Source organism: Pagrus major, chromosome 22 (genome assembly GCF_040436345.1).
Source record: "Pagrus major chromosome 22, Pma_NU_1.0".
Lineage (NCBI taxonomy): Eukaryota > Metazoa > Chordata > Actinopteri > Spariformes > Sparidae > Pagrus > Pagrus major.
In genome coordinates, this window is record NC_133236.1 from 17,809,844 (window position 1) to 17,870,791 (window position 60,948).

General features: G+C 43.3%; 4 protein-coding genes across 6 annotated transcripts; all 4 read right to left on the bottom strand.

Moving 5' to 3' along the window:
- Positions 1 to 24,626: 24,626 nt before the first annotated feature.
- Positions 24,627 to 38,023, bottom strand: smek1 (SMEK homolog 1, suppressor of mek1 (Dictyostelium)). 2 transcript variants are annotated; one of them, XM_073492656.1, is made up of 15 exons: positions 36,873 to 38,023; positions 36,586 to 36,641; positions 36,381 to 36,479; positions 35,626 to 36,243; positions 34,580 to 34,657; positions 34,373 to 34,489; positions 32,543 to 32,659; positions 32,325 to 32,456; positions 31,644 to 31,746; positions 31,370 to 31,528; positions 31,073 to 31,242; positions 29,197 to 29,339; positions 28,018 to 28,208; positions 26,936 to 27,147; positions 24,627 to 25,815 (listed from the first exon to the last, which is right to left on the bottom strand). In XM_073492656.1, the coding sequence occupies exons 1-15, from the start codon at positions 37,012 to 37,014 to the stop codon at positions 25,693 to 25,695; spliced, it is 2,460 nt and encodes an 819-aa protein (XP_073348757.1). In that variant the 5' UTR covers positions 37,015 to 38,023; the 3' UTR covers positions 24,627 to 25,692. The 2 variants fall into 2 exon arrangements, with proteins under 2 accessions (XP_073348757.1, XP_073348758.1); XM_073492657.1 differs by having other exon boundaries at positions 29,197 to 29,336; positions 36,873 to 37,110.
- Positions 38,024 to 38,333: 310 nt separating this feature from the next.
- erh (ERH mRNA splicing and mitosis factor) lies at positions 38,334 to 40,465 on the bottom strand. The gene is made up of 4 exons (XM_073492864.1): positions 40,341 to 40,465; positions 39,818 to 39,905; positions 39,155 to 39,275; positions 38,334 to 39,054 (listed from the first exon to the last, which is right to left on the bottom strand). The coding sequence occupies exons 1-4, from the start codon at positions 40,341 to 40,343 to the stop codon at positions 38,952 to 38,954; spliced, it is 315 nt and encodes a 104-aa protein (XP_073348965.1). The 5' UTR covers positions 40,344 to 40,465; the 3' UTR covers positions 38,334 to 38,951.
- Positions 40,466 to 41,551: 1,086 nt separating this feature from the next.
- Positions 41,552 to 46,775, bottom strand: paplnb (papilin b, proteoglycan-like sulfated glycoprotein). Its single transcript, XM_073493030.1, has 12 exons — positions 46,702 to 46,775; positions 46,249 to 46,358; positions 46,093 to 46,153; positions 45,891 to 45,993; positions 45,572 to 45,702; positions 45,049 to 45,366; positions 44,043 to 44,219; positions 43,809 to 43,959; positions 43,646 to 43,726; positions 43,063 to 43,201; positions 42,860 to 42,947; positions 41,552 to 42,210 (listed from the first exon to the last, which is right to left on the bottom strand). The coding sequence occupies exons 1-12, from the start codon at positions 46,753 to 46,755 to the stop codon at positions 41,935 to 41,937; spliced, it is 1,689 nt and encodes a 562-aa protein (XP_073349131.1). The 5' UTR covers positions 46,756 to 46,775; the 3' UTR covers positions 41,552 to 41,934.
- Positions 46,776 to 47,350: 575 nt separating this feature from the next.
- On the bottom strand, positions 47,351 to 56,940 carry LOC141018135 (uncharacterized). 2 transcript variants are annotated; one of them, XM_073493032.1, is made up of 12 exons: positions 56,770 to 56,940; positions 55,943 to 56,001; positions 55,730 to 55,826; positions 55,468 to 55,623; positions 55,009 to 55,223; positions 54,702 to 54,838; positions 54,532 to 54,625; positions 54,064 to 54,396; positions 53,778 to 53,949; positions 53,552 to 53,679; positions 53,110 to 53,419; positions 47,351 to 49,766 (listed from the first exon to the last, which is right to left on the bottom strand). In XM_073493032.1, exons 3-12 carry the CDS (start codon positions 55,821 to 55,823, stop codon positions 49,759 to 49,761), a joined length of 1,647 nt encoding a protein of 548 aa, XP_073349133.1. In that variant the 5' UTR covers positions 55,824 to 55,826; positions 55,943 to 56,001; positions 56,770 to 56,940; the 3' UTR covers positions 47,351 to 49,758. The 2 variants fall into 2 exon arrangements, with proteins under 2 accessions (XP_073349133.1, XP_073349132.1); XM_073493031.1 differs by lacking the exon at positions 47,351 to 49,766 and having other exon boundaries at positions 50,556 to 53,419.
- Positions 56,941 to 60,948: the final 4,008 nt, after the last annotated feature.

The window sequence follows — 60,948 nt, forward strand, 5'->3', positions numbered from 1 at the left end:
ATTTCACCTTCCCATCCATCCCATTCACTTTGCAGCCTCCAACCCTGACCCAAGATTTGAAAAAGTGTCCGTACAGAGGGGTGCCAGCACGCTCCAAACGGCCCGAAACATGCTCCTAAACATGCCCTGGAGGAAGGATGTTGAAAAGTTGACATTGACACTTAGTCAAATTTCACCTTCCCATCCATCCCATTCACTTTGCAGGCCTGCCTCCAACCCTGACCCAAGATTTGAAAAAGTGTCCGTACAGAGGGGTGCCAGCACGCTCCAAACGGCCCGAAACACGCTCCTAAACACCCCCTGGAGGAAGGATGTTGAAAAGTTGACATTGACACTTAGTCAAATTTCACCTTCCCATCCATCCCATTCACTTTGCAGCCTCCAACCCTGACCCAAGATTTGAAAAAGTGTCCGTACAGAGGGGTGCCAGCACGCTCCAAACGGCCCGAAACATGCTCCTAAACATGCCCTGGAGGAAGGATGTTGAAAAGTTGACATTGACACTTAGTCAAATTTCACCTTCCCATCCATCCCATTCACTTTGCAGGCCTGCCTCCAACCCTGACCCAAGATTTGAAAAAGTGTCCGTACAGAGGGGTGCCAGCACGCTCCAAACGGCCCGAAACACGCTCCTAAACACCCCCTGGAGGAAGGATGTTGAAAAGTTGACATTGACACTTAGTCAAATTTCACCTTCCCATCCATCCCATTCACTTTGCAGCCTCCAACCCTGACCCAAGATTTGAAAAAGTGTCCGTACAGAGGGGTGCCAGCACGCTCCAAACGGCCCGAAACACGCTCCTAAACATGCCCTGGAGGAAGGATGTTGAAAAGTTGACATTGACACTTAGTCAAATTTCACCTTCCCATCCATCCCATTCACTTTGCAGGCCTGCCTCCAACCCTGACCCAAGATTTGAAAAAGTGTCCGTACAGAGGGGTGCCAGCACGCTCCAAACGGCCCGAAACACGCTCCTAAACATGCCCTGGAGGAAGGATGTTGAAAAGTTGACATTGACACTTAGTCAAATTTCACCTTCCCATCCATCCCATTCACTTTGCAGGCCTGCCTCCAACCCTGACCCAAGATTTGAAAAAGTGTCCGTACAGAGGGGTGCCAGCACGCTCCAAACGGCCCGAAACATGCTCCTAAACATGCCCTGGAGGAAGGATGTTGAAAAGTTGACATTGACACTTAGTCAAATTTCACCTTCCCATCCATCCCATTCACTTTGCAGGCCTGCCTCCAACCCCGACCCAAGATTTGAAAAAGTGTCCGTACAGAGGGGTGCCAGCACGCTCCAAACGGCCCGAAACACGCTCCTAAACACCCCCTGGAGGAAGGATGTTGAAAAGTTGACATTGACACTTAGTCAAATTTCACCTGTATGTTTCACCTTCCCATCCGTCCCATTCACTTTGCAGGCCTGCCTCCAACCCTGACCCAAGATTTGAAAAAGTGTCCGTACAGAGGGGTGCCAGCACGCTCCAAACGGCCCGAAACACGCTCCTAAACATGCCCTGGAGGAAGGATGTTGAAAAGTTGACATTGACACTTAGTCAAATTTCACCTTCCCATCCATCCCATTCACTTTGCAGGCCTGCCTCCAACCCTGACCCAAGATTTGAAAAAGTGTCCGTACAGAGGGGTGCCAGCACGCTCCAAACGGCCCGAAACACGCTCCTAAACACCCCCTGGAGGAAGGATGTTGAAAAGTTGACATTGACACTTTGTCAAATTTCACCTTCCCATCCATCCCATTCACTTTGCAGCCTCCAACCCTGACCCAAGATTTGAAAAAGTGTCCGTACAGAGGGGTGCCAGCACGCTCCAAACGGCCCGAAACACGCTCCTAAACATGCCCTGGAGGAAGGATGTTGAAAAGTTGACATTGACACTTAGTCAAATTTCACCTTCCCATCCATCCCATTCACTTTGCAGGCCTGCCTCCAACCCTGACCCAAGATTTGAAAAAGTGTCCGTACAGAGGGGTGCCAGCACGCTCCAAACGGCCCGAAACACGCTCCTAAACATGCCCTGGAGGAAGGATGTTGAAAAGTTGACATTGACACTTAGTCAAATTTCACCTTCCCATCCATCCCATTCACTTTGCAGGCCTGCCTCCAACCCTGACCCAAGATTTGAAAAAGTGTCCGTACAGAGGGGTGCCAGCACGCTCCAAACGGCCCGAAACACGCTCCTAAACATGCCCTGGAGGAAGGATGTTGAAAAGTTGACATTGACACTTAGTCAAATTTCACCTTCCCATCCATCCCATTCACTTTGCAGCCTCCAACCCTGACCCAAGATTTGAAAAAGTGTCCGTACAGAGGGGTGCCAGCACGCTCCAAACGGCCCGAAACACGCTCCTAAACATGCCCTGGAGGAAGGATGTTGAAAAGTTGACATTGACACTTAGTCAAATTTCACCTTCCCATCCATCCCATTCACTTTGCAGCCTCCAACCCTGACCCAAGATTTGAAAAAGTGTCCGTACAGAGGGGTGCCAGCACGCTCCAAACGGCCCGAAACACGCTCCTAAACATGCCCTGGAGGAAGGATGTTGAAAAGTTGACATTGACACTTAGTCAAATTTCACCTTCCCATCCATCCCATTCACTTTGCAGCCTCCAACCCTGACCCAAGATTTGAAAAAGTGTCCGTACAGAGGGGTGCCAGCACGCTCCAAACGGCCCGAAACACGCTCCTAAACATGCCCTGGAGGAAGGATGTTGAAAAGTTGACATTGACACTTAGTCAAATTTCACCTTCCCATCCATCCCATTCACTTTGCAGGCCTGCCTCCAACCCTGACCCAAGATTTGAAAAAGTGTCCGTACAGAGGGGTGCCAGCACGCTCCAAACGGCCCGAAACACGCTCCTAAACACCCCCTGGAGGAAGGATGTTGAAAAGTTGACATTGACACTTAGTCAAATTTCACCTTCCCATCCATCCCATTCACTTTGCAGCCTCCAACCCTGACCCAAGATTTGAAAAAGTGTCCGTACAGAGGGGTGCCAGCACGCTCCAAACGGCCCGAAACACGCTCCTAAACATGCCCTGGAGGAAGGATGTTGAAAAGTTGACATTGACACTTAGTCAAATTTCACCTTCCCATCCATCCCATTCACTTTGCAGCCTCCAACCCTGACCCAAGATTTGAAAAAGTGTCCGTACAGAGGGGTGCCAGCACGCTCCAAACGGCCCGAAACACGCTCCTAAACATGCCCTGGAGGAAGGATGTTGAAAAGTTGACATTGACACTTAGTCAAATTTCACCTTCCCATCCATCCCATTCACTTTGCAGGCCTGCCTCCAACCCTGACCCAAGATTTGAAAAAGTGTCCGTACAGAGGGGTGCCAGCACGCTCCAAACGGCCCGAAACACGCTCCTAAACACCCCCTGGAGGAAGGATGTTGAAAAGTTTACATTGACACTTAGTCAAATTTCACCTTCCCATCCATCCCATTCACTTTGCAGCCTCCAACCCTGACCCAAGATTTGAAAAAGTGTCCGTACAGAGGGGTGCCAGCACGCTCCAAACGGCCCGAAACACGCTCCTAAACATGCCCTGGAGGAAGGATGTTGAAAAGTTGACATTGACACTTAGTCAAATTTCACCTTCCCATCCATCCCATTCACTTTGCAGGCCTGCCTCCAACCCTGACCCAAGATTTGAAAAAGTGTCCGTACAGAGGGGTGCCAGCACGCTCCAAACGGCCCGAAACACGCTCCTAAACACCCCCTGGAGGAAGGATGTTGAAAAGTTGACATTGACACTTAGTCAAATTTCACCTGTATGTTTCACCTTCCCATCCGTCCCATTCACTTTGCAGGCCTGCCTCCAACTCTGACCCAAGATTTGAAAAAGTGTCCGTACAGAGGGGTGCCAGCACGCTCCAAACGGCCCGAAACACGCTCCTAAACATGCCCTGGAGGAAGGATGTTGAAAAGTTGACATTGACACTTAGTCAAATTTCACCTTCCCATCCATCCCATTCACTTTGCAGGCCTGCCTCCAACCCCGACCCAAGATTTGAAAAAGTGTCCGTACAGAGGGGTGCCAGCACGCTCCAAACGGCCCGAAACACGCTCCTAAACACCCCCTGGAGGAAGGATGTTGAAAAGTTGACATTGACACTTAGTCAAATTTCACCTGTATGTTTCACCTTCCCATCCGTCCCATTCACTTTGCAGGCCTGCCTCCAACCCTGACCCAAGATTTGAAAAAGTGTCCGTACAGAGGGGTGCCAGCACGCTCCAAACGGCCCGAAACACGCTCCTAAACATGCCCTGGAGGAAGGATGTTGAAAAGTTGACATTGACACTTAGTCAAATTTCACCTTCCCATCCATCCCATTCACTTTGCAGCCTCCAACCCTGACCCAAGATTTGAAAAAGTGTCCGTACAGAGGGGTGCCAGCACGCTCCAAACGGCCCGAAACACGCTCCTAAACATGCCCTGGAGGAAGGATGTTGAAAAGTTGACATTGACACTTAGTCAAATTTCACCTTCCCATCCATCCCATTCACTTTGCAGGCCTGCCTCCAACCCTGACCCAAGATTTGAAAAAGTGTCCGTACAGAGGGGTGCCAGCACGCTCCAAACGGCCCGAAACACGCTCCTAAACACCCCCTGGAGGAAGGATGTTGAAAAGTTGACATTGACACTTAGTCAAATTTCACCTTCCCATCCATCCCATTCACTTTGCAGCCTCCAACCCTGACCCAAGATTTGAAAAAGTGTCCGTACAGAGGGGTGCCAGCACGCTCCAAACGGCCCGAAACACGCTCCTAAACACCCCCTGGAGGAAGGATGTTGAAAAGTTGACATTGACACTTTGTCAAATTTCACCTTCCCATCCATCCCATTCACTTTGCAGCCTCCAACCCTGACCCAAGATTTGAAAAAGTGTCCGTACAGAGGGGTGCCAGCACGCTCCAAACGGCCCGAAACACGCTCCTAAACATGCCCTGGAGGAAGGATGTTGAAAAGTTGACATTGACACTTAGTCAAATTTCACCTTCCCATCCATCCCATTCACTTTGCAGGCCTGCCTCCAACCCTGACCCAAGATTTGAAAAAGTGTCCGTACAGAGGGGTGCCAGCACGCTCCAAACGGCCCGAAACACGCTCCTAAACATGCCCTGGAGGAAGGATGTTGAAAAGTTGACATTGACACTTAGTCAAATTTCACCTTCCCATCCATCCCATTCACTTTGCAGGCCTGCCTCCAACCCTGACCCAAGATTTGAAAAAGTGTCCGTACAGAGGGGTGCCAGCACGCTCCAAACGGCCCGAAACACGCTCCTAAACACCCCCTGGAGGAAGGATGTTGAAAAGTTGACATTGACACTTAGTCAAATTTCACCTTCCCATCCATCCCATTCACTTTGCAGCCTCCAACCCTGACCCAAGATTTGAAAAAGTGTCCGTACAGAGGGGTGCCAGCACGCTCCAAACGGCCCGAAACACGCTCCTAAACATGCCCTGGAGGAAGGATGTTGAAAAGTTGACATTGACACTTAGTCAAATTTCACCTTCCCATCCATCCCATTCACTTTGCAGGCCTGCCTCCAACCCCGACCCAAGATTTGAAAAAGTGTCCGTACAGAGGGGTGCCAGCACGCTCCAAACGGCCCGAAACACGCTCCTAAACATGCCCTGGAGGAAGGATGTTGAAAAGTTGACATTGACACTTAGTCAAATTTCACCTTCCCATCCATCCCATTCACTTTGCAGCCTCCAACCCTGACCCAAGATTTGAAAAAGTGTCCGTACAGAGGGGTGCCAGCACGCTCCAAACGGCCCGAAACACGCTCCTAAACATGCCCTGGAGGAAGGATGTTGAAAAGTTGACATTGACACTTAGTCAAATTTCACCTTCCCATCCATCCCATTCACTTTGCAGGCCTGCCTCCAACCCTGACCCAAGATTTGAAAAAGTGTCCGTACAGAGGGGTGCCAGCACGCTCCAAACGGCCCGAAACACGCTCCTAAACACCCCCTGGAGGAAGGATGTTGAAAAGTTGACATTGACACTTAGTCAAATTTCACCTTCCCATCCATCCCATTCACTTTGCAGCCTCCAACCCTGACCCAAGATTTGAAAAAGTGTCCGTACAGAGGGGTGCCAGCACGCTCCAAACGGCCCGAAACACGCTCCTAAACACCCCCTGGAGGAAGGATGTTGAAAAGTTGACATTGACACTTAGTCAAATTTCACCTGTATGTTTCACCTTCCCATCCGTCCCATTCACTTTGCAGGCCTGCCTCCAACCCTGACCCAAGATTTGAAAAAGTGTCCGTACAGAGGGGTGCCAGCACGCTCCAAACGGCCCGAAACACGCTCCTAAACATGCCCTGGAGGAAGGATGTTGAAAAGTTGACATTGACACTTAGTCAAATTTCACCTTCCCATCCATCCCATTCACTTTGCAGGCCTGCCTCCAACCCTGACCCAAGATTTGAAAAAGTGTCCGTACAGAGGGGTGCCAGCACGCTCCAAACGGCCCGAAACACGCTCCTAAACACCCCCTGGAGGAAGGATGTTGAAAAGTTGACATTGACACTTAGTCAAATTTCACCTTCCCATCCATCCCATTCACTTTGCAGCCTCCAACCCTGACCCAAGATTTGAAAAAGTGTCCGTACAGAGGGGTGCCAGCACGCTCCAAACGGCCCGAAACACGCTCCTAAACATGCCCTGGAGGAAGGATGTTGAAAAGTTGACATTGACACTTAGTCAAATTTCACCTTCCCATCCATCCCATTCACTTTGCAGGCCTGCCTCCAACCCTGACCCAAGATTTGAAAAAGTGTCCGTACAGAGGGGTGCCAGCACGCTCCAAACGGCCCGAAACACGCTCCTAAACATGCCCTGGAGGAAGGATGTTGAAAAGTTGACATTGACACTTAGTCAAATTTCACCTTCCCATCCATCCCATTCACTTTGCAGGCCTGCCTCCAACCCTGACCCAAGATTTGAAAAAGTGTCCGTACAGAGGGGTGCCAGCACGCTCCAAACGGCCCGAAACACGCTCCTAAACACCCCCTGGAGGAAGGATGTTGAAAAGTTGACATTGACACTTAGTCAAATTTCACCTTCCCATCCATCCCATTCACTTTGCAGGCCTGCCTCCAACCCCGACCCAAGATTTGAAAAAGTGTCCGTACAGAGGGGTGCCAGCACGCTCCAAACGGCCCGAAACACGCTCCTAAACACCCCCTGGAGGAAGGATGTTGAAAAGTTGACATTGACACTTAGTCAAATTTCACCTGTATGTTTCACCTTCCCATCCGTCCCATTCACTTTGCAGGCCTGCCTCCAACCCTGACCCAAGATTTGAAAAAGTGTCCGTACAGAGGGGTGCCAGCACGCTCCAAACGGCCCGAAACACGCTCCTAAACATGCCCTGGAGGAAGGATGTTGAAAAGTTGACATTGACACTTAGTCAAATTTCACCTTCCCATCCATCCCATTCACTTTGCAGGCCTGCCTCCAACCCTGACCCAAGATTTGAAAAAGTGTCCGTACAGAGGGGTGCCAGCACGCTCCAAACGGCCCGAAACACGCTCCTAAACACCCCCTGGAGGAAGGATGTTGAAAAGTTGACATTGACACTTAGTCAAATTTCACCTTCCCATCCATCCCATTCACTTTGCAGCCTCCAACCCTGACCCAAGATTTGAAAAAGTGTCCGTACAGAGGGGTGCCAGCACGCTCCAAACGGCCCGAAACACGCTCCTAAACATGCCCTGGAGGAAGGATGTTGAAAAGTTGACATTGACACTTAGTCAAATTTCACCTTCCCATCCATCCCATTCACTTTGCAGGCCTGCCTCCAACCCTGACCCAAGATTTGAAAAAGTGTCCGTACAGAGGGGTGCCAGCACGCTCCAAACGGCCCGAAACACGCTCCTAAACATGCCCTGGAGGAAGGATGTTGAAAAGTTGACATTGACACTTAGTCAAATTTCACCTTCCCATCCATCCCATTCACTTTGCAGGCCTGCCTCCAACCCTGACCCAAGATTTGAAAAAGTGTCCGTACAGAGGGGTGCCAGCACGCTCCAAACGGCCCGAAACACGCTCCTAAACACCCCCTGGAGGAAGGATGTTGAAAAGTTGACATTGACACTTAGTCAAATTTCACCTTCCCATCCATCCCATTCACTTTGCAGGCCTGCCTCCAACCCCGACCCAAGATTTGAAAAAGTGTCCGTACAGAGGGGTGCCAGCACGCTCCAAACGGCCCGAAACACGCTCCTAAACATGCCCTGGAGGAAGGATGTTGAAAAGTTGACATTGACACTTAGTCAAATTTCACCTTCCCATCCATCCCATTCACTTTGCAGGCCTGCCTCCAACCCTGACCCAAGATTTGAAAAAGTGTCCGTACAGAGGGGTGCCAGCACGCTCCAAACGGCCCGAAACACGCTCCTAAACACCCCCTGGAGGAAGGATGTTGAAAAGTTGACATTGACACTTAGTCAAATTTCACCTTCCCATCCATCCCATTCACTTTGCAGGCCTGCCTCCAACCCTGACCCAAGATTTGAAAAAGTGTCCGTACAGAGGGGTGCCAGCACGCTCCAAACGGCCCGAAACACGCTCCTAAACACCCCCTGGAGGAAGGATGTTGAAAAGTTGACATTGACACTTAGTCAAATTTCACCTTCCCATCCATCCCATTCACTTTGCAGCCTCCAACCCTGACCCAAGATTTGAAAAAGTGTCCGTACAGAGGGGTGCCAGCACGCTCCAAACGGCCCGAAACACGCTCCTAAACATGCCCTGGAGGAAGGATGTTGAAAAGTTGACATTGACACTTAGTCAAATTTCACCTTCCCATCCATCCCATTCACTTTGCAGGCCTGCCTCCAACCCTGACCCAAGATTTGAAAAAGTGTCCGTACAGAGGGGTGCCAGCACGCTCCAAACGGCCCGAAACACGCTCCTAAACATGCCCTGGAGGAAGGATGTTGAAAAGTTGACATTGACACTTAGTCAAATTTCACCTTCCCATCCATCCCATTCACTTTGCAGGCCTGCCTCCAACCCTGACCCAAGATTTGAAAAAGTGTCCGTACAGAGGGGTGCCAGCACGCTCCAAACGGCCCGAAACACGCTCCTAAACACCCCCTGGAGGAAGGATGTTGAAAAGTTGACATTGACACTTAGTCAAATTTCACCTTCCCATCCATCCCATTCACTTTGCAGCCTCCAACCCTGACCCAAGATTTGAAAAAGTGTCCGTACAGAGGGGTGCCAGCACGCTCCAAACGGCCCGAAACACGCTCCTAAACATGCCCTGGAGGAAGGATGTTGAAAAGTTGACATTGACACTTAGTCAAATTTCACCTTCCCATCCATCCCATTCACTTTGCAGGCCTGCCTCCAACCCTGACCCAAGATTTGAAAAAGTGTCCGTACAGAGGGGTGCCAGCACGCTCCAAACGGCCCGAAACACGCTCCTAAACACCCCCTGGAGGAAGGATGTTGAAAAGTTGACATTGACACTTAGTCAAATTTCACCTTCCCATCCATCCCATTCACTTTGCAGCCTCCAACCCTGACCCAAGATTTGAAAAAGTGTCCGTACAGAGGGGTGCCAGCACGCTCCAAACGGCCCGAAACACGCTCCTAAACATGCCCTGGAGGAAGGATGTTGAAAAGTTGACATTGACACTTAGTCAAATTTCACCTTCCCATCCATCCCATTCACTTTGCAGGCCTGCCTCCAACCCTGACCCAAGATTTGAAAAAGTGTCCGTACAGAGGGGTGCCAGCACGCTCCAAACGGCCCGAAACACGCTCCTAAACACCCCCTGGAGGAAGGATGTTGAAAAGTTGACATTGACACTTAGTCAAATTTCACCTTCCCATCCATCCCATTCACTTTGCAGCCTCCAACCCTGACCCAAGATTTGAAAAAGTGTCCGTACAGAGGGGTGCCAGCACGCTCCAAACGGCCCGAAACACGCTCCTAAACATGCCCTGGAGGAAGGATGTTGAAAAGTTGACATTGACACTTAGTCAAATTTCACCTTCCCATCCATCCCATTCACTTTGCAGGCCTGCCTCCAACCCTGACCCAAGATTTGAAAAAGTGTCCGTACAGAGGGGTGCCAGCACGCTCCAAACGGCCCGAAACACGCTCCTAAACACCCCCTGGAGGAAGGATGTTGAAAAGTTGACATTGACACTTAGTCAAATTTCACCTTCCCATCCATCCCATTCACTTTGCAGCCTCCAACCCTGACCCAAGATTTGAAAAAGTGTCCGTACAGAGGGGTGCCAGCACGCTCCAAACGGCCCGAAACACGCTCCTAAACATGCCCTGGAGGAAGGATGTTGAAAAGTTGACATTGACACTTAGTCAAATTTCACCTTCCCATCCATCCCATTCACTTTGCAGGCCTGCCTCCAACCCTGACCCAAGATTTGAAAAAGTGTCCGTACAGAGGGGTGCCAGCACGCTCCAAACGGCCCGAAACACGCTCCTAAACATGCCCTGGAGGAAGGATGTTGAAAAGTTGACATTGACACTTAGTCAAATTTCACCTTCCCATCCATCCCATTCACTTTGCAGGCCTGCCTCCAACCCTGACCCAAGATTTGAAAAAGTGTCCGTACAGAGGGGTGCCAGCACGCTCCAAACGGCCCGAAACACGCTCCTAAACACCCCCTGGAGGAAGGATGTTGAAAAGTTGACATTGACACTTAGTCAAATTTCACCTTCCCATCCATCCCATTCACTTTGCAGGCCTGCCTCCAACCCCGACCCAAGATTTGAAAAAGTGTCCGTACAGAGGGGTGCCAGCACGCTCCAAACGGCCCGAAACACGCTCCTAAACACCCCCTGGAGGAAGGATGTTGAAAAGTTGACATTGACACTTAGTCAAATTTCACCTGTATGTTTCACCTTCCCATCCGTCCCATTCACTTTGCAGGCCTGCCTCCAACCCTGACCCAAGATTTGAAAAAGTGTCCGTACAGAGGGGTGCCAGCACGCTCCAAACGGCCCGAAACACGCTCCTAAACATGCCCTGGAGGAAGGATGTTGAAAAGTTGACATTGACACTTAGTCAAATTTCACCTTCCCATCCGTCCCATTCACTTTGCAGGCCTGCCTCCAACCCTGACCCAAGATTTGAAAAAGTGTCCGTACAGAGGGGTGCCAGCACGCTCCAAACGGCCCGAAACACGCTCCTAAACATGCCCTGGAGGAAGGATGTTGAAAAGTTGACATTGACACTTAGTCAAATTTCACCTTCCCATCCATCCCATTCACTTTGCAGGCCTGCCTCCAACCCTGACCCAAGATTTGAAAAAGTGTCCGTACAGAGGGGTGCCAGCACGCTCCAAACGGCCCGAAACACGCTCCTAAACACCCCCTGGAGGAAGGATGTTGAAAAGTTGACATTGACACTTAGTCAAATTTCACCTTCCCATCCATCCCATTCACTTTGCAGGCCTGCCTCCAACCCTGACCCAAGATTTGAAAAAGTGTCCGTACAGAGGGGTGCCAGCACGCTCCAAACGGCCCGAAACACGCTCCTAAACACCCCCTGGAGGAAGGATGTTGAAAAGTTGACATTGACACTTAGTCAAATTTCACCTTCCCATCCATCCCATTCACTTTGCAGCCTCCAACCCTGACCCAAGATTTGAAAAAGTGTCCGTACAGAGGGGTGCCAGCACGCTCCAAACGGCCCGAAACACGCTCCTAAACATGCCCTGGAGGAAGGATGTTGAAAAGTTGACATTGACACTTAGTCAAATTTCACCTTCCCATCCATCCCATTCACTTTGCAGGCCTGCCTCCAACCCTGACCCAAGATTTGAAAAAGTGTCCGTACAGAGGGGTGCCAGCACGCTCCAAACGGCCCGAAACACGCTCCTAAACACCCCCTGGAGGAAGGATGTTGAAAAGTTGACATTGACACTTAGTCAAATTTCACCTTCCCATCCATCCCATTCACTTTGCAGCCTCCAACCCTGACCCAAGATTTGAAAAAGTGTCCGTACAGAGGGGTGCCAGCACGCTCCAAACGGCCCGAAACACGCTCCTAAACATGCCCTGGAGGAAGGATGTTGAAAAGTTGACATTGACACTTAGTCAAATTTCACCTTCCCATCCATCCCATTCACTTTGCAGGCCTGCCTCCAACCCTGACCCAAGATTTGAAAAAGTGTCCGTACAGAGGGGTGCCAGCACGCTCCAAACGGCCCGAAACACGCTCCTAAACACCCCCTGGAGGAAGGATGTTGAAAAGTTGACATTGACACTTAGTCAAATTTCACCTGTATGTTTCACCTTCCCATCCGTCCCATTCACTTTGCAGGCCTGCCTCCAACCCTGACCCAAGATTTGAAAAAGTGTCCGTACAGAGGGGTGCCAGCACGCTCCAAACGGCCCGAAACACGCTCCTAAACACCCCCTGGAGGAAGGATGTTGAAAAGTTGACATTGACACTTAGTCAAATTTCACCTGTATGTTTCACCTTCCCATCCGTCCCATTCACTTTGCAGGCCTGCCTCCAACCCTGACCCAAGATTTGAAAAAGTGTCCGTACAGAGGGGTGCCAGCACGCTCCAAACGGCCCGAAACACGCTCCTAAACATGCCCTGGAGGAAGGATGTTGAAAAGTTGACATTGACACTTAGTCAAATTTCACCTTCCCATCCGTCCCATTCACTTTGCAGGCCTGCCTCCAACCCTGACCCAAGATTTGAAAAAGTGTCCGTACAGAGGGGTGCCAGCACGCTCCAAACGGCCCGAAACACGCTCCTAAACATGCCCTGGAGGAAGGATGTTGAAAAGTTGACATTGACACTTAGTCAAATTTCACCTTCCCATCCATCCCATTCACTTTGCAGGCCTGCCTCCAACCCTGACCCAAGATTTGAAAAAGTGTCCGTACAGAGGGGTGCCAGCACGCTCCAAACGGCCCGAAACACGCTCCTAAACACCCCCTGGAGGAAGGATGTTGAAAAGTTGACATTGACACTTAGTCAAATTTCACCTTCCCATCCATCCCATTCACTTTGCAGGCCTGCCTCCAACCCTGACCCAAGATTTGAAAAAGTGTCCGTACAGAGGGGTGCCAGCACGCTCCAAACGGCCCGAAACACGCTCCTAAACACCCCCTGGAGGAAGGATGTTGAAAAGTTGACATTGACACTTAGTCAAATTTCACCTTCCCATCCATCCCATTCACTTTGCAGCCTCCAACCCTGACCCAAGATTTGAAAAAGTGTCCGTACAGAGGGGTGCCAGCACGCTCCAAACGGCCCGAAACACGCTCCTAAACATGCCCTGGAGGAAGGATGTTGAAAAGTTGACATTGACACTTAGTCAAATTTCACCTTCCCATCCATCCCATTCACTTTGCAGGCCTGCCTCCAACCCTGACCCAAGATTTGAAAAAGTGTCCGTACAGAGGGGTGCCAGCACGCTCCAAACGGCCCGAAACACGCTCCTAAACACCCCCTGGAGGAAGGATGTTGAAAAGTTGACATTGACACTTAGTCAAATTTCACCTTCCCATCCATCCCATTCACTTTGCAGCCTCCAACCCTGACCCAAGATTTGAAAAAGTGTCCGTACAGAGGGGTGCCAGCACGCTCCAAACGGCCCGAAACACGCTCCTAAACATGCCCTGGAGGAAGGATGTTGAAAAGTTGACATTGACACTTAGTCAAATTTCACCTTCCCATCCATCCCATTCACTTTGCAGGCCTGCCTCCAACCCTGACCCAAGATTTGAAAAAGTGTCCGTACAGAGGGGTGCCAGCACGCTCCAAACGGCCCGAAACACGCTCCTAAACACCCCCTGGAGGAAGGATGTTGAAAAGTTGACATTGACACTTAGTCAAATTTCACCTGTATGTTTCACCTTCCCATCCGTCCCATTCACTTTGCAGGCCTGCCTCCAACCCTGACCCAAGATTTGAAAAAGTGTCCGTACAGAGGGGTGCCAGCACGCTCCAAACGGCCCGAAACACGCTCCTAAACATGCCCTGGAGGAAGGATGTTGAAAAGTTGACATTGACACTTAGTCAAATTTCACCTTCCCATCCATCCCATTCACTTTGCAGGCCTGCCTCCAACCCTGACCCAAGATTTGAAAAAGTGTCCGTACAGAGGGGTGCCAGCACGCTCCAAACGGCCCGAAACATGCTCCTAAACATGCCCTGGAGGAAGGATGTTGAAAAGTTGACATTGACACTTAGTCAAATTTCACCTTCCCATCCATCCCATTCACTTTGCAGGCCTGCCTCCAACCCCGACCCAAGATTTGAAAAAGTGTCCGTACAGAGGGGTGCCAGCACGCTCCAAACGGCCCGAAACACGCTCCTAAACACCCCCTGGAGGAAGGATGTTGAAAAGTTGACATTGACACTTAGTCAAATTTCACCTGTATGTTTCACCTTCCCATCCGTCCCATTCACTTTGCAGGCCTGCCTCCAACCCTGACCCAAGATTTGAAAAAGTGTCCGTACAGAGGGGTGCCAGCACGCTCCAAACGGCCCGAAACACGCTCCTAAACATGCCCTGGAGGAAGGATGTTGAAAAGTTGACATTGACACTTAGTCAAATTTCACCTTCCCATCCATCCCATTCACTTTGCAGGCCTGCCTCCAACCCTGACCCAAGATTTGAAAAAGTGTCCGTACAGAGGGGTGCCAGCACGCTCCAAACGGCCCGAAACACGCTCCTAAACACCCCCTGGAGGAAGGATGTTGAAAAGTTGACATTGACACTTAGTCAAATTTCACCTTCCCATCCATCCCATTCACTTTGCAGCCTCCAACCCTGACCCAAGATTTGAAAAAGTGTCCGTACAGAGGGGTGCCAGCACGCTCCAAACGGCCCGAAACACGCTCCTAAACATGCCCTGGAGGAAGGATGTTGAAAAGTTGACATTGACACTTAGTCAAATTTCACCTTCCCATCCATCCCATTCACTTTGCAGGCCTGCCTCCAACCCTGACCCAAGATTTGAAAAAGTGTCCGTACAGAGGGGTGCCAGCACGCTCCAAACGGCCCGAAACACGCTCCTAAACACCCCCTGGAGGAAGGATGTTGAAAAGTTGACATTGACACTTAGTCAAATTTCACCTGTATGTTTCACCTTCCCATCCGTCCCATTCACTTTGCAGGCCTGCCTCCAACCCTGACCCAAGATTTGAAAAAGTGTCCGTACAGAGGGGTGCCAGCACGCTCCAAACGGCCCGAAACACGCTCCTAAACATGCCCTGGAGGAAGGATGTTGAAAAGTTGACATTGACACTTAGTCAAATTTCACCTTCCCATCCATCCCATTCACTTTGCAGGCCTGCCTCCAACCCTGACCCAAGATTTGAAAAAGTGTCCGTACAGAGGGGTGCCAGCACGCTCCAAACGGCCCGAAACATGCTCCTAAACATGCCCTGGAGGAAGGATGTTGAAAAGTTGACATTGACACTTAGTCAAATTTCACCTTCCCATCCATCCCATTCACTTTGCAGGCCTGCCTCCAACCCCGACCCAAGATTTGAAAAAGTGTCCGTACAGAGGGGTGCCAGCACGCTCCAAACGGCCCGAAACACGCTCCTAAACACCCCCTGGAGGAAGGATGTTGAAAAGTTGACATTGACACTTAGTCAAATTTCACCTGTATGTTTCACCTTCCCATCCGTCCCATTCACTTTGCAGGCCTGCCTCCAACCCTGACCCAAGATTTGAAAAAGTGTCCGTACAGAGGGGTGCCAGCACGCTCCAAACGGCCCGAAACACGCTCCTAAACATGCCCTGGAGGAAGGATGTTGAAAAGTTGACATTGACACTTAGTCAAATTTCACCTTCCCATCCATCCCATTCACTTTGCAGGCCTGCCTCCAACCCTGACCCAAGATTTGAAAAAGTGTCCGTACAGAGGGGTGCCAGCACGCTCCAAACGGCCCGAAACACGCTCCTAAACACCCCCTGGAGGAAGGATGTTGAAAAGTTGACATTGACACTTAGTCAAATTTCACCTGTATGTTTCACCTTCCCATCCGTCCCATTCACTTTGCAGGCCTGCCTCCAACCCTGACCCAAGATTTGAAAAAGTGTCCGTACAGAGGGGTGCCAGCACGCTCCAAACGGCCCGAAACACGCTCCTAAACATGCCCTGGAGGAAGGATGTTGAAAAGTTGACATTGACACTTAGTCAAATTTCACCTTCCCATCCATCCCATTCACTTTGCAGGCCTGCCTCCAACCCTGACCCAAGATTTGAAAAAGTTTCCGTACAGAGGGGTGCCAGCACGCTCCAAACGGCCCGAAACATGCTCCTAAACATGCCCTGGAGGAAGGATGTTGAAAAGTTGACATTGACACTTCGTCAAATTTCACCTTCCCATCCATCCCATTCACTTTGCAGCCTCCAACCCTGACCCAAGATTTGAAAAAGTGTCCGTACAGAGGGGTGCCAGCACGCTCCAAACGGCCCGAAACACGCTCCTAAACATGCCCTGGAGGAAGGATGTTGAAAAGTTGACATTGACACTTAGTCAAATTTCACCTTCCCATCCATCCCATTCACTTTGCAGGCCTGCCTCCAACCCTGACCCAAGATTTGAAAAAGTGTCACGAAACGGCCCGAAACACGCTCCTAAACATGCCCTGGAGGAAGGATGTTGAAAAGTTGACATTGACACTTAGTCAAATTTCACCTTCCCATCCATCCCATTCACTTTGCAGCCTCCAACCCTGACCCAAGATTTGAAAAAGTGTCCGTACAGAGGGGTGCCAGCACGCTCCAAACGGCCCGAAACATGCTCCTAAACATGCCCTGGAGGAAGGATGTTGAAAAGTTGACATTGACACTTAGTCAAATTTCACCTTCCCATCCATCCCATTCACTTTGCAGCCTCCAACCCTGACCCAAGATTTGAAAAAGTGTCCGTACAGAGGGGTGCCAGCACGCTCCAAACGGCCCGAAACACGCTCCTAAACATGCCCTGGAGGAAGGATGTTGAAAAGTTGACATTGACAGTCAAATTTCACCTGTATGTTTCACCTTCCCATCCATCCCATTCACTTTGCAGGCCTGCCTCCAACCCTGACCCAAGATTTGAAAAAGTGTCCGTACAGAGGGGTGCCAGCACGCTCCAAACGGCCCGAAACACGCTCCTAAACATGCCCTGGAGGAAGGATGTTGAAAAGTTGACATTGACACTTAGTCAAATTTCACCTTCCCATCCATCCCATTCACTTTGCAGGCCTGCCTCCAACCCTGACCCAAGATTTGAAAAAGTGTCCGTACAGAGGGGCGCCAGCACGCTCCAAACGGCCCGAAACACGCTCCTAAACACCCCCTGGAGGAAGGATGTTGAAAAGTTGACATTGACACTTAGTCAAATTTCACCTGTATGTTTCACCTTCCCATCCTTCCCATTCACTTTGCAAGCCTGCCTCTAACCAAACCCTCACCCCAGATCCGAAAAAGTGTCCGTACAGAGAGGTGCCAGCACGCTCCAAACGGCCCGAAACACGCTCCTAAACACCCCCTGGAGGAACAATTGAAAAATTTTGCCCCCCCTGACAGTCAGATTTCACCTCTGATCCTTCCCATTCACTTTGCAAGCCTGCCTCTAACCAAACCCTGACCCCAGATCCGAAAAAGTGTCCGTACAGAGGGGTGCCAGCACGCTCCAAACGGCCCGAAACATGCTCCTAAACATGCCCTGGAGGAAGGATGTTGAAAAGTTGACATTGACACTTAGTCAAATTTCACCTTCCCATCCATCCCATTCACTTTGCAGGCCTGCCTCCAACCCCGACCCAAGATTTGAAAAAGTGTCCGTACAGAGGGGTGCCAGCACGCTCCAAACGGCCCGAAACACGCTCCTAAACACCCCCTGGAGGAAGGATGTTGAAAAGTTGACATTGACACTTAGTCAAATTTCACCTGTATGTTTCACCTTCCCATCCGTCCCATTCACTTTGCAGGCCTGCCTCCAACCCTGACCCAAGATTTGAAAAAGTGTCCGTACAGAGGGGTGCCAGCACGCTCCAAACGGCCCGAAACACGCTCCTAAACATGCCCTGGAGGAAGGATGTTGAAAAGTTGACATTGACACTTAGTCAAATTTCACCTTCCCATCCATCCCATTCACTTTGCAGGCCTGCCTCCAACCCTGACCCAAGATTTGAAAAAGTTTCCGTACAGAGGGGTGCCAGCACGCTCCAAACGGCCCGAAACATGCTCCTAAACATGCCCTGGAGGAAGGATGTTGAAAAGTTGACATTGACACTTCGTCAAATTTCACCTTCCCATCCATCCCATTCACTTTGCAGCCTCCAACCCTGACCCAAGATTTGAAAAAGTGTCCGTACAGAGGGGTGCCAGCACGCTCCAAACGGCCCGAAACACGCTCCTAAACATGCCCTGGAGGAAGGATGTTGAAAAGTTGACATTGACACTTAGTCAAATTTCACCTTCCCATCCATCCCATTCACTTTGCAGGCCTGCCTCCAACCCTGACCCAAGATTTGAAAAAGTGTCACGAAACGGCCCGAAACACGCTCCTAAACATGCCCTGGAGGAAGGATGTTGAAAAGTTGACATTGACACTTAGTCAAATTTCACCTTCCCATCCATCCCATTCACTTTGCAGCCTCCAACCCTGACCCAAGATTTGAAAAAGTGTCCGTACAGAGGGGTGCCAGCACGCTCCAAACGGCCCGAAACATGCTCCTAAACATGCCCTGGAGGAAGGATGTTGAAAAGTTGACATTGACACTTAGTCAAATTTCACCTTCCCATCCATCCCATTCACTTTGCAGCCTCCAACCCTGACCCAAGATTTGAAAAAGTGTCCGTACAGAGGGGTGCCAGCACGCTCCAAACGGCCCGAAACACGCTCCTAAACATGCCCTGGAGGAAGGATGTTGAAAAGTTGACATTGACAGTCAAATTTCACCTGTATGTTTCACCTTCCCATCCATCCCATTCACTTTGCAGGCCTGCCTCCAACCCTGACCCAAGATTTGAAAAAGTGTCCGTACAGAGGGGTGCCAGCACGCTCCAAACGGCCCGAAACACGCTCCTAAACATGCCCTGGAGGAAGGATGTTGAAAAGTTGACATTGACACTTAGTCAAATTTCACCTTCCCATCCATCCCATTCACTTTGCAGGCCTGCCTCCAACCCTGACCCAAGATTTGAAAAAGTGTCCGTACAGAGGGGCGCCAGCACGCTCCAAACGGCCCGAAACACGCTCCTAAACACCCCCTGGAGGAAGGATGTTGAAAAGTTGACATTGACACTTAGTCAAATTTCACCTGTATGTTTCACCTTCCCATCCTTCCCATTCACTTTGCAAGCCTGCCTCTAACCAAACCCTCACCCCAGATCCGAAAAAGTGTCCGTACAGAGAGGTGCCAGCACGCTCCAAACGGCCCGAAACACGCTCCTAAACACCCCCTGGAGGAACAATTGAAAAATTTTGCCCCCCCTGACAGTCAGATTTCACCTCTGATCCTTCCCATTCACTTTGCAAGCCTGCCTCTAACCAAACCCTGACCCCAGATCCGAAAAAGTGTCCGTACAGAGGGGTGCCAGCACGCTCCAAACGGCCCGAAACACGCTCCTAAACACCCCCTGGTGGAACAATTGAAAAATTTTACCCCTGACACTTAGTCACATTTCACCTCTGATCCTTCCCATTCACTTTGCAAGCCTGCCTCTAACCAAACCCTCACCCCATCAACCCTGACCCCAGATTCGAAAAAAGTGTCCGTACAGAGGGGTGCCAGCACGCTCCAAACGGCCCGAAACACGCTCCTAAACACCCCCTGGAGGAACAATTGAAAAATTTTGCCCCCCCTGACAGTCAGATTTCACCTCTGATCCTTCCCATTCACTTTGCAAGCCTGCCTCTAACCAAACCCTGACCCCAGATCCGAAAAAGTGTCCGTACAGAGGGGTGCCAGCACGCTCCAAACGGCCCGAAACACGCTCCTAAACACCCCCTGGTGGAACAATTGAAAAATTTTACCCCTGACACTTAGTCACATTTCACCTCTGATCCTTCCCATTCACTTTGCAAGCCTGCCTCTAACCAAACCCTGACCCTAGATCCGAAAAAATTCACCTTTCCACAGTTAAAAAAAAAAAAGTCCATACAAATGGGTGCCCGCCGACTCAAAATGGCCTGAAAAAAATTTTGCTCCGTCTCTACTGCAGGGTTTATTGATGTAAATGCAGAGTTTACACATTTCCATTGCACAAAAAAGCCTGGTCTTCGCGGGTTTAAGTGGGATTTTTGACTAGTAGGAAAGAGGTACTAGTTAAGCTATCATCCAGCTAACTTTCAAACCTTTATAATGAGCTTAGCCTAGGATATATTGAATATTAGGATGTCCGTTATGCTAACCTCTTGACTTAATGTATCTGTCAGACATTAACAGGGGAGCTCATGAAAAGTCAGACTTGTCCTCTTCACTGTATCTCACTTCTGCCTTAATGTAAACCAGATGTGACGGATGATGACTTGCCTACACTCTTTCATTTGCTACCGACGGATGCTGACCCGGGGCGTCATGGCTGCCCGGGGTCCCTGTCGGCCCATCGCCCTCTCTCCACCTCGGGGACGCTCGGCTCCTCCAGCGTTTTTAACACGGTGATTAATCACACACGGCGGCGGACATGCTGTGCTGAACACGGCCAATCACCTCCATTAAAGCGGGGGAGCTCCGGCCGACACAGAGAGCACTTTGTGCCGGGGAAACACAGGTCATTGTCCACCGCGACGCCTGGCTCGGTGGGGAGACATGAGGCTGGACTGTGTGCGACTGTTTTGACAACCTCGGCTAGGTTTCCCAAAACCGCATGTGTGCCTCATTTCCTATTTCATATCCTGGCCTGGTTAGCAGGATTACATGGGATTAATATAATAGATCACTGTGTTGTCATTTTACTCCCACTTTGATCAGTTAAGTCACAAACAGTAGGCATCAACAGGTTTGTCAGCTAACTACAGGAGTCATTTTAATCAAGATAGCCTGTTAGCTAATAAGAAATGTCATTTACTTAATCACTTATTTACTTGCTCAATTAATATGCTGCAGTTTATCTCCAGAAGTGGACTCCAGTGCCCCTCACAGGCTGTCTCTGCATGCTGTAGTAGTGTGTGACCTCCTGTAGATTTGAGACTTGAAAATAGAGCTGTTACACTTGTAAACAATACAAGAAGAAACAACCTACACCACTGTTTATTACAATAAATACATAGAAATAAAACCCAGAGTCTTGGTATAGCAATGTTTATTACAAGCAACACATAGAAATAAATACAATTCAGAGGTATTTTAAAGAAGCACAAATGATGTAGGCTGCAAGGTAAAAAAAAACAACAAAAAAAGTGATTTTTTATCCTAAGTAACTATCATGGCTAAATTTCAAAGTGCATGATTTTCAACTGAGACAATTGTGGCTGATATGATATAAAACATTAGGAACACTGAGGGTGTGCAGTTTTAAATACTTTATATACAGTTAGGTAGTTAAATCAAATGAGGTGTCAGGGCCCCTCAAAAGGGTCAAAGATACATCCAGGGGGCTATTAGATGAAAGGAAGAAAATACACAGTGCTGCTTCATAAATTTGGATACATTTGTCAGATTTGTCCTTCTTCCTCTTTGGACCTCAAACATTTATTTGAATGAAACAATGTGAGAAGTCTGGAGGAACTTCTAACAACTCACAGACATCTTAAACATAACAACGGCCCCCAGCTAGACACTGCTCTTTCATAGGGGTTCATAAACCAAAAGGTTTAGAGCCGCATGTTAATCTTTCCATTTATTGCATTTTAGAAACTTTTAGAAACTAAAGTTAAAGTACCTCAAAACTATACTAAGTACAGTTCTTGAGCAAATGTACTTTGTTTCATTTTATCACTAGGGACAATAAGATTCACAAAATGGTTTCTATGCCTCTGTGCACTAATCAAGTTGCTGTTCCAGAGCTGTGGCGACCTTTGTATATGAAATCCCATAACTTCATCATTTAATCCTATTAGACATTTGTATGTGAAATTTCATTGTAGTTATTGTATAATAATTCTTGAGTAATGGCCAAAAATGTGTTTTGTAAGGTCACAGTGAACTTGACCTCTGACCCTTTGGCCACCAAAATCGAATCAGTTCATCCTTAAGTCCAAGTGAACATTTGTACCAAATTTGAAGAAATTCTCTAGAGGCATTCTTGAGATTTAGCATTCATAAGAATGGGACAGATGGACGCAAAACTGGAAACATAATTAATAAATACAAAATGCTGTATTTCTGTTAATATGACATATTAATATGACACAAATGGTTAAATAATGAAGAACCATATCTAAGTTGAGTACAAAGATGTCCAATTTGATGAACTGCAATTGGAAAGTGGTTTGTAGTGATTATCAAAGGCCCCCAAACTTAAGGAGGGACTGGCCTAAATATCTCTGGTGGTCTTCAGGTACTGTGTATGATTAACTTTGTGCACTGTTATCAGACAGGATCAGGTTAAAATGTACAAAACTGAAAAGCTTTATCAAAAACAGTACACTTGCTTGACCTGGAGCTTTGGTTAGTTTGGTTGTCATAAAAATGGCTGTGAGCTCCAGAAAAAGAGCTGAAACTGTTGTCAACTGCCTTTTCCAAAGTCAAGACTGAACTGTCAAGCGCAAGTATGCGACAAAAATGTTGCTTAGTATTCCTTATACAACCCAAAAACAGACCAACTTTAAAACACTGTTTAAAACCTCTCCGTGTTGTCAGGGCAGTGTCTATGACACATTTGGAGGTGTGTTGAAGAGGATGGCTGCGGGATAATTCCTAGTTTCACTCTTGCTTGCAATATGCAATTATGGTGGTGTCTCATGAAAATATGAATACAACTCAGCCCCAACACAGCATAACGCTGTATGCAGCGCTTCATCATATGCTGCTGTACGAGTGTTAGATGTGTACTGATGTGATCAATCCGGAGAGAGCTGATAACTGGCAGCCTGGGTGCCGAGCCAATCAAGAGAGCTGTCAAAGAGGCTTTTCATTGGCCCAGCAGGAAGCTGGACAGCAGTGTCACCGACAGGGACTCTTCAGTCTGGCAGACATACAGGCGGGCAGAGCCGGGTGAGCGCCTTGGCACTGGAAGTGGAGCCGGCATTCTGGTGGAGCAGTGGCTGGCACCGGGACCAGGCTGGCCTCTCCAGTGGCAGAGAGGGAGATCACACACACATACACACACTCTGCCACACTCCTGCTGAGGAGCAAACGGAGGCTGGCAGGGAGGGCTGCTCCTGAAAAGCTGCCGTTGTCTGGAGATGGCTTTCATGTGAATGGGAGCCTTAATAGGCGTTGTGTGACGGCTCTCGCTGCACGCTGAGCACCGAGTGATCCTCTTCTGTTGGGTTTTAATTAATAAGCAATGTTTGAAGGCTGCAATGCACTTGGAGGGACAACACAGTGACTCCTTGGTGGCCTTGATGCTGTTTGTTTTTGAGTCATACTCAAACTCCCACTGAGGTGACCACATAGGCTGGGAGGCGCTGACTTTTTTCCTAAACTATTTTCACTCGATGTAAGAAAAACACACTTTTAGGTCTACTAGAGCTCTGTGGCTTTCAGTTATTATACTGGAAGTTTGGGCCAGCAAAAGTATGTCAGCTCTACCTTTTCTTCAACTAAATAGTGATTACAACCTAAACGATGTTAGTCAGGTAAAAGCTGCTGGTAAAATTAAGCATACTTACGCACAAATCTGTCAATAGACATCTAAATAAATAGCACACATATAGGCATTAACTTTCATTTCAACACAATCTTTTTTCCCCTCCAGGATGTGAAGTTATGCAACTTAAAAAAATTGTGAACCATGTTAAAAATAGTCACTCTGATCACATTTGTGGGGATGCAAAAAAAATGCAATATGATAGTACTGTAACAGCACAGAGCCAGTATTTTGGACAACAGATGCATCAAATGGTCACAAACTATTTGCACAGTGTTAACATGTGCTTTGCTGACACCATCCCAAACAAATTTACTGTGATTTCAAAGTACAGATGACATGAATGATGAGGACAGACAGCGCGCTTCATCTCACGATTCTTTTATGGACTAAGGCTGCCACCTGGTGGATCATGAGGACATCAGCAGCTGAGGTCTGCCCATAAAATTAAGCACCAACTTTTCACAACATACTGGCAGTGTTTTGATTCCTGAAGAACTCAAACATAGGTGCGAAATAAATCGTGTTTTTCCTAGAACAAGAAAATATGACCACACAGTTTGTAGTCCACATGTTTTGATAAAATGAATTCTGGGGAATAACTTCATTCAAACTAAAATTTTAAATGGTCCAAGAGTCAAATTTTTACAGTTTCAGGGGTGGAATTGGGGATCTTTCTTTGTTCTCCACAGTGTAGGGTTGAGTTGCCCAATAACACATTGTGGAACCATGTTGAACCGAACAGCATTGTCTGTGCTACAAAGGGTCAAATACTTGTGGTGCTGAGGAAACCCAGACTGATCAATAACAGCAGGATGCAGCAAGGAAACACTTGAGTTATTAGGACAAAGGGCAGTAGGACATCTTACAGCAAAGATCATTTTAATGGTCCCAAATATTCTGAACAACTAAGTGTACACTCATGTAAAAGGAAAAAAATGAGAAGATATGACAAAATTCATCACATCTAGAATTCCACTCAATCTTTAATCAAGACGGGATTACAAATTCTCCAAAAAATCTGCAGTTTCAAAGGGCAAAAAGGGTAAAACTAGCTCACCTACTGAGGTCTTTAAAAACCTGTTCAAGTGTGACTGAAAACGTCCTGAACATTTAAAGGCAGGTCTTTTTTGTCGTCATTTACAAAAAACAGGAGAAAGATTGAGAGACAAATAGAGAACAAAAAGAAAATAATGAAGAAACTGCTGGCTTTTTTTCTCTTCAGAGAAAGAACGTCCGCTGAGGAACAACGACACTGTTGACATCATCAAACGACAACAAGGACAGCTCTTTGCCACATGCTGCCTCCCGTCTGGTCCTATATACTAACTTAAAAAAAAAAAATAGACAAAAAGCAACAGACAAAGAGGGAGAAAGAGCAGAGGAGAAAAGAAGGAGAAAGAAACAAGGAGGAAGGTGAAGTCTGAGGAAGGGGGAATGGGGATGCGAGTGGTGGTTCTGGGTCTGAATTGGCCGACCCATTTGGGCCGCTGTGATGTCCTTCCCTGAGTGGGGGGCGGGGGGGCAGTGGGTTATGGTCCGAGCCCGTGAGCTCTCTGGGATTTCACTCTGCGTGTACATGTGTTTTTGTATGTGGTCTTTTCCTCCAGTTGCTAAGTCACCAAACTCCAACCGGTCTCATGGTGTCCGAGTCTGCTGACGATCTGCTGAGTGTCACCTTTTCTCCCCCAACTTTCACATGTCTGTTCCGACGTTTTTTCACTCCTGCTTTCCTGATTGGCACTTGTATGAAGTGGGCTAGTCTGAGGAGGCTTCGTGTCCGTTCACAGTCCACTCCTCTTTTGGCCACCCGCTGACGGCGAGGCGTGGCTTTCATTCATTCATTTTGTTTACAAGTTTGATCATTCCTGTGTAAAGTCTATGCGCTGAAACTGTCTGAGCATAGCACGAGCTGAGACAGTGGAGCTTCTTTAGGAGCTCAGTTTGGACTTCTTCGATGGTGGCAGAGGGTCCTCTTTACTCTCCCCATCCTCCTCGTCTTCTTCTTCCTCATCGTCGTCATCAGGATAGTCCACCAGTCCCACTAAACCTCCCTGAAGAAGACAAGAGGCACACATCAAAAAACTGGTCAACCTGACCGATAAGTCAGACACTTTACATCTGGTAGACTTTGGTTTTGGCTTGTTTGCCTATACTACCAAGTTTAGCAGATGGGCAACTTAATTAGCAGCTCTGTCATGTTTTCAACTTTAACTTCTTTCAATTTCTCTACTGCAGAAATGTATCAAAGAAACCTTTCAACATTTCAACAATAAAAAAATAAATAAAAAAATAAATAAAATTTAAAAATCCACACCTGGTATTAGTCAAAATACTGTCTCAAATTGTGCCTGCCCCGCACCTATAGCAAACGCAGATGTTTGTGTACTGTGATTACTCTCGCTTACATCCAACTTAATATGATCAGTTTAGTTCAGTCATGGCTAATGGCTATTACCAGAACCCAGAATGTTCTGTGATGAACCAAGAAGTCAATAACTGTTTACCAGAGGAATATTGCCACATGTGCTGCCATGCAGCTCCCCGAGGCTGAGGATGCATTGATCTGTTTATGACTAAACAGCCATACGAGCAACGTGCCAGAATCTAAATGTTTGACAAATGAGTTTACACCAACCAATAACAAAGCCTGTTCGAGGGCAAAGCATGTATTCATATAACTGGAGTAACATCCAACAACTATTACTTTAAATGCTTCAATCTTGAAATCAATAGCGCAGCACTCTCCTTGCCCAATGAGAGAAGTGATGACGTCATTTTTGGTGCGCAGACCCTTGCACTGGGGACCTGTATTAGTCCCCTCCCCTCCATTTGTCCCCCCACCTAAATAAAGCTTACAAGTACAAATTCTGTCCAATGACACAGTGGTAGTGATGACCATTCTCCGTACAATACACAACAAGGATGGTGGGAGTTGTGTGAAAATTGACAGTCTAAGTGTGAAGACTCATAGTTAAAGCTCAATTTTCACCAAATGCTTTTGTTCTTTCAGTTTAGTAGTGCTCGATACAGAGCAGACATTGTGCAAAATCATTTTTGGCATTATTTTTAACACATTGTCGCTCAATAACATTGACGATACATGCATTTTCTTCAGAGAGAGCAAATGAAGTTTAATAGCCACACTTTAACCATTAACATGCTGACAGGTACCTTTGTGGTTACAGTTGTGGTGGAGGGTGAGCTCCGTGCCCCTGAGCCCGGAGAACCTGGTGATCCCGGAGAACCTGGGTTCAATGAGGCAGATGAAGGAGGGCTGGACAGGCTGGTTTTAGTGGAGCCAGAGAAGGCGAGCTTGAAGCTGGGGTTCTGCCTGCCTGATAAGCTCGACTTCCCCAGTACTTCTTTGTCCTCTGGGTCTTTCACTGGGGGTAGAGAGGGAAAAGAAATTGTATCTTCTGTAAAAACAATATGCTTTTATAGGACACATCTCCCTTTTACTGTTTACAATTAACCCAACAAGTGACTGTTTTTCTAGAAAAATACCCAGCTCTACTAACAGCTAGTGACCTGTATGTCCGTAAAGGTTTTCACACTGTGTGTCAAAGCACTTGTTTCTGAGTGACTGTTTGTTCAGCTCGTGCCATGTCAAATCAAGCCAACATGCAAGCACCTTGAACCAGTTTTATGTCCCCTGTATGGTACTCTAAAATGCAGACAAATGTCCATTCAGACACAGCTGTAGATTAACTGTACAGAAATGTATAATGACAGGAAATGTATCATGACTGAACCTCAAGCAGCACTGGAACATCAGAAAGTATGTGACAAATAGCATGCAAAAAGTTTGTCTATCAAAATGGCACTTTGACTAAGCGTGGATGACAACTTGGGGCCAGTAAAAAAAGCTCTGAGATCTCTGTGAATTACAACATGGTCTGCCAGCAATCCAGCACTTTGACAAGATCTAATCACAATGTTGTTGTTTTTTTACGAATCTGCTCTTTTGCCTGTGAAATGCACCAAATTTGATTGTAGAAAAGCTTCAGCTTTATTCACATCCTTATTAGTTTGTCCTTTCTTATCACACTGTCATCCCCTGGGGATGACAATGCAAGTCTTTTTCTGACAGAACTCTCTCCTCAGTCCTTTTTTTGAAATTGTAAGGTTGCAGGATGATTTAGAAACCCCACCTTCAGTACACATCATTATCATTTTCAAAACAATCAGCCATTAAACACCATTATGACAAACGTATCTGCTAAGAGTGGAAACCACTTCGTTTCTATACATACATTTCTTTCTCTCCATGAACTTGCTTATAGGTTCCATGAGGTCTTCCTCTGGCTTCATCTTGTCAGAGGGAGGAACCACTGCCTCGCCATCCTCAAGGTCATCCTCATCTGTGTTGAACCACATCTCCTCTTCGTCCTCCAGTGTTCGTGCATCACGACGGAAGCGGTGGTTCCTCAGGATGGAACGCATGCTGGAAAAGACAATGCACCTCTTAGTGGTCAAAACAGAAAATGCACATACTGTATATTCACATACAGTGTAGTATATCAAAGACAGTGTTTCTTAAACCAGAATGTTGTACTTAATGTGAGTAACAAGTCTTGACAACTGGGGTAATCTGCTAGTCATACAATTAACAATTTCCACGTATGCTACATATTTTATTTTTTACAGATTCTGGTAAGTATATAATAAATTGGCTTTCACTTTTGGTGAGCATGATTTGTCCAAAATATATTGTCATGGGCTCCAGACTGCGACCATTTAGGTGCGTTTTGCGACCACATTTTAGAAGTAGGTGCACCTGTACGACTTTCCAATACATATGTACCCTGTGATTTAGTTTTTTAAAATAATCACTGCACATCATGTAAGTACCACAAGTATCATTTCCACTGGTAATGTTCACTCACTAAAGAAAACAAATTGATCAATAAATGTATAAAAACAAAGCAATGCCGGAATGCCGGAAAGAGGAAAACTTATTTTCAATAAGTTGTCTACTACCAAAACTCTCGTCAGTAATACAGTTTATATGAAAAAAAGATAATATTGCATGTCGATTTAAATTTTGAGCTGGTACACCTAAAATTTTCAGCAAGGAGCGCCAGTGATGCTAGTGGAAAAAGTTAGTCTGGAGCCCTGTTGTCATAAATATAATGTAACACATTTAACATTTTATGAGTGAACTACACACTTACAAAGCATCTAAAACATAGCAAGCGATGTCATTTCAAAAATAGCTCTGAGACAGAAGATACTTGACTCCAACAAACACATGATGCGCAAGAAATTATATATTGGTCACTTCAACAGCTTATCAATGCGAGTTCTCCAACTGGGATTTCACATCGACTTTGTTTAATCTATTTATTACAGACTCACAGGGATTGCCTCGCTCATAAAATCATAGGTGACAGTGTAATAGTTGGAGTAGTAGTTTAGATTGGTTTTCTCACCTATCCAGTTTGGGGTTGTCTTGCCTCTCTCGCTGCTGTTCATATCGCAGCTTTAGCCCCTTGAACGTCTGGACGTAGTCCACATCCTCCAGAGCCTTCCAGTAGTTCTCTACTATATGAGCTGTAAGCGATTTCACATCCTCCTGGGAGCAATGGGAGGGGGGAAAAAGAGGGGTGTAGAGACCCAGTAGAAGAGAACATTGATAGAAAAATAAAGAAGAGGTAAGGCGTGTAGTTTAGAGTTGAGGACAGAGGCAGAGCAGAAGTGTGAAAATGAGCAAGGGAGAGAGGGAGAGAAAACACACCAAACAAGTTAAAATAATCAAGAAAACATATGTATCACTACTTCACTACTTTGAACATTTGGTGATGTGATATGACAAGCTGCAAATATCGTTTCCTGTTTTCAGATCTGATTGGGAAACTTAATCAGAAATACATTAAAAGCAATTTCAGATTAACTTGCATTTATCAGCATAAACCTGATCAAAAATAAAATGATCATACGTATGCATGTTAGGCACAAAATTAGTACCTGCCACTAGCCAAAGGCTGGTAAATCATGCAGATGGCTGGCAGAACTGCTTCACTCACCAGCCTAAAAACGTAGTATGTATGTAATATGTATGTATGGACTGTATTTACTTTTTACCACTGGCTGGCTGATAATCAATTCACCTAATCACTTGCCCAAATGGAAACCAACCAAATGAGACAAACTAAGTTTTCTTCAATTGAGGTGAAAACAGTCTATGTACGAGTGAGCCATTATGACGCTACAAGACATGCCTGATTCTTAAAAATGTTTCTGTTGTGAAGGTTCAGCAGGCTGCTCAACTCTGAGGACACTAGCAACAGAACAGGAAAAACTAGAATTGCCGCCTCACAGTTGTACTGACATGTTTGAACCGAAATTGAACGGAGTAATTTCCAGTGAGAAACATGATATCTTAATTTTCTGTCTTAAGTACAAATGGTAGAGAGCTTCATCACATCGAACAACGACAATCACCTGAAGCCCAATGTCAGCAAAATCAATGAGCTTCTGCTGTATGTCTACTCTGATAGAACACGAAAAAACTACAAATTCTAAAACGTGGATGCTTCACACACTTCTTCAAGCCATTGGCAGAGAAGATCTCTACAATCAGCACAGATTCAAGGTGGGAAGCCAAGATAAGGTACAAATTCAGTATCCAACCGTACGTGAAATATGGTAACAATCTCCCCTTCTGTTCCTGAGTTGTGGCATCTTCTGCAAAAAACCTTCCTGGTCGGTACTCGACCAGGAAGGTTTTTTGCAGAAGATTATGATGCCAAAGTAAAGTTGACTTTTGTCCTTTTGGATATAAAATGTCATAACTTCATCACATTATCCTATTTTGTCATAATTACCATATGAAGTACTGAGTTATGGCAAAAACAAGTTTTGTGAGGTTACAGTTACCTTGAACTTTGACCTCTTACCACCAAAATCTAATCAGTTCATCCTTCAGTCCAAGTGGACATGTGTGCCAAATCTGAAGAAATTCCCTCAAGACATTCCTAAGATATCACGCTCACGAGAATGTGAAGGATGGACAGACAGACGAATGGACAACCAAAAAATATCATGCAATGCCTTCAGCACAGCTGTTGCCTTTGAAGGGGCATAAAAATCAAAGATATAAATAAAACAAGCAACAAGTTTCTGAGCTTCTTCAACCAAACCCAACATGAGGCAAGAGGATACTCAAACCTGATGGTGAACTGTCAACTGTAACTGTCATTTCAATCAATCTTTATTTGTATAACACCAAGTCATTGCAGCCAATGTCAACAACAGAATCAAAAGTGACATTAAAGCACACATTTTATGGAAAAAAGAAACACTCACCACACGGACATACTCAAACATCTCAATGATAGCTGAGTTCATGAGATTGTAGCGTGAGCCGTTGTTGAGGAAGGCCTTAATGACGGGCTCAAAGAGAAAATTTCTCATGATGTAGCGATTGTAGAATTCATCCTTCAGACCAATGATCCTCCGCATGAAGCGCAGGGCACCTGGCACAGAGAGATAAAAAAAAAAATCATATTGAGCTTAAAACAAAGTAATTTATATTCAAAATGAGCTTTTAAATGTGACAGGTGCTAAGAATTGGAGATGTCATCGTGATTATGTGAGACTTACATAGTGCCAGGAAGGCGTGCTGAGAGGCAGTGAGCACCAGTACCCTCCTGAGAATGTCCTTGTTGATGATGTAGTTCTTGATGTGGTAGGTGTGGTGCTCAACACAGAATGTCAGCAACTCCAGAATCAAGGCTAGCAACTGGGATGTTTGAAAATCGTCTAATAGAAGAATGAGGGGTAGTAAGCAACATGAAACACTTGTGCGTTTATCTCACCGTTGCATATACAAAACCAACACACAGGTACACACTTTCACCTTGCAGGTATTCAGTACCTTTGCTAGGTTTTTCCTCCGTGGTGTTGGCCAGTAGTGGAGCTGAGAGGACGTGCATACAGTGCTTGTAGAAGAAGCTCAGGAACTCTGTCTTTTCCGTTTTCTGGAAAGGAAAAGTTGAAGAACACATTTTTGGCCGAGTTGCATGACATGCTAGTGTAATCAACGTTTTTACAGTGCCCCATTCTTAAGAACAGTGTTGCAGGTGCAGAACTCTGGTCCAGCCTGTTACACTGCTTGCACTGAGTAGTACTAATCAAGACATCGTTTGTTCCACAGGAAAATCCAGCTTTCTGGGCTGGAAATTTCATATTTTTTCCTGATACAGTTATTGTATCTGTACTCAGTTCTAACAGTCAATATCCACACATCAATCACGTGTTTTCTCTTTTGTATGTTTAGAAGCAAATGTGGCAGTTTCATATTTAAAACACCACTTCTCTTTGCTAACTGTAATAATCTCTTTCCAATGCTGTCTAACTCTTGGCTACGGAACTGTGAACACAGTTTCTGTTTTATATAAAGAAAATTGAAGGACTATGAAGATGTTTTTGCTTGATCAAGTCTGACTGAACTGAATTCATCATGATACACTTCCACTTCATACAAAAGGAAATCCAACATATCAGGTACTCATCATCTGTATAAGCTGACGTGTTTCTGAGTAGTGCACAAACTCACATTTGCAGTAGCCAGCATGTTCTCAGGGTCCACCAGAGTCCGTAGTAGGCCCATCAGCTGCACCGCTCCACCTAGCTCTGGGTCTGTGTCACAGATCATGTGCTCTATGATCAGGTTGATTAGGAGGATGTCCTTGAAGGCCAATAAACAATCATCAGTAACACAGCACTTGTTTATATCCACCTGTGAGACACATTTGACTGTGTTCATATACTCACATCATCATTCTGCTGAGACTCCTGCATAACGAACTCTCGTACCATGGAGGGGTTGTACTCCACCAGATAAGAGAAAATATCTGTGGCTGCCCCACGCACCTGAACGTCATCCATTCCCTGTTTCATGAACATACATTACATTTGTCAGTGGATTGTGAATTTCCCCTTGGGAATCAGTAAAATATAAGCCTGTTTTGAAAACAAAATGGAAACAAAAGGCATAATCAAAACAAAAATGACCAAACTGCATTTACTTTCACAGATAATTTTTCTCAGTTTATTTCTAAGGGTGCGTGTGGACAGGAAGGAGGTTGGAAGCATTGCTCTCACAAATGTCTGTATGTGCAAAGGTGTACATGTGTGGTGAGTAATCTACTATTTGAGGTTTTAATCTGCTTTATGCATTTGTTTAGATTTTTTTTTACCTGCATGTGTTACCTATTCCAAGGTACGTTTTCACAAAGTGGGTAGTGGGTTGTACTGCACGGTACAAAAACATCAGCTATTGCATGCTGAGAGGCTGGCTAAATGCAGGAAACCTTGCTAGCTGGTAAACAAGCCAAATACACTTTGTCTGAGAACAAAGTGTATTTGGTTGTCTAATCTATCCTCCTATATCAGATGTATTCCTCTTGTACATTCTTCTGCAGTCACTGGTCTGCCAGTAAAAGTAACTTTGACAGAGAAGGTCAAAATAATTATTGTTCATTTAAACCTCACAGAAAAAGATGGGATGTTTCTAGGCAAAGATGCATATCAAGACAGTTGTGATGCACTGTTTGGATATTTTAAAACTGTTTTGTTTGCTTTTCTGAGAGGTACCAGAGTCACGTCTGTAAGTCAATACGACATCAGCTGTGAAACTAGTCTTTGCGTTTACCATGTCACACATGCATGACATTTTACACTGATTTCTATTCATCTCAGATCAGAGCGCTTTATCAATAAGTAAAATAGATCATCCTTGACTGAAAAGTGTTACAATACCATCCACTCTTTTCAGGCTGCAAACCCACCCTGCCACACACTGCAGCCTACCTAGTATGCTTGTTTTTGGGGGGTTCTTTGCATATGTAGAGCTAGGGATTTTTGCAATATCAACAGTCTGGTCAGATTTACATACGCACATAACTGATCAGGAATGTAGCATTGCCACCTCTGAATGTACATATCTGAAACAAGGTCTCAGTGTGGCCAACAGCCCCCCTCAGAGCATACTCTCCTGATAATACAAAGCAGGAATGATTACATACACCTGTGTAATGAGTGTCTGACAAGACTAGTGGGAAAAATTCACAGAAAAATTGTAAAACAACCCAAACCCAGCAGAGACTCTTTTCTAAAATTCTCAAGGTTTAACATTATACAGACAATAGCAATAGTTTGTTTTCTAGTTTGCATAGTTGAACAAATGCCGAGTCATGGCCCTTATGAGAAATGCCAAAATACCAGTAAACTAGCACAGGCTCAAACTTTTTTAATATCTAAACTTGAACAAGAGCTGCACACACACAAAAACAAAATGAAAAAAACTGCCTCCTCAGTCAAAACACAATGTAATGCAATACCACAGTAGCATTGTATGGAAAAGATGTAGAGTTGGAACAACATACTGCAAACACCCTTATATCATCATAACGTATGATGATGTTGATGACTGACTGACTGACTGACTTTGCTTCATGTATTTCTTATAAGGGCATGCCATTTCAATGTCCAATTTATCAAGTCCCGTTCTATGATCCTACTGCCAAAAAGGGTCATCCCACCACCAAAGCTATTGACACCAATAAACTGAATTACTACTCATGATAAGATTGCTGCACTCACCAGTATGACCTCTAGTGCAGGTAGAATGCCCATGTTTGACAATGTCTTGAAAAAGGCATCTCTGTTTTGAGGTTGTAATGTTTGTGAGAATGCACAGAATTCCTTTAGGAAGTTCACCTACGAGGAAGAAATAAACACAGCTCGATGAAACGAGGAGAAAATGAGAACAGTATTTGATAAATTACGTCTGATGAAGGTCTGGCATACCAGTTCGTGTCTTTTGTCGTCATCTGTAGCCTCATCTGTTAGCTGTGCAAAGAGGTCTGTCAGGAACTTCTCATCGTCCTGACGTCAAAAGCAAAGGGGAGATAAGGAGGGAGTAAATATCACATAGAAGCTAAAAAGTGGCCCTGCCACTCTAGGGCCAATCGTGCACCCCGCTGGCAACAATGTTGTTGTTGATCTACGACGGTATGATTCAGATGGAAATAACCAAGAAACAAAAATTACATTCACCATATTTACAAGTGACTGATTTTGAAGTGTGAAATAATTTGCCATTATAAAACACCTCTTTAAATTCAATTCACAACCCGAAATCAAAAACATATAACTACTACAGTAGTAATATGGTATATATGAGTCTGAAAAACTACATCCTAACATTTTTGTGCATTTCCCTGATGGGGTATATGTTTAAAGTTTTTTACTATGCCAACTCACTTCCATTCAATGATGTGTGATCCAGTGAATCCAATTCTGGTTTGAATGAATATAACACTTTGTCTGTTAATTTGGCTTGGAAAGTCTGCCTCGAGGTAAGTGAGGAAGAAAAGTTCCATATCAGTAGTGTTTGACTTCAGAATTTCACACAGTAGAGTGTATCAGAGTCAACAGTGTGCCAGTTTCAGTTTTCCTCTAGCGCAGCATAACTGATTTACACAACACTTCTCCATCTCTATGGAGACAGCCATACATAAACACTGCTGAGTTGACACAGTACAAAAACACAAAGATCACATGACCATAAAAGACTAGCAGACAAACTCAGACTGGGTAAAGCACAATCAGCCAAAAATAAAACCTTTGTACAATCCTACAATTACTGTAATTCCCAGTCATCACTGCACAAGAACTGTTCTCTTATGTGTGTATTTTGGTGTTATATCCAGAGAGTGTTAACTATTTGTGAGGCTTATTTGTAGTAAGCTCATACAAATTTTCTATTGTTTGTTTCTGCAATAAGCTAAATTTAAAATGACAATGTAGAGCATATGCACCTCTCAAAAACCTTACATGTCTGTCTGTCTCACCTGTAGCATGCCCACAATCTCCACCTTGTTGAAGAAGATGAAGGAGTGCAGGGTGGACAGCATGTTTTCCTCAAAAACAGAGGGCGTGGGCAGCACCATGTCCTGAATATACTGCACCCGATACGTCTGGTGTATTTTTTGACGCAGTTCGGGGTCAGAGATGGGAATCACCTCCTTAAAGCGGGCTGTCTTAGTTAGAAACTCCCGATGCCGCCGTGGCTGAGGGAGTGCTGGGTCAAACTCCAAACAACCAATGACGTCCATGATGCACTCGTCAGAGAACATAACCTCAAAGAGTGCAGTACGATTGAGCAAGAAGATGCCTTTAATGATTTCATACATGTGGTGCAGTCCCTCTCTGTTCTCCAAATCTTCACAAACACGGAACAGCTCCAGGAGCTTGCGAATATAGCCCTCGTTCTCCACAGCCAGTGCCAGTTTCTCACGCCGTAGTGGTGATGGCAGTGAGGAGGCCACCAGCTCAGCCAGGTCCTCCAAGCGGTTCAGTTCACATGGTGGTAACTCCAGACCTGGCGAGGACATGTCGTCAAAGCGCTCCTCCTCAGACTCGTCCACTACATCCTGGGTGATGTCCACTGATGGGTCCTTTCCCTGCACCTTCACAATGAGACAAACACATCAAAGAGGTAAGATATAACTGTCAGAAACCAGAAACACCCAAACACACTTGAAATCAAATGCATACACAGATGGAGCAGACAAACACACACCCACACAAAGAGAAGTGCAGTTACCTGGCATATTTTCTCCCAGATTTCATCACAGCCTGCCTTCTCCTGGAAGCTGAGTGCCAGATCATAATTTTCAGCCTCTGACCATACTATCAATGTATCCTTTCCAAAAAACAAAAACAAAAGAGAAAGCCAATTTACAATTAATAAACAGAGAAAGAAAAATCCTCCTTCTACATGAGCATACTGTAACATGTTATGTGCTGACCTGCTGTTTCTGGTAGGCTGTGTTTGGATTGATTTTGGATTCCAGCAGTAGAGAACCTGTCAGGTTAAAAACAAAGGTGGCTCATGAGTGCTGTCAAAATGACTTATGTGAGGAGGGTATGATATTGGTACATACAGGTGATACAGCTGATTAAAATAAGACTGTGTGGAAGGTATTGTTTACATATTACTTATTGAACATCAATTACAGTGGGCAATTTACTGCAGGTGATCTCGAAATTGGTATATTTGCCATTCCTGTGGCCTTAGTTCGTTAGCTCGACTTACCATCACTCTCTGCTCGCACCAGTAGAGACGTGCCTTTAAAACGCTCAACATAGCCCGAGGAGACGTGCCCAGTCCCACGGTCATCCCACTGTCTCTCCTCATTGAGGGTGTAGACTTTGACTCGCCGACGAGTGTCCGTCATCCTGGCAGGTAGCTGTGGCCGGTTTCTCTCACCCGGACCTTCTTGGCTTTTACAGAGTGTCTGCTTCACCCAGTAACGCCACAGCTTCAATTCACTTTTTTACACCTGTTCACTTCTACAATGCAGTACAAACTAGTGCCCGGGGTCAACCAGGCTAACAGTTCTTTGAAGGAGCTTAAAAGTGAAACACCTGGACGTATATCCAGGAAGATTTCCTGAATCAATCCTGCAGTCACAACTACACTATCTGATTATTTAAAACGAGCTGCCTCAAAACTTATTTCGCCAGGGTTACAGGCGACACGCCACACAAAATCAGCTTACAGACCATTGTAGCAAGCTAACGACAGTCAAATTTACAGTGCGGATGGCATTGACGTTAGCTAACGTGATAATCTACAAAACAAGGACTGACAGACAATGCAAAGTCCTAGCACACAGCTGAGAGGACAGTATTCAGAATAAGCCCCACTGTTACAATCGGTGGCTCCCAAGACACACAGCCTGCTTATTAGTACAGTGTGTACGCTTGCGGGCAACGTTTGCCAGTTACGTTAGCTAGCGAACCTAGCGAGTTAACTAGCTAGCTCGTATGCTAACTGCCAACGCTCCACATATTCAATGTTAAACAATTCTTTGAAGCAAAACGACCACAGCTGTGCACCGATAGCATTATTTCACCCTTGCGGACCGCAGACACCGTGTTTACCCCAGACCAATGTTTCTAATTGTGTCTGAATAATACGCCAGCTAGCTAGCGTTAGCTGCTATTTCTTCCCAAGTGTTCCGCCATGTTCTGGCTCGGGGCCGCGGAGAGACTACTCTCCCCTTACTGGTATTCATGCATCCCAAAAATTATGCAAACCAACAAACTGTAGTCGTGTAATTACTTAAAGGTTACGCTTTACATTATAATGCTATTTGCCATTCATTCCCGACGTCTTGCTCAGATAATTGCTAACTGCCCCCCCGTGAGTATTCAGCCATCTTGGGTCCCTTCAGAGTCAGTACGGGGTTTCCAGCACAGCAACAACAGGGCAGCCCGCCACATTTAAAGAGACAGTAACATCACAGGCTACAACTTCCATTTCTGACGGTGATCAGCAAAAATAACTCACCGAGAGGCTCCAGCAACATCCAACATCATTCTGCCTCATACCCTTTATATAACTTTAGCCACTGTGCATCATATTAAACACACACTTTTGACACATACTTTGATCCAGAGTTGTTGATCCTTGTCAACCACCAATTTCTATACAGACAAAAAATTATTCATCATGGTTATATATGCTCATTTATGCAATAGTGAACACCAGTCAGAAAACAATAGTTTATTATTTTTTTTAATCAAAAGAAAACAGCAACATGGAAAGTTGAAATCTACACAAAACGAAATGTTTACAAGAACAGCATTTTACATCACGATGGTAGGCTATAGCATCAATAGTAAGAACAGATGCAATATGGAAAGTAAATTCTTCTGGGATCAGTTAAATAAATGGGTCAGTCAGTCTTCAGACATTTATCTGATTCAAAAACAAGTCACCTGCATTCAAAATCCACAGAATGTTAAAAATCCAACCGTCCAGTAAAGGTATATTTTAAAAAGCATCAGATAATTTTTAGGGAAACTGAAAGCACATAACGAAAAATTGGAGAAACCAAAAAAAAAGAAAAAAGTATTCATCTAGCCTGGCGAATATTTCTCCAAGCAGAATCCCTCTCCATCAATAAGTTAGTCCTTGCAGCCATTAGCCTGACTCCCATCATAGTGTAACAACTTAAAAACACATGTATGCTGCCAAGCACGACTCCTTTTCTATATAAAGCCCAAAAGTTCTCACTTGACCCCATTTTTCAAAACCCCTTCTTTTCCCAATGTGAAGTTAACTCCTTCAAAGTGTATGTAGCCGGACATCTCCTCACTGATTCCTTTACTTTGCTGCTTGCTGAGCCTGACGCCGCAGCAGGACATATATCTTCTCCTTGATCCAGTCTTTGTTGTATGGTTGGTATGTTTGAGTGTCAGCTCTGTACCTGTATACAAAAAAAAAAAAAAAAAATCACAATTATGTTTTTACCAGAAGTGAACAACAGATTCAATGCAAGCTAGAGTTTTCATTCAAATCATACTTACACAAGACAGCTCAGATCTGCCAAGTCGTCAATAAAGTCAAACAACTGACTGATGTCATAAGTGATGGAGGGACTGTTTGGATTCATCCTCTTAAGATGCTCCTCATACATTTTGCAAACACCTGAAAGAGAGATACAGGATAATTGCTAAAAATGGTACAGATAACAATAAACTCCATTTAGTGTATGTAACAGTTTTCAGTACACATTTCACTAAAAGGAAGAGATGCCGGAGGAATAAGAATGGGTTAACAAAAGGAATAATACTACAAAACTGAATTAGTAAATCTTGCAACTCCAGCTCACCGTGCATGTTGTGTGTTACGTTGTACAGCATACTTATCATTCAATAACTAATATATCAAATAATTACACAATAAATATAAAAGCAGTTAATATTTTAGACAAGTGCATTAAAAGGCTTTCACTTTGCCTCACACAGATTTACAGTCGTAAATAGTCTCCACATAATGACAGGACTCCATGACTGTGCTTAAAGCTAAGTTCAATTATATCAGTGAGGAATATTGTTGAAATGAAATCATGATGATGTGCAGATAACAGAATATGGTTTTCAGCTTTTTAAAGGCTTATTACACAAATAAAAGCAAAACAGCACGGTGATTTATTAGTGAAAATCACTTGAAAGCAGCTGAAGACTCACCTTCCATGCATTCATTCACTGACTCGTAGTCAGCGTATGTGCGGCCCTCAGGTCTCTTGGTAGGTTGGACAAGCAAAATTGTGTGCGACTGTAAAGACGATTAATATCATTTAATACACACAACAATGCCGGCCTTTTTGTATCACACCACATCAGCTCAATTACTGACATGCAGTCCTGTTGTTTTGCTCTCATACATCAAGCATTACGGGATTTCAAACAGTAGCTAAGCGCTGGTTGTTGAGCAACTGATCCACTCACTGTGACAGAAACAACCAACGTAGTTTTTCACAAAATATCCCACATACTTAGTTCATGTGTGTGCTAACAGGTAGACATTAATCATTGACGCTTCAACGTTAAAACTGGGTGTTTAAAGAGAAGGAATTTGAGGAAATACATGTTTGACAGAGTAGTAAACGTTAGCTTCCTAGCTTGTTAGCTTAGCTATGATGGTATAACAGGAGCTATGGCTAAAACTGCTAGTTTGACCTCTTAAAAACGTAAAACAAAACACCCTTACCATGTTTGTGTTGACCACACACACTGTCTTGTATGAGGAATGCAAAAATGCAAAAAAGAAATGGTTGTTTATTGCTTCTCAATACCCCGTGCGATGTAGCCGATTGAAGGAAAATATTCACGGGAAATGAAATAAATATTCTTCCGGTTGTACAGTGTAGTGCTTTCAAAATAAAAATGTTTGTTTCAAAATAAAAGTCAGAAAAATGAGCATCAAAGGTGTTCAAAAAAAATATATCAATTACTAAATGAAAAGCAGCAATCTCGTAGAGTTAGAATAGTCTACCAGAAGGGAAACTGTAAATATAAATACTTAATCATTTGCAAAGTAAGTATCAAAAGTTAAAGTATTTATAATGTGCTGGGCTAGGCTTGGGAAATAATAGAATACATGTAATGGGATTACATAATCTGGATACAAAAAAAGGTGACTTTATTCCAGTAAAGTTACAGAAAATAAATATGTAATTATATTACGGATACATTTGGTAAAAAAAAAAAAAAAAGGGGGGGATAACTAACAGGATTGTAATTTTAAAATAAACAAATGATATTCTAGTCTGTAACCATGCCCATGTGCACACATGACAGGACTTCACGAGTGTCACACAACATCACTCTGGTCTTGAGAGAAACTGAAAACACGTACAAGTGTGTATTCTTACAGAATATACACTCAATATTAAGATTAAATTATAAGTCATCTTATTAATATTTCTTCTCTCTAGTCTTTTTTTTGCATATGTTTGGTAGCGAGGTCCAAAAGTCATCATGTTATCTTACTTTGATATTGTGATACATGAATTATCTTACTGACTGCATTTTAAAAGGGTAATTATTAACTGTATTGGAATACATTTTTAAAGGAACCCTCCCAACCCTGTTTGTTACTGATTGTTGTGTAGTTTAATCTATAACAATGCCTGATGAACTCATCATTTGTTTTGTGTGTAAAATTCTAATCAGCAAAGTGGCAAGTAAATTCAGCACTTTCCTATGAAATGTAATGGATTAGGCATATTAAGGGAAAGCATAAAATAACAGAAAATGAGAAACCTCAACTATACTACTGAATTTCACGAGTAAATGTAGTATGTTACATCAGAACCTTTGTATTTTTCTTTGTAAAACCTGACTAATATTTCAATAGAAGGAATGTCAAATCAACATTTCACATGACAATGAAGAACCACACCAGTTTTTTTTTCAAGGTTATCGGATAGGAGATTTATTGATTAGCTTTTGGATGTCAGTTGGTAAATCACATTGACATTTTTTAAATTTTTAGTCCTGATGTATAAGGCAAAATACATAAATGAATGAACTCAGCATTACGAACAAAATGCCAAAGATCAAAAAGATAACAAAATCAGAACAATGAGTTGGGATCATATCAGTTATAATGTGAGGTTATCTAGATAACTGTTAATGTAGTGTACCGTGTAAGTCAGATGTTGAAATGAAAGATTAGATTTGTTATATTAAGCAATACATATCTGTTTCTGTCTTCATATATGTAAATACTACATGTTTACAAATATCATGCTTCACCCTGGTTATCCCTTTGATTATGGAGGTATTAGTGGAGAGCATGGTTATGCCCTTGCCCTCAGAACAACCCTGGGCGACCCTCTCCTTGGGGCAGGTGGAGGCTGCCTCACCACACCCCCACACTCTCTCTGGCAAGCTTCCAGCGACCCAAAGTTATTGCCATTACCCTGGCAGCTTCCATACCAGAACTCGGTACATTTGCCCATGCCTGAGTCATAGTAGAAGCGGACCTTCCATGTATCGCAGGGACCCTCATCACGAGGCAGGGAGCACACAGTACCGGTGGATGGACGGGCAGGAGGTGGTGGTGGTGGTGTGCGCTGCTCAGGGAAAAGAGACAGAAAGAGTAAACAGTAAATCTTTATGTCTTTACGTAAAGAGGGAAAGAGGATCTACTGCTGAACTTCATTAAAGTTGGGGGAAATTGAGAATAACAAAAGTGATCAAAAGTTATGCAGCAGAGGCCGTGATATCCTGATTTTTAGCAGCCATTATGGGTCATGCTCCAAAAACACTGAATCCTACACTTCCCATAATGTATCTTAATAGCATCTTTTATTAGCTGATGAAAGCCCAGATCTTTTAAACTCCACAGGCTCGATTTATAACTAATGCTTTTTGAAATATTTAAGGTAATAATACAAACTCAGAAATATAGATGTTTTTCATAACTGAATAAACAAGCTGTTCTCAGAGGATAATAAGGTCCCCAGAACACTGTTTGAAGCTAGAAAGGTGGCAGGGTCCGCCACATATAAACACAGTAAAACAGTATAAATTGTGTTTCCTATAAGGTCAGTTTGTTTATTCAATTTATTCAGTCATGAAAACAAGGAGTTTGTTTATTGAGTTTGTTTAGGCATAACAAAAACAGTCAATGAAGATTTTTCTCTTTTGATAAAATTCCTCAAAACTACATAGTGCATCTTTAACAACTCTGAACAGATGAAAAAAGGATGTGATTCCTACCGCAGTTGCCACACTCGTCCGGTACTCAGGACATCCAACCCTTCCAAATCCTTGAGCTGGAGTCACCCCATCCAAACAACAGCCGTATCTAGGGAGAAATGTTTTTTGTATGTTTGAACCACTTTCTATTAAGCCAATATTCTGTTAATCAGTTTCATATGTGTCTTATACTGGCCACAAGATTTGGATCCAGGAGAGGTTACCTGGTGCGAACACAGTCCTCTTGGGTGCAGCCCTCATTTCTGGGCCCTGTGGCGGAGGTATAGCCATCAGGACAGCAGCCATAGAATGACTGCGCACAGTGAGGACCAATCACAGAAGGGTAGGGGTCACGCCTGGAAGCTAAAGCAAGTAAACACAGACACAGACATGGTCAGACTGCTTCTATACATAGCATAGACCTGTGGAAATATATGTTTATCCTTTCTTTTTGAAGGTTAAGATTAAATTTGGTAGTAGTTAAATTTGACTTGTTATTTTTTAGAATCTAAATATGACTTTCCGTATGAAAAGAAACACTTTGGGCTTTGCAAGAAAAAGAAAGCAGTGAGAAAGCAGTGCAATCACGGTCTAGACATCAGTAATTACAACATAAGGGCACATTTTCTTTACTGCCTGAGGATGAATTCCCAGAAAAATGATCTGAGCAATACCTGAGCTCAAATAACAGGCTGCGCATTCATTCTCAAAATACTTTCTACATCATCTTTACGACTACTTTGGCGACACATATGTACATAAAAATTTAGTGTGATCGAGCACATAAAGTAAGCATACTCGACATACCTGAAGGGTCTCCTGGAACATGGGGCACAAATCCTCTCATGGTGGTTTCATGTGCCCTAGGGTCCTGTACACTTGGGACCGCTAAAGAGAAAGTACATTGATTAAAAAACAAACAATCAAACTCCCAAAAAAAGAGTATAGAAGTGGTTCAGGTTTGGCTCACTTTGTGCTCCGGGGCAGGCCTGTGAGTTGCATGTCTCTACAGCAACAGGTCTGCTAGCTGTTCCACAGCGGGCCTCTGGGTAGGGGTTCAAATCTGTATCATAGCAGCCCACTCTCCTCTCCCTCACACCACCACCGCAACTTCTAGTGCACTGCAGAGACAAGAAAGGAGAGGGTAAAGGATGTGGAGGTAGAGGAGGGATAAAAGTTTTTGTTGTTGCTCCAGTTCACCTACCAGTCCGTAGTCAGTCACGTGCCATGTGATGTGTGTGTGACAGGCAGGTCTGCGGCAGGTCTGGACAGAAGGGGGTCTTGCCAGTCCACTACAGGCATGGTCAGGGAGACGTTCACCTCCTGAGCCCACACAGGTCACCTCCCTCGACTGCTGGCCTTCCCCGCAAGTCACTGAGCACTGACCATCATATGCAATAAGATGATATTATATATATCATGACCAGATCAATTTCAATACCTGAGCATTATCATAGGTAAATGAAAACATAGTCGAGTAGCCAGGCTTGTAAAAAGTAACCAAAAATCATACTTGAGTAAAAGTGAAGATATTGGGTTAAAATATTACTTTGGTAAAAGTAAAAGTCGCCTATGCGAGTAGTACTTGTGTAAAATATACTAAAGTATCAAATGTACTTTTCTGCAAATAAATGTACTTTCTTCCTCTCCACTACATTTTGGAGGCAAATATTGTGCTTTTTACAATTATGTTGTATCTTTTTCACTGTGCATTACTATAAGCATATCGTTAAATGATATACTAAAAGTCTATTTTTTAAAAGACCTTTAAAGATGCACTATGTAGTTTCAGGGAAGACTTTTAATCAGAAGAGAAAGATCTTCATTGACTGATTTTTTTAATGCACAAACTAAATAATCAAACTTCATTCAATTTCATGAGTGAATAAACAAGCTGACCTTAAAGCACAGTTTCATACTGTTTTACTTTGTTTATATGTGGCGGATCCTGCCACCTTTCTAGCCTCAAACAGTGATTTTGGGGCCTTACTTTCCTCTGAGAACAGCTTGTTTATTTAGTTTATATGGAAAAATAAATATTTCTGAGTTTGTATTATCACCTCATTAATATAGTAAGCATTAAAATTCAGAGTTTGAATTTCTTCTCCAAATCTACATAGTGCTCCTTTAACTTTCTGCCAGAAACAGTAAGCCATCACCTGTCTGTATGATGTTCAAATTGTTAAAGATAAGTTCTCTGCCGAACTAACCACACTGAAGCTGGAGACACTGAACTCAGCAGCACAGGGATGCATGTTGCAGGCCTGCTGGCTTGCTGGTCTCTGCAGGCGCTGGGTAATGCAGTAAGTCTCTTCCACCACACGGGGGTTCACTGGGTCCTGAACCCAACACTCCACGCTGCGATACTGCATGCCTCCATTGCAGGCGGCAGAGCACTCGCCATAGACACCAGTTTTGTACAGGTATGTGAGCGTCTCCCTTGGGTGAGGAGCGACAGCGACAGGAGCAGCAGAGTGTACGGAATTGGTGTCTTCATCCAAGCCCATAAAGTCTCCATGGATCAGTATCTGGAGAGAGACAAATGACTTTTAATTTGAAAGGTGGTGGTGTATAAAAGTCTTAAGGAGTGGATGGTCTGATCCTTTTGGTTGACTTGATTGCTGTACTGAAAATTGGCTACTTATTAAGAAAAATAGACAAAGTTTTTCTGTATAATACAGTACAATGTCGAGCTCTTGAACTTGGTCATCTTAGTCTTAGTTTTGTTCCCACCCTGCAGATGCCGTCCACACAGATATCAGAGCGGCCCACATAACATTGAGTCCCATCCACCACTGCAGGTCTGTGTCGGTAGAAGAAGTTCTCTCCTCTTGGGACACAGTTCAACTCACATGGATTGGATCCTACAGAACAGACACAGACATTAAATATAAACACATGATATATAGACCTAGACCTATACAGACCTGGCTCAAATAGAATCAGCACTTGTTTTATTATGGTTTGACTGCTATGTCCAAGAATTACGTTAAAGTACTGTTCCACCTACACACAGACTATATGGATGTACAGTATATTAAAGCTCTTATACCTCCATAATAAGGAACCCATGCGTGATGTTTGTTCTGAAAGTCCATCCTGTCAAAGTGGGAGCACTGCTCCTCCCTGAAGTCCCTGGATCCAACTGGACATTCCTGCAGTGATACAATTTTGTATTATTGGCATATTTTAGGGTGCATTAGTGCAGGTCGAGGGTGGATGTAATATATAGAAAGGCAAAAAAATTAGATTACTTGTGTATTACAGGTTCGATAGGATTTGGAAGATCCTAAGCAGTTATGTCCTCCGTCTGTCCTGCAGGAGAGAAGAAATAATGCTATCGAACACAGTGCCCCTTTAATTGATGAGACTATCGTCCCGTCCTATCACCCTGCGTCTAAATGTCCTACCTTGAAGTAATACATTTTCTGGTCCTCATTGCGACTCCTGTGCCACATGTGCGACTGCAGGGCCCATAGGCTCCAAACTCTCCCCAGTAGTCATGGGCTGGCCGTGTCAGCTGAAAAACAAAGTACACAAAACTCCTACTTGCTCAGCCGCTGGAACACATAGTACTCTCACACGTCATATCACAGCCCACCAACCACCAAACCACCAACACACACTAAGAGCATGCTAGAGATGCAGAAATAGAAGCTGGAACATTTAACCTCAAACCCTAAATGTTGCATAATATAAACCAGCAGCATCACTGCTGGCACATGTGAACACTCTGCCTTTTTTTATGTTGAGATTTTGGACATGCTGTACTTTACAGTACATGCAATTTTCACCCATAGTAAAGTATTTTTTCTACATTCAAATGGCACAATGTTATTAATATTGTTGAAAATGAGACTCACAGTAAACGTCGGTCCAGATAGCAGGAGGAGACCCAGGACTTGCAGGATGTTCATGTTCACCCGAAGCTTCTGCAGACCTACTGATGAGAATAGAAACTAAATAACTAAACATCAAATCCAAGAACATGCATTTCCTACATGTATGTACATCTGGTTATACCAAAATTCCTTGATATCTTTTGTGATTTCTTTGCTAATGATAAATACCTGCATTAAATGTGCAAAGTGTTTCAAAAATTATCATCAGGTCCTCTTTTGTCTTACCTTCTTGAAGTGAATTGCCAGCTGCTCGGCCAGCAGTCCAGAGAGATGTGCGCCTCAGTAGTGAAAGTAGGCACTGACACCCAGCTTTCTATCTCCTCACCCTCTCTGCTCACCAACACCACAACCCATAAAGTGTCAGGTTTCAACCACACAGAGGAACTTTTTTTTTTTTTTTTCCCAAAAAAAGATTTTGGGACTTTTTTGGATGTTGAATGTAAGCTGTGATTTCTTCTATCTGGAACAGTTTGTTTGCAGTTAACACCCTCAGACTATTTATGTTGTAGTTATTTATCTCATCTGTTAAACCAAATGATCAAAAACAAAGTGTGCTTTTGAGCAACAATTTTAAATATAGCAAAAAAAAAACAACAAACAAAAAAAAACATAAAATTTGTATATTCATTGTTTATTCCAATACAGAAGAAGACAACATAATATTTTGGTACACATAATTTAATGGTTGCCATACATTAATTGCACATTTTAAAGCAATAACATCCATTCAGCCTTTACATATGAAACACACTAAAATTAGATTCGAGGGTTGAAAGAGAATATGAAGTTTTTTTTAGGTTGCTGGCCACTGAGTGTCCCTTTCACACATCCCATAACCACTAAATACAGACCAATAATTCACAGAAGAGGAGCTGGCGAGAGGTAAAGATCGCCTTAAGGCTCTATTTTGGTTTATTTCAGTGAGAAACCACAGTGGAGCATGTGCCTGGAGGGGACGAGAATATGAAGGATGTACCAACAGCGATTAAAGCTGCAGGAGTCATCCTGCAGTAGCATATATACTTAACTGTCAACGTAGAATACTTTGGTGATGGTAAATCATAGCTGTGACGTGTGTGTTTGTTAGCGGGTGGGCACAAAAAAAATGTAATGACAGCAGAAGTGATAGTAAATCATTTGTTGACACGCAGCGTAGCTCTGCGCAGTCTTGTCATCGCCTGTGTTAAAAACAGCGGCACATGGCAATCTAGTATGAAAGAACAACAAATTGTACCCTCGGAGAGCTCATAATGTTTATGTTTCATTAAATCTAAGACAGAGAGGTGTTGATCCAACTTTATGGTTATTTTTGAGGTTGTAACTTGTGATGGTGCCTTAATGCATTGTGTTATATTCACTAGACTAAGCGTAGTAATACAGAATGATACATGTTTTATATTGCCTTTCAGTGAATGTGAGCTCAGTCACCAGAGTAAAAAATGTTGGTATTGCAAACTACAGATATGTTCAGATTTGCGTGTGAGATTTCCACAATACATGTCGTATCACATTCACATCACATGGTGAGCTGACTTTCATGTTGGGACGTGGAAGGGATGGCGTGGAAGCCAATTACAGCCAGTTAAAGGTACACTATGGAGTTTTCGGGATGACATTTTAATAAAAAGAGAAAAATCTTCAAGATTGATTTTTTAAGTTTACATAAACCAACTCTTCTTTTTCATGACTGAATAATGTCCTAACATGAAGTGATGCATTTCCTGGTCCTCATCGCCACTCTTGTGCCACATGTGCAACTACATAGTGCAGCTTTAAAGAAAAAAAAATAATGAAAACTTAGCGTGTTTTCACAAAATGATGTCTATTTATCCCATAAATTCCTATCCTATAATTATAAAGGTTAATGGTTAAATGTTTACTTAATTGTCATTTTACATCATGAGGGTTGCAAAATGTAACTGAGCTTTAGTCCCTTATGCTCCATAAAGGGACTTACACTCAGTCTCACTTTTGTCAGATGGCAGCAGGGTGAACAGGCTGTGGCTGGGGTGGGTGTTGTCTCTTAGCGTCCTTTGGGCACTTTTTTTTTTCATTCAGGTTTTCATTTTTTTTTTTTTTTAACACGCAGAAATAGGCTTCCACAGTGGTGGGGTGACAGCTGTGCGTGACTGCCAAGCCAGAGTTCACTGTTCAACATATAAAAGCATGAAACCACTGGATATTTGTGATGAGACGAAGCATGAGCTTTTCCTAATCTGAACCAAGTGGTTTTTGTGCCTAAACCTAATCTGATCATAAACACAGCGTTTTCACAACATAGAAAATTGAACTTAAAGAAACACAAAGTTGTGACATAAAGAAATGTTAAGTTATATCCGTGGTTTGCTGAAATATACCAACATTTGTTCTGGCGATTGGGTTGTGAATGTGTTTGACTGATACAGACCTTAAAGGTACAAGTTGCATAACAAGAAGTTTATATAATGCCATTTAAGAATCTAATTAAAGCCATGAAAACCTCAGCATCTCACCACACATCCAAACCAAATTTAAATCAGAACTCACACATCCAAATTCAAAACCACACCCCCACAGTTTTTGTTTTTCTCCTCATTGAGAAACAGTTCGTCAGACACTTTCTGTTCCTCAGAGCTGCCGGTTCAGTTTCTGTGCTTGCTTCTCTTTGGCTTCAAAGGCACTCTTGGTGCTGAACAGCTCATCCACTGAATCCATGATCTCCTGCATTTCTCTGGACAGATCCGCGTAACTCTCCTTCAGCTCGTCTTGTTGCTGCCTCAGGTCCACAGCCGCACGCATCAGCTCGGTGGCCTGGTGGCTGCAGTGGCCCCGCAGCTGCTCCACGTCCGACAGCAGCACCTCCATGCTCTTCATCAGCTGCTCCAGCCGGCCGGCAGTTACCTCAAAGCCGGATGTGTCCAGAGTCCCGACCTCGGTGTTGTCTGGGGCCTGGGCCTCAGAGTCTGGCTCTAACTTTGACTCCATCCTCTTGTTGTAGCAGTTCTCAGGCGCTCGATACTCAAGTCAGACTTCAGTGAATCAAATATCTGGAAGAAAAGGGAATCATTTAGCTAGTAGCCAATGAGTGTAAAGTTCAAAAGGGCAGAAAGAATTCAAATATTGAGAGAAAAGGCTGAGAAATGTCAGAAACGCAGAGCAGCACCGACACCTTTCTCCCTCTCAGCTGGTAATGAGTCTAAGCTCCTTGCAGGGGGTGAAACATGCAGTAATCTCCTCCACTTGTGCACCTGTGTGTACAGTGTGTGTGTGTAGGTATATGTGTTTATGTGCCCAGGTGTCCTCTCACTGACATCTGCTATCCTGTAATCCATTTAGGGCAGCTATCCTGAGCGACACCCTCCCCTGTCCAGACCATTGCTGGCTCGGCTGAGCGGCAGGCGGGACATCAGATTACGTGGTTTCGTCGCTCCGCCCGGCCTATTCACTGCCAGACAGATTAACCCCATCCTCGTGAACTCGTCTGTGTTTGGCTTTGACACTCACATGCACACACTCCTACACAGCAAATTCTGCATACCCAAATTAACACTGTCAGAGTTGATTTCAACACTTTTAAAGTGTCTATATGGGTCCACACCACAAAGTGTTAATTTAACTCTTTTTGGAGTGTTGGTACTTTAACACTAGTTAAGTGTTATTGATTGACTCTATATGGAGTAGAATAATTAACACTTCTTAACACTAACCAGTGTTACTTTTTTTTACTCTTTGGAGTAGTGTTAAATTTCAACTCTCACTCTCTGGATTGTTTTAACTCCGAAAATATTTTCAAAATAAAGTGTGCTAAAAATAATGAAGCCGTTTTTAGTCAAAACACGTTTATTTCAAGACGCGCACCACATGAACATCTCATTTACATTTAAAAATGTTTTTTAAAACAGATAACAGTATGGAACAATGTATGCTTTGTCACCGTCATTAGAGCACTGTTTATCAAAGGGTCTGAAGTAAGTGAGCTGATCAATGCATATCACCCCATACTCATCATTTTTCTCCTCTATACAATATGCATGATAATGTTCATCAAAGTACAAGGTATTAACTGTACAACCTACTATGAAAGCAGACTGTTCATGTACAACAATAGAGCATATTTTCTTGAACACAGGTAGATCATGGGAAGTTTCAGTGGCTATAAATAAACCAATCTGGTACTCTGTGCCATTATGTTTAACCCACTTTGTAGTTGACACATTTGAACATGAATCTAATTTGAGTAACTGACACAGTATTTCTCCACATTCCATGCTATCAATTGTTTTAATTTTTAAAGGACCAACTTCAAACCTTCTAAAACTAAAATTTTCATAGTAAAAAGCCAAATGACGTTGGTGTTGTTTTACTAGAGATTTGGTAAGATTTTTGAAATTCTTCACAGACTTTTTAAAAAAATAATGCTTTGCCTCAAAACGCATGCACCACATATGGATTAAAGGGCCTATTTTTTTAATACATCTTGGATAGTGGATCATTAAGTGGTGCTTGGGGATCAAATTCTTATCGGGGAATAAGGTTTTGAACATGTTATGGTGGTCGCAAATCAAATGTTTTAGGTAACATATCATGCCATCAGTAAGGATTGGGGAGAATACTATGTTCACAATTTGTAATAAAAGAAGCACAAAGTTCCAATAGCTATTGTCCCTTTCAACCACATCACCAAAGATGAGAGGGGTATTGCGGAGAACACACAATGACTGGATGGCATTTAAACCCAAGTGCTTGCTTTTATCATCAATTTTTAATCCACTTGGTTTGTTCTTACGTTCTGTGAAACCATAATTAAAACTCTGTATCCTGTATAAAAGTGTGTTCAAAGAAATGTAACCATTTTTTATCAAGTACTGAAAAAACAACTTCAGCTCATATTGTACAACACCCTCTAACAAATCATGCATAATATCAACAGCAAAATTCTCAGTGCTATGAAAATACTCCAATGTATTGAGGACACAAGACTTTTTAACACCATAAACTGAAGGTAGAGCAGGTTCTTCACTTAGTGCATTACAGTGCTCAATGTGAAGCGCTTTGAAGCGCAGAACAAGTCCAGGATTGTCCTCATTGAATACAGACTGAATTTCTTCCTTGGTTGTCAGACAAAACCTACACCAGTGTGTTGCACTAAAAGACTCAACAAACCCTAGCAAGCTATTCAAAGCAAGATTATCTCCAGTCACCTGAATTATAGAACCAAACAATGAGTCTTGAATACATGGAATTTGGATTCCCTTTGTCTCTAAAATTTTTAAATCATCAATTAGGGGCTTTAAAATTGCATCAAAACCGTATTTCTTCAAATCTTCCGTATAAAATAGAGCTGCAAGATGCACATTCATTAATACAGAGTTCAATTTTGGTGGGAGATTTTTTAAAGTAAAATAAATACACCCCAGTTTGTGAACACCTTTCTTGGAACCTAATGGGTTGGCTGTTTCAAAGTCGTCATAATAGAGCAAAATTTGTAGAGCATACCTGTTTTGAGAAAAGAGAGGATGGTTCTGGAAATATGACCCATCATTTATGTCCTTATATATTCCCTTTTGACTATGTTTATCTTGAAAAAAACATTCCCTTATCTCATCATTTTTGAAAATGGACTTTAGTGTGCCTAAGATAGGTACATACATGAACTTGTCTGTCACAGGGATCTGGCTATAGACACCTGAAGTTCTACTTCTACGCGCATCCAGTCTCACACCAAGGACAAATTCTTTGGGCTCAACTATTTCCCATTTTTCATTATAATATTTTTGTCTCTTTGTCTCCGTGTTAAATGTTGAAAAAGGATTGTCTAACTGATTTAAAGTATGCTCTATTTTATTATAAATTTCTGACTTTTTGGTTTCAGGAGAAAATGTTTGGAGAACAGCTTCTCGTGCTTGACTTTGAACATCACTGACCACTTCCTCCATTGAACAAACTATTGTTTGGACAGTGCTTTCAGAGAGACCACTGGCTTGTAAATGTGCCACAATGGAGCCACACATGCTAGCAAGAGGTTTCTGTGTGACAACAGGAGGGACTTGCGACATGGATGCAGAGGTTGTTGGCTGATCACTTAAAAATCCCACCTCAGAATGTATCTGTGATGCCACTTCCTGGGGTGTATTGATCTGTTCATCACACGAGAGCTTATGTACATTGTTTAGATGCTTTCTTAAGCCACTATACGTACAAAAAGATGAAGCACACCCTTGCTCTCCACATTTTAAACGCAAGTTCTTGGCTGGATATAGTCCATGGTGAAACTTCAAATGCTTACAAAGAACTGAACAAGTTTGGTGGTGCGTTTTGCAAACAAAACATGTGAACATTTTTTAGGCAAATCTGCACTCAAAATATGAGTTGTGGCCTTTCAACACTCACGCAATAGTCGTGCTCTCAGCTCCTTGACTCGCGGGGTTTCCTTTGCTTTTCCAACATCAATATTGTACACCGTGGTCTGAATGAAGGTGTAGAAGCTGGTGAGCGCTTCATCGTAAGAGAGGCTGAAGACGTAGTGAGCTTTGAATAGCTCATCAAAAGCAGCTACCGTTGTCTGAGCATTGCTTGGGATCGGTTTCTGGTCCACAATAATGAAGAACCTCTGTGTTTTCTTCTTTTGCTCACCGATGCAGAGGAGGAAAGGCTGTCTTGTATCCACTTTCTCCAGGAATGTGGTGAGGCTTGCACCCTCCTGTAGTTTGAATGACAAAACATCAAGAATTAGTCTTACAGTCCTATATTAACTTGCAAACAAACTTATTTCACACATCTGCTAGCTAACAGAAAGTGCTTTTGGTCGTACAACATATCTGAAGGTACATACTTTGAGAAATCTTACAAGATGGTGGGCTGCCTGTGCTGAGCTGATCTTGGCTGTTCTTTTATGGCCTCTTGATGTAGGGGGCAGGAGATGCAACAACAGGAGGAGAGCTGAAATATGACTATCCCAGCCTTGGGAAAAAAGTAGAGAATTAATTAATAAATTACTTCTTGCTTAGTGTGCATGTTATTTATTCAAAAATATACAATCAAAAGATATTAATATTTACCGAAGTCATTCTCTGCTTCAGGGTCCAAGGCTGCAAGAAGTTCCTCAACATACTGATTGTGGGGAAGACTCTGGCATTCTTTGATGACTTTTTGCTTGAAAAATGAAGGCCACTTTGCTAGGAATTTCCCAGATACTTCATCTCCAAACATCATGGAAAAATCTTGGTCGATCTGTAAAACAGAAACACAATGTACATAGTACATGTCAAAACAAGATTGCATCTCATTTTGAGGGATTTGGCTTTGAAATAAAATAAAATACCATGCGACAATCTATATACTTACCAATCCAGGGACATCAAGGAAACGAGGGAAAACATCCAAGACTGAAGATGTTGCATCATGGTCATGAACAAGCTTCTGTCTATGATCAAAGGTGGCCCTCATCTTTTCTTTAACCACAGAATGATCTGTAGAGTATCTGATGACAGAGAGAGCCTCGCTACACTCTTCAGCAAAGAGCTGTTGACCAGTTAACAGTGATTCTCGATAGGTTGTTGGACTGTCCTGCAAATCAGGCCTGGAAAGCCTGTTTGATCCATCGAAGCTGTTGCGTTGGACTGTTTTGAGTCTCCAAGCAAGGTAGCCAGTGTTGGCCTCTGGATCATAGTAATGTTCCTGTTCACATAAGCACAGACATGTACACACACTTACACATCTGACATCAACGCAACCAAACACTAATCAAATATTAAGCAATACTAAGTTCTACAAAAACACAGATTTGGTCTTCAAAGATACTCTAAAACTTACATATCCATTTTTTGAGTACGGATCTTGCAGATATGGAAAGAGGGTCACAATTCCAAGTGCATAGGTGGTCCGCACACTCGTGGGTGGAATTCTCCTTTTAAAAGAAAAAATATGTTACATTTACATCCAATATAAGCTCACAATCATTGATCATTTCTAAGACTTCTTACCCATATGATTCAGTCATATCTGCGATCAAAATGTTGACCATCTGTCTACGGGTTGAATCCGACAGCATTTTCATTTTGTTATATTCTTTGAAGATTTCTTCTCCCTTTGGATTTGATCTCAGGGCCGCTTCAACCTTCTGCAAAGACAATTTTGAAATATCAGTAGCTTCTGTAAAATTCATTTTAGATTGACTTTTAACAATTACCTGGTACGAGGTGCATGATAATAGTTTAAGTGCTAGTAATGTAGTCTTGATAATCTTCAAATGTAATATACAGTTCAAAATGTGATGTTTCATTGTTTCACCTGTCTTGCTTCATCACGGTCCAGGTCACGCAGGCCCCTTTTCCTGTTCTTAGTAGATGGCAGAATGATAGTCGAATCTGAAGAGACAGAAGAAGCTGGTGATCCTGGTGTGTCTGGTCTTGACACAGGTGTTCCTGGCAATGGTACCGGTGACACTGATAGGTCTGACAGAACTGAGGATTGCATTTCCTCATCCACGAGACATATGTCGAGATCTAAAAATGTAAAAAAAGAAAAGGAACATTTCCATATAATGATTAATGAGAAGTATTGAAAATGTCTTATCTAAAATATATCTAAAATTAAATGAAGTAAAATAATATTTCAGGTCAGGATACTTAAAATAAGGTCAGAGTTTAATACACTTTTTGGAAAATGCAAGAAACTGCGTTAAGAACATATTCAAAACCATTTCTAAAATAAGCTCTCATTGATAATCATCCATTTGGATAACCTTACTTGATACTGGGTACTGAATGCATCCAATCTTGAAACTTTGAATCCCAGACTTTATCAGTTCATCAAACGCATCTGCATCGACCTCGGTACCAGATGTATCGGTCAAACTGAGGACTCCTTCATCCAACTGAGCCTGCAGGCTAAATTTGTCTGTGACTAGGAGAATACAAAGAAAAATAACAATGAGCTATAACAAACTGTTTGGATTTTACCTTTACTAAGTGATTACTTTGTTGAGTTTAAAATATATATGGATACAGACCAGCTTGAAGAAACTGTAAGAAATCAAAATTTTCCTCCATTTGTGGAACTTTGATGTACTTTTGGACTCCTCTATATTCAACTTTGGCCAGCATTTTCTGTAAGATATGTATAAACAAATCAACATGCACATTTCTATGGCACATTTAAGAGCCATTTAATAGTAGTCAGTGGAAACTAATGTCATGCAACTTCTGCATATTAACCATCTTACCACAAGAGAAGTCAGGCGATGACATCAATGCATCTGATTTGGCAGGAACCTTGAACACACTAATATTTTTGTTATGAATATGAGATCACGATTGTTAAACACTAGTGCTGTATTTTGATATATTACATAAATGCCTATGCATCTGAGACCTCATCCTTCATAACCAAATCACTTCAGCTCCATTGTGAATGAGAGCGTTGACCTCATTAAGCTGTTTTACATCTGAACTGACAATGTTAATGGGACGGATCAATACTGTCCCATGTTGATTCAAAACGGGATGCGCTAACGTCGTGTAAATTAACAATGTAGATTTCATCCCCAGTTTTAACAATCTGCAAACTGTTTCCCGGCATAAGCAAGCACGGAGTTGCACGATGCTGCCCGCCCGAACAAGTCCACATATAACGATACGAGCAAGACAGATATAAAATTAACCTGTGGTTATTTTCACAAGTTGCTGCCGATTGTCCCGGCGATTTTTTAATGAACAAAGGGCACGCTAGTTAGCTTACCTGGCTAGTTAACGAGTCAACGCTAGCTAATGCCAAGCAAAGCCTTCATCCGAAATACTAACAAATTAGCATGGTGTTGCTTATTTTATTAAACAACTCGAAAAGAAAAAAACCCCTGCAAAGTTGCAGACTCATCATTTCCATCAAATGTAGCATCGTGGCGAACCAAGATGACATTAACATTACAGTAACGTACATTTGTCAACACAACTTGCGGTGGTGTGGTCACAACTACTTTACCATGAAACAAAAAAATGACCAAAAGAAATTATGCATACCAAACTCATAATATTTTTAATTTAGGCTACTTACCGAACAACGCACAGGTTAAGATGAGCACCGAAATCGCGGTCGCGGCTTGGAAACAGACAGACACGGCTCCTCCGTCGGTCACGGTGTAGATAATGGAGGCGGGGTCACGGTGACTTAACACTTAAAGTGTCAAAGTCACGTTCAGAGTTGCAGCGTTGACAAAGCAGTGTTGAAGTCTATTATTATGACACTTAAAGTGTCAATATAAAACAACTCTTTGTTTTTACACTAACTCTATGTCAGTAGAGAGTTGAATATGAGGAATTTTACTCTATTCAGAGTAAAATTAACTCTACTTTCCTTAAAAAACCGTTGACACCAAAAAATTAACTCTTTAGAATTTGCTGTGTACACACTATATAATCTCTTATCCATTCTCTCTGATCCCTCTATCTGTGTCCCTTTCACTCAAGGCACAGTCAAACAAATGCAGTTTGAAGGTCAATTAAATGGTCTACTAAACCAAACACGTAGTGCTGACAACGCTCCGATACAGATACTTACTCTGGTGTCTCAGAGCAGAATGAGTTTTATAAAGAAGACTGTGAGATGGCACCCTCTGATGGCTCATTTGGTAAATGATGCTCTACTAAGAAACAGATCATCAGCTGAAGTATGGGACCATGTAAAAAGCACACTGTAAATTTTGAAAAAGTGACTTTAATTCAATGATTTCCCGACCTTTTCAAAGTAAAGTCAATTTTAAAATTTACAGAGTGCTTTTAACCATATTTCATCTTATGATATGCAGCTCCAGGGTTTTTTAATGAAAAAAATTTAGAGCAAAGGTAAAAGGTAGTTTGTATGTTCTAAGTGTTTTGGAAATTATATGCTTTACATTACCATACCTGTACTCTTAACGTAACAAATGTAGTATATACTGCTCAATTTGAGAAAGCTGTACAGATGTTACTTTAAATAAGTGATTTTTATATGATCACTCTTTGCAGAGGATAGAAGTTGTGAAATGTAAGATAAAGACACAACACCAAAGCCACCTCATAGAATGAAAGAGTAAGAAAATCCACATGTTTAACAACATGTTGAAGAGCCGACACAGAGAACGAACCCTTTAAATGGCTGTAAAGATAAGGAGTCGAAATGGTGACGTCACCAACTTCAGTCTCTTATCATATCAAACCAACTTGCTGTGAGGGCCGGTGTGAAGGAGATTACACTCCTTCTGACAGTGGTGTTAATATTAGCTGTATTAGAGGAGCAGTAAGGAATTATTCATTTGCGACTTAGTTTTGGATCATTTACTATAAAACCTCCAAAAAGAGCAGATCAATTAGTTAGCTGCAACAAAATCTTATTGTAAAAGTGAAAATATATACTTGGGAAATATGGTAAGCAGATGAGCTTATGTCTGTTTTCTATGCACAACAACAACAACAACAACAACAACATAAACAAATAGAGTCAGCCTTATAAAATATGACAAACAATCTCTGATCTCTTTGGTATCATTGAAAAATTGAATTACATATAAAATGTCTGTGTAATTCAAAAGCATAAGTTCCACATGAAGTATATAATTTAATGCAAAGTATTGATAACATGTTGAGTTAATGTGAATAGATTAAATGACTTTGTATACTTAAATTCGGTTGATACGATTTTTCAAGCATTATACATAAAAGTAATGCACTTCGTATGGATTACTTGTATCTGTAATACTTGAAAAATTGCATTGCTCTACATGTTATAAATACTTTGCATTACATGATATACTTATTGTAGACTTATTCAATGGAATAAGCTCTAAAAACTATTAAAAGAGAATATTTGGAGGTAAAGATAAGGATTTTTTACCGAAGCATACAGAGGCTTCAGTTATTAGCAGCAACAGACACAATCAACACAACAGAGCAAGTCAAAGGAAGAACTACAAACATCTGGATTTACTAATGCAGAAACAGACCTACTTTTGATATAATTACCTTTAAGCATGAAATGAGAAAATGAACTATTACTTGTTTCAGCGGTTATTCACAGAGCATCCAGGATGTTTTCAACATGCAGGCTGAAGATAAGTTAGATTGTGTGTGAAGTGTGGATCCTGTCCAGGCGCGGCCCACCTCACAGAAACTACATTCACTCACGGTGATGACGATGGTCGTGCTGATGCTATTTTAGACTAAACTCTGAATGCTGCTTATCAGCAATTCACACAGAAGCTCTAGTTGTGTGAGCAGTGTGTGTATGGTTTTGGACGTGAATTTGCCCTTACACAGAGACATGTTCCAGACATTCGTAGTCACAACTAAATGTCCACAGTTGAGGGCACAAATCGGGCATTAAATATGCAAATGTGACACACATGAGCAGAATCTTTGATCTACTTTGATCACTCAGTGACAAATAACTCAAATAAACAGTTTCTGAAATGTACATCTCAGACATCAAACACACACAGTACACTGTCAGAAATAGAGGTACAGTAGGAGTCCATTTCCGTCCCCCTAGGTACAATCTACACTGATGTATCCCCCATGGCTAAACATTGGACCTAAAGGTAACCACATGCACCTTTTGGGGTCCAAAAAGGTACATATATGTTCTCAAGCAGTAAAATGCTAATTTACATGTAACAATTTTTCTAAACTGTCAGTATTAAAAGGTCAATTATTGTTCCCTCGAATTAAAGTACAATATTGTCACCAGAGGTACTGGGCTCTTTAAGGTACAAACCACAAGGGTACAAATAACAACCCAATGTCAATGGTACAACACCTGTACCTTAGAGGGTGCTGCCCCAGTGCTGATGTTCCCCTCTACCTGTAAGGTACACATATAAACCTTCAGTGTACTTTACCTATGGGATTGAATTGTTAATGTTCTATATACATTAAAATTGGTGCATTTTTAAAATGTCTAACAACCGAGATCTGGTCATAATTTCCCTATATCGTCGTGTTTCAGATGTAATTTGATGCCAGTTTATTACCCTTTCTAACATTGCTTAATTTTGTCCCCATTTGCAGTCGTACCTAGCCACCTTATACTTAATATTGTGCATGTGCAGGTTCCCCTTGTGCAGCCAAACCAGCTCTAATCTGTCAAGGCACGGTCATAAGATCTCTGGAGGTGTCCTGTGGTACAGTGTAACTTCTGCTCTTTTGTGTTACCACCACTGCTTTTTTGAGTTTTCCCCCTGTGAATTTCTTGTTTGTTCTGATATAGTTCTATACCATTTTTCAAAATCAATGAACATGAAGCAAAATTTTTGCATTTTTCCAATGTTTCCACAAGGGGGCAGTGTTGCCATGCTACATTTTGTGGAAGATATCTGGGCTTTATAGTTCTTACTTGCACTATATTGTCTCTTGCACGTGTGTGTTTTACTTGCTCCTCCATGTGAATGCGTATATCATTTTTAGGTGTTTCCTTCCACTTAGAGTTGCAGGTGTGTGTCTGTAAATTCTCCAAGAAGATAGACTTACATTTCAGTGAGCCCCAACACGTGTGACCATTTAAGTGCCGACATGTGTATTCATGTGTGTGTTTCTATGTATGTGAGTGCTGTGTGGGGGTTCAGGGGTATGGATTATTTCGCCCTGGGTCTTATTCAGAGAAGCCAGTCAAGCGTGAGGTGGCGAGGAGAAAGGGGACATTGTTGTGGTCCAGATGAATGTCATAGGTGCCTCAGAAAATAGATTCACTCATGGGGGGTTCAGCAGAAACAAACTTGCAACAAGCGCCTGACCCCTCAGACTGTGACCGTGCTTGAACCCCTTTTATGAAGGGATTAAATGTATCAATTGTCATGGTCTGGCATCTGTATGTTGGCTGTAACTGATTGGTGTTAGATCACCAAGGGAAAAAAAGACAATGTATTAAAAGTGTATTTAGTCTGGTCTGAAATGAAACTTTATGACTAATGGGGAAATTCCTTCTTTTATCGTTTTTGTTTAAAACTTTCTGCCACTTACTCCAAAACTCAGTTGTCTGGTACGGGTAGAAACATTCCTAGGAATCACTTGGAGATAACTTTTGTTACTGATAACTTTCCTTATCTCTTTTCTTTCTTTGTCTCACACACAATATCTCCACCCCGACATCTGGTTTGTCTCTGCAGAACGCTTTCAGACAACCCACCATCATCACTGGTCAGAGCTGAAGAAATAGTGCATGGCAGTGTTTCCCCTCTATGATTTACTCACAAGTAAATGAGAG

What these genes read in the sequence shown, in the direction of transcription:
- erh (XM_073492864.1), bottom strand. An exon ending in AGTGAATGAATGCATGGAAG is followed by an intron (nt 39,276 to 39,817) that starts GTGAGTCTTCAG and finishes TCTCTCTTTCAG; the next exon opens with GTGTTTGCAAAATGTATGAG. An exon ending in GCAGATCTGAGCTGTCTTGT is followed by an intron (nt 39,055 to 39,154) that starts GTAAGTATGATT and finishes TTTTGTATACAG; the next exon opens with GTACAGAGCTGACACTCAAA.
- smek1 (XM_073492656.1), bottom strand. Translation starts at nt 37,014, where the DNA reads ATGACGGACACTCGTCGGCGAGTCAAAGTCTACACCCTCAATGAGGAG. An exon ending in GCACGCCTTCCTGGCACTAT is followed by an intron (nt 31,243 to 31,369) that starts GTAAGTCTCACA and finishes TCTCTGTGCCAG; the next exon opens with GTGCCCTGCGCTTCATGCGG. An exon ending in TGTTTGAGTATGTCCGTGTG is followed by an intron (nt 29,340 to 31,072) that starts GTGAGTGTTTCT and finishes CATTGCTCCCAG; the next exon opens with GAGGATGTGAAATCGCTTAC.
- LOC141018135 (XM_073493031.1), bottom strand. Translation starts at nt 55,823, where the DNA reads ATGCTGGCCAAAGTTGAATATAGAGGAGTCCAAAAGTACATCAAAGTT. An exon ending in GATATGACTGAATCATATGG is followed by an intron (nt 54,626 to 54,701) that starts GTAAGAAGTCTT and finishes TTCTTTTAAAAG; the next exon opens with GAGAATTCCACCCACGAGTG. An exon ending in TGAAGCAGAGAATGACTTCG is followed by an intron (nt 53,680 to 53,777) that starts GTAAATATTAAT and finishes TTTTTTCCCAAG; the next exon opens with GCTGGGATAGTCATATTTCA.
- paplnb (XM_073493030.1), bottom strand. Translation starts at nt 46,755, where the DNA reads ATGAACATCCTGCAAGTCCTGGGTCTCCTCCTGCTATCTGGACCGACG. An exon ending in GTGTCTCCAGCTTCAGTGTG is followed by an intron (nt 44,220 to 45,048) that starts GTTAGTTCGGCA and finishes TATGATGGTCAG; the next exon opens with TGCTCAGTGACTTGCGGGGA. An exon ending in ACGTGACTGACTACGGACTG is followed by an intron (nt 43,960 to 44,042) that starts GTAGGTGAACTG and finishes TTGTCTCTGCAG; the next exon opens with TGCACTAGAAGTTGCGGTGG.